Here is a 72,089-nt window from a genome sequence, read left to right on the forward strand (position 1 = left end):
CAAGGACTCAGTGTGGTTCTTGGATATAGGAGCGAGTGCTCACATAACATTTAATGTCCGTAAGTTGTTTAATTTGAAAGGATATAATGAACATGACTATCGTGGTATAAAACTCATGAGTCATACTATGAAACTTTGGGAGAGGGTGATTGAGTCTAGGTTGAGGAAGGTTGTCATGATATCGGAGAATCAATTTGGTTTTATGCTTGGAAGATCAACTATGGAAGCTATACATCTTCTTAGACAACTTATTGAAAGATATAGAGAGAGGAACAAAGATTTGCATATGGTTTTTTATTGATTTAGAGAAGGCATACGATAGAGTACCTAGGGACATTCTCTGGTGGACAATGATGAAGAAAAGTGTTTCTCTCAAGTACATTAGTATAATTAAAGATATGTATGAAGGAGTAGTAACCAATGTCCGCACTTGTGGAGGGGTGACAACCAATTTCCCGATAACGGTTGGGTTACATCAAGGATCTGCTTTAAGCCCTTTCCTATTTGCAATAGTGATGGATGAGCTTACGAGATCAATTCAAGAAAATGTACCGTGGTGTATGTTGTTTGCTGATGATATTGTTTTGATTGATGAGTCTAGAGCTGGGGTTAATGCTAAGTTAGAATTATGGAGACAGACATTGGAAGCTAGAGGTTTTAAGTTGAGTAAGAGTAAGACTGAATATATGGAATGTCGGTTTAGTAAGCAACGAAGTAGTGATGGGAGTGTAGTGAAGCTTGGTGAGCAAGATATACCGGTGAATGATTATTTCAAATATTTGGGATCCATCATTCAAAAGTATGGAGAAATTGATGGAGATGTAAATCATAGGATAAAGGTTGGGTAGATGAAATGGAAAAGTGCTACTGGAGTGCTGTGCGATCGTAGAATGCCATTGCGGTTGAAGGGAAAGTTTTATAGGACGACTATTAGACCCGCTTTACTATATGGTACGGAATGTTGGGCTGCCAAGAGACATCATATTCAAAAAATGAGTGTAGCTGAGATGCGGATGCTTAGATGGATGTGTGGAAATACAATAAAAGATAAGATTCGGAACGAAGAGATACGTAAGAAGGTAGGTGTTGCACCCATTGAAAATAAGATGCGAGAGAATCGTTTACGGTGGTTTGGACATATTCGGCGAAGGCCTAATGATGCTCCAGTTAGAAGGTTGGAGAAATGGGAAAATATATTAGTTAAAAGAGGTCGGGGTAGGCCTAGGAAGACTTGGATGGAGATGATAGGAAAGGATATGAATGCTTTGAACCTCACCGAGGACATGGCGTTGGATAGAAATGATTGGAGGAAAAGGATTCATGTGGAAGACCCAAAATGAATTTCTTTTTTGGTTCATATCGCTGACCCCAATTGTTTTGGGATGAAGGCGTAGTTGTTGTTGTTGTTGTTGTATAATGAACATGACTGTGTTATGGTGGGAAATGAAGCAAAACTTAATATTTATCTTTGTTGATGACCTCTCAGTTCTCTTGATTCTATCCCATGAAGAAAAAAACAGTTTTTTTTTATTGTTTCAAGCATTTTCACAAGTTTGTCAAGTGCCAATTTGATAAAAAATAAAGATTTTTCAATCAGATGGGGGTGGAGAATATATTAGCCGTGATTTTATAAAATATTTGAATGATTTTGGGATAAAGCGGAAAATTTCATGTCCTAAAACACCTGTATAAAATGGAGTTTCGTAGTGAAAACATAGGATCATTACTGAGTTGGGTCTTACCATGCTATTTCATGTGAATCTACTAAAGAGAACTTGGATTGAGATTTTTTCTAGTGCGTCTTTCTAATAAATCGATTGCCTTCTACCACCTTGAAAATGAGCTCTCCTTACTTCAAGCTTCATGAAAAACACCATGATTACACCTCTCTACGTGTTTTTGGAAGCCGTTGTTTTCGTACCTACGTGACTGAGAAGAAAGTTTGATCCAAAATCTTTGCCCTGCGTGTTTTTAGGGTATGACATTTATCATAATGGCTATAAATGTTTATATCCTCCAAAAGGGAAGATTTATATTTCACAACACATTACTTTTGACGGAGAGAATTTGCCATACGAAAATCCTGTGTTTTTATATAAAAATGATAATGTTGATGGAGAGTTCACCAGTTATCCTAGTTGAGAAATTAATGTTGTTAGAAGTAAGAATTCTGTTAAACAAAATCCAACAAGCACTAGTTCTCCTAAAATACATGATTATGTTCAGCATAGTGATGAAAATTTGTGAGATTCAACATGGCTATAATCAACAGCCCGATCCTTATAAAAATGTGAAAATGAACCTACCATTGAGACTGATCAGCCACATGAGACTGATCATGGCAACAGTGAAGGAACTGGGTTCATGATAATGAACGTCACAATGAGCTTAATGAAAATGTTGAAAATAATGATCGACCACAAGAAAATTCTCAGCAAAATAGTGATCAGGTCAGTGAAGATGATCCCCAAAGGGTGGTTAATAACCAATCAAAGAGATCATGATAATGATCAAAATGGGAGCAGTAGCATGGTTACTTGGTCTATGCACAAAATTTTTAGACCTGACCCTAAGTACCTAGGTCTTCACAATGTCGTTGATTCTATCCCTCTAAGAAGTCTCATAGTATTAAAGTTGCACTCATCCCAGATGGATATGAATGAAGAGATGAAGGTTCTTCTTGACAATAACACTTGGGATCTCATTCCAAGAATGCAATACAACAATATTGTGGGGGTCAAAGTGGGTATATAAAGCTAAATTAAAACCTAACGTAGCTTTAGATCGACTCAAAGCTTGTTGGTTGCTAGTGATTAATCAAATCAAAGACATATTTTTATGAGACCTTTTCTTCTGTGATTTGACCGGGCTGCATAAGAAACATTCTCACTATTGCCATCGTGAAAAATTGTGACATATGACAACTTTACATTTGTTGAAAGATGGCATTTTTATGAAACAACCTCCTGGGCATGAAGATGTAGATAATCTCTCTATGGCCTTAAGCAAGCCTAAAGAGCTTGGTTTCATAGGTTAAGTGGATTTCTTTCCAACTTGGGTTTTCTATGTGGCATTGCTGATCCATCTATGTTCGTTAGACACAATGCTCAATGAACCTTGATTTTTGCTAATTTATGTTGATGATATGATATGATTCTTACTGATCTCATCAAAGCCTTTATCTTTAAAATATGACAAGAGTTTCCTATAAACAATTTAGGTCATCCCCATTATTTTCTGACAATTGAGGCCGACTACAAGAAACAAGGTTCGTTTATGTGTCAGACTAGATATGCTAAGGACTTGTTAGAACATGCCCATATGCTAAATTGTAAAGTTGTTGTCAATCCTATGTTTCAAAAATCATAAAAAAGGCTAAAATAAGGATTGAGACTTTCATGATCCCACTCTATACAAGAGTTTAGTAGGAGCTCTTCAATATTTAACTATTACTCGCCCAAAGTTATCTTTTAGTGTTAATTTTGTAAGTCAGTTTATGCATGCCTCCAAAGTGTTTCATTTTCAGGATGTTAAAAAAAAATTAAGATATATTAAAAGGGACAGTTGATTTTGGTATGCAAATATTGAAATGGTGCATCTTAGAACTCTATGTTTTTTTTTTTATGTTGATTGGGACACAAGACGATCTATGATAAGAGGGTGTTGTGTGTTCTCCCCCAAACATGCAATGTAGCTACAGTGCGTGTACGGCACCTCATACACCCGACTGAGTGCCACACGGCGCTCAGTCGGGACCCCAAACACGCACTGTAGCTACAGTGCGTGTTGGGGGTTGCAAATACACCCTGCCCCCATCTATGATAGGTTTTTGTACTTTTTTTTGGCAGCAATTGCATCTCGTGAAGTGAAAGAAACAGAGAACAGTGGCATGATCCAATGGAGAATACTAATCCATGACATCTAACAGCTCACTTGGATTTCTTTTATTTTGTGAAACATTAGGATTCCTTTATATAATAATATTAGTGTTCTTCACATGATAGAAAATCCAGTGTTTCACAACAGAACCAAGTTGCTTGCATTAAACAACAGATCAAGTCGGTCTTAATATCTGGGGTCAAAGACCAGTTTTCACAAATATTTGATGAATCAAAAAGGCTATTTAGGCTTGGAATCAGATTTCCATTTTATAGAATCAGCCACCAGTTAGGTACATGTTCATTCTGGTTGGTTTATGAAGAAAGCATGGGATAGCACTGTTTTTCAGATGTAATCAAGAAGCTCTTCAGGACTTGAAGCACAGCAAGAAACAAGACCAAGATTCTACAATGCCTGTTGGAAAAAACAAGAGAACACACAGTGACATATCTGAGCCTCAAATCGGCAAGCCCAGTCTCCCTATCAATCTGTAGAAACAAATATGGTCTCAGTATAGGGGTGAAAGCCCACATGGGTCCCCTGAACACAGCAGGGTAAGAATGGCAGAATGTCACACACAGTCTACTTTTTGAACATCACCCATGTCTCATTTATAAATAGTTATATCAATCCAACATCTCTCTCTCTCTCAATTCAATGCATGTTCCTCTCCAAGTCTCAGTAAGAACAGCTAAAATCCACAACCAAAACTGCAGGAAAAGCATCTACCGTCTTTCTAAGTTTTTTCTTGGAATTTGGAAATGAAAACAAAGTGGGTCGTGTTGAAAAATTTTATAACATTTACATCAGTGTTCTTATCGGAAACAGCCACAGGGAGAGCTTTCTTGGAAGGAGTCTTGGCTCTTCATCTTTTGTGATTGTTGGGTGGCTTTAAGCATGTGTTGGGAATGCTGAAACTGGGCGGCTGCCCTCCACTCCTCTGCCTTCCTGTGAACGACTGTCATTCTTTTCATGAGTTTTTCTTCAAGGTTTGACCTCATCTTCTGTATCTTCACCTACAGCAAATACAGTCAGCAAAAAGAGTTACATAGCAACCATGTTTAAGTTTTAAATTTTTCTCAGTGCAATTGAATCATCCAATGGCAAGAAAACCGCAGTATGCATTATAAAGAGAAGTTTAAGAATCCCCAGTAAAAATATTAACAAATCCAGCGTAACATGTGCTCCTATGGAGTTTGACCGTACTAACAGAACTCAAACAAACGGTAAGGAACCAAATAAATGAGACAAGCCTGCTTGTATACGATTTAATAGCAAAGTTATTGCATTGCCATAAGTATTCAAAGTCAAAGGTTAATCATATGCATGGTTGTTATAAAGTATAACAACCAAATCATCTTTGACAAATCGGACACAGGCTATTACTAGGAATGAAATCAAGGGTATTAATTTTTGGTCATTGAATTGAATGCCAACATGTCGTCAAAGTAAAATAAAGTAAAAGGATAACTAAGCATTGACACCAACCATGCTAAAGCCTAAAGAGGAAATTGAATAGAAACCATTCAATTTTTTTTTTATGGTCAACATAGCAATTGAACTAATATTACTCAATAAAAGATCCTCTGCTAGATAAAAAAATGCAATGACTTTGCGGTGTACCATTTTGATGGCAATGATCACGAATTCAAAAGTAGAATAGTCCAACAGCTACAAGAGCATGTGGGTTGCAAGGGCACAAGTGAAAACAAAATAGTATAAAAAAAGCACGGGGCTCAAGGTAGCAGGTGCAAACCAGAATTTTCCAGATATGAAAGAAATAATACTGGGATGCATGTGAGGCATTGGAATAGTCATTTCCCCGCCAAAATTTAGCATTAAGAAGACTCAAAAAGTACTCCGGCAAACTTGAGGAGAACAATCTCAAATGAGCCTTTATGCTTGATTCACAGTTTCCCAGAAAGAAAAGTGAGATTAAAGGCACCTTTGTTGGTCTACTATGACTGGTAGATTCTTGTTCTATGCTTGTATGACTACGAGAGGAGTAATTGTTTTGCAGTTATCAAATGCAAGGGAATAAAAAATTGAGAGAGGGAAAGCAGAGCAACCAACCTCTAGCTTTCTTGACTGAGCCTCTGCTTTTGCATTTTGCAGATTCACCCAAGCCTAAATTTTTGCTTCTTCCCTCTGATACCTAAAGATCAACAGACATTTAGCTCAAAAAGCTGAAAAACTTTGCCAACAAAGAAAAGAAAAAAGAAGAAAAAGATTTTGTTAAAACAATAAAGAAATCAACTTGTCCTTAAAAAAAAACTGAGAAATCAACTTGGCCCATTCTGTCACAGACAACTAGAACAGCTTGGTTCAAAATTAAAAAGCAGGAAAGAGAAATAGTTTCACACCAAACAAAAGAAACAAATAAGACGAACTAAAATCCCACAAAGGTTTTAGCTTTCCTGGTTGCCTTTTGAGAAAACACCCAATAAAGATTTTTCACCAAAATTTCAAAAAACAGAGAAAACTAAAACTTGTTTTTAGTTATTACTCTGATCGATTCAAAGCCCCGAGACCGGCTCAAAATCTGTGGAAGTTGATACGAAATTACAAATTTCTCAAGAAACAAAAGAAAAGAGAAACACCAACATAAACAATGCATTCAAAATATGAAAGGCACAAAAATGTGTTACTGCGTAAGTGCGTACCACTTACCTTATACAGCACTTGGTTTTCTCTTCATCTTCCCAAATAGAAGCTTTGCAATCTGCAACACTCTTCCTCCCAGTCCCCATCTCAAAATGTCTCAAACTCTTTGAGATTTCTTCTTCCTCTTCCTCTCTCGAACTCCAATTCGACGCGCTAAGATCAATGGAATTGAACTGATTCCCAAGCTCTAGCTTGGTAAAATGACAATCCTGAATCTCAGAGATGTCTATGGCTGAATTTACTGGACCACCCAGTGGTCCAGACCTTGTAGCTGGTGTATTATGCCTGGGAGGTGACGGTATCTTGATGGGTGTTGGGCACCTTGAATTCCTTGTGCTCCCAAGAGGTGTCATCTCTGTTCCAGAATCCCTGTGATGGACCTCTGCCACAACCTCAGTACCAGCATCCTTCATGGTTTCACATACTGAACTTCTAAATAAGAACCCTTCTTTCATTGGCTCACAATATCTAAGATTTAAAGCCACCGGTTCCACATTATCTGTGTATTTATCTGCATATACAGGAAGGAACCCTCAACAAAAGTATATTTTTCAGTAACAGTAGAAATATTTGGAACCGCAGCAACAGTACTAGTAGTATCAATAGCATTGCTTTTAACAGCATGAATGACAAGCAGCAGAAGAAGAAGAAAAAGGGTAAAAGGTGGTACCAAGAAAAGTAGATTCCTGACCAGAATGAAAAAGCCCATTGCTGCCACGTACTAAAGTTGGTGTCTTTTCATCTGAAGCTTTGTCTTTTTCAGCAAAAGGCTCAGTTTTGTAGATGGGAACTTGGCTTTGTTGCCTTGTGATCTTGTGGGGCTCAAGTTTCGTGACATGGGCAGGGGACTCATTGCATGAGGAGCTGATGATCCACTTCTCTGCATCATCCCATTTGGAAGGGAAGGGTTTTCTTGAGAAATTGGCAAGGGGTGACCCAATGGCGTTGAAACTGAAAACAGGTCTACCAGGGGTTGATGGAGCTTCCGGTAGCCTTGTTTGACCAATGAGCACACCTCCTCCTCCTCTTCTTCTATGACTAGGACTATCTACAAAACCTTTGGGCTCTGTCTTAGCCATGGGGAAGGACTTCACAAAATCTGAAGTCTCCCTCAGGTTGAGCTTGCATAGGGGATCAGGGTGGTGTAGAAATGAGTCTGCAAATGGGTTTTCTGTATCTTTGTTGAAAATGCTTGTGTTCCCCTCCAATGCTGATTCCTTGTATACCAACAAAGAGGGAAAAAAAAGAAGTCATTAGAAATCAGGATCAACTCAATAACCAATAGGAAGGAGAGCACAAAAAGAACTCAAAAAACTTGGGAGCTTTTACCTTGTTGGGTTGGAAAAGGTATGAGCTTTGGAGATGCTTTGATGTCTTGAGATCCATGGTGGAATGGGTGAGGTGGGATACTGACTTGTGGCTTTAGGAATCTCTTATCTATACTGGTATACTATGTTGAATTATTGCGGTTACTGAAACTGAAACCTGTTTCCAGAGAAAATGACAGGCCTAACAAGTGCACAGAAGCTTTACTGGTTGATGGGTAGCCATTGACTGTAGCAGACCTGATTCTTTTTCTTTTATGCTTTCCTGTGGAGATGCAGTGGAAGCCCTTGTCTGGTCTTATCGGAGAGAGAGAGTTTTTTAACGAAAGGCAAATCAAACTTTTATTGATAGAAACCTTACGAATAACATGTTGAGCAGTTGGTAGAGTGCAAAAATTCCAGACCATAAAGTGGATGATGAGAGCCTCTGAGAAAGCCATGCCACCTCCTCCTAAACCTGTAATAAATGAGGTGACCTGTCCTGACTAGGTTCAGCTTTGAGCCTCCTGTTCTCTGCACGCTCGACTGACCTTTAGATGGACAAGTTTTATATTAGTTACTGAGCGGTTAAAAAAAAAAATCTCATTTTTATGGATCCAGCCCTGCTTCCACATGGTGACAACTCAACACCTTCAATCTAAGTCATTTACCTCATGTTTTTTGCGTTGTCAACGATGAAGGAATAAGTCAAGTCGCGTGGGTTATGAATATACACAAAGCAGACAATGATTACAAAACAGCCTAATGCAATTCTTCAACTCGAGTACATTCAACAAAGAGATGTCTGACACAAGAGGTTGCAAGTTTAAATCCAATGGTATGGTTGTATAACGGGCAGGTTTAGAAGCAAAAAAATGTAAAAGGAGAGAAAAAATGACAGCTTAGAAAGATGAAAAGACAAAACGTGAAAGAATAGCTGGTGTTTGTTTTTGGGAAGCTTCCCGTTTGATCTATAAGGATGAATCAGATAGCCTCTCGTAACATTGAAGCCATGTCTTTTGTCTATTGTCTTCTTTGTCACTACGGGCCAAATTTATTTATATTATTTTACGGTTGATCTTTCAGCTTCTGTGAATCAAGAGCATAAAATAAAAACTAAGTTTGAATAAACAGGGTGAATCGAATATACTAATGGTGAAGGTATTAATATGCCCAGGTACTTTCCCTCAAAAAAAAAGAAAAATATGTCTCAGTACCAAACCTTCAACAACAACAACAACTACCCCTTCATCCCAAAACAATTGGGGTCGGCGATATGAACCAACAAAGAAAATCATTATGGGTCTTCCACATGAATCCTTCTCCTCCATTCATTTCTATCCAATGTCATGTCCTCGGTGAGGTTCAAAGCATTCATATCATTTCTTATCACCTCCATCCATGTCTTCCTAGGCCTACCCCGACTTCTTTTAACTAATATATTTTCCCATTTCTCCACCCTTCTAACTGGAGCATCATTAGGCCTTCGTCGAATATGTCCAAACCACCGTAAACGATTCTCTCTCATCTTATTTTCAATGGGTGCAACGCCTACCTTCTTACGTATCTCCTCGTTTCGAATCTTATCTTTTATTGTATTTCCACACATCCATCTTAGCATACACATCTCAGATACACTCATTTTTTGAATATGATGTCTCTGGGCAGCCCAACATTCCGTACTATATAGTAAAGCGGGCCTAATAGTCATCCTATAAAACTTTCCCTTCAACCGCAATGACATTCTACGATCGCACAACACTCCAGTTGCACTCTTTCATTTCATCCACCCAACCTTTATCCTATGATTTACATCTCCATCAATTTCTCCATACTTTTGAATGATAGATCCCAAATATTTGAAAGAATCATCCATCGGTATTTCGTGCTCACCAAGCTTCACTACACTCCCATCACTACTTCGTTGCTTACTAAATCATAGGACAGAGGTTGTTTTTTATAATTCTTTTAGAAGTTTATATTAAAATTCACTCTTGCCGTACAGTAAAACCCATCCTACAGAGTCGGGTGAAAAAGACAGACATTAAAAAAAAATTGAAATAATGAAAAAGACTGTTCTCCGAAATGAAGAAGTATTCCCTCATTGCAAGAGGAGGCGAGGATAAGCCTTGCCCCCCCCCCCCCCCCACAATTTCGGTGGGGGTGAGTCTTGTCATCACCTACCGTGAGGGCTTTATTAATAGCCCTCACAGTGGGTCTCCATTGCCCCCACCAAAATAGAGAGAAAGAGAGAGAATTGCAGTGAGAATAGAGAGTTTGAGAGAGCAAAGGAGATAGAGAAAGTTGTCGGAGCACTACTTTGTTATTTTTTTCTTTCTCTGTGTTTTTTAGAAGGCCGGTAGCCATGGTTGTGGACGTATTTGAAATAAAAAATCTAACAGTCATGACTGCTGACATTGTAACTGAGAGAGAGAAACTTCATATAGAGTCAGAGGGAAGGGGAGAAAGCCGACAACCAGGGGTTGCTAGCAACCTTGACCAGTGGTGTAGCTAGGATTCATGTGAGGGGGGGGGGGCAAACAGGGGTGTAGCAAAAAAAAATGTGTGATAGTCGGGGGTTCGGGGTAGCGCCCCCGATTTTTTTTTTTAGATAAAATAAAAAATGGCTACAATTATTAATAAAAATCTGTTTCATATGGACGAATCAAACTATTTGTTGCATTCAGGGTTGGGCTAGGATTGAGCTTTTTAAAAAAATAAATTTTTTTTTAACTGTTTCGGGAGGCAGGACTGGGCTACAACCCAGTCCTGCCCCCCCCCCCCCCCCTAGCTACGTCTTTGACCTCGACCCCTCGGATGAGTTGGTAGAGATGAATTGATCTGAGGGGACTCAGATCTATTAGGATTCAAATGAGTCAGTATGGGTAAGACCTAGACTAAACCCCTAACAAAAAAAGTTTCAACCAATCGAATCAGTCTAGATTGAATTGAACCGACTCAGTCTAACTGAACCAGTCTGAGTGTAAACCTAGATTGGGTAAGTCCAAACTGAGTCTAGTCAATGAGCCTTGAACTTAACTTGAACTAAATCGGTCCTGATCGAACTAGATCGAGTTGATCAGGTTGGGTCTAACAGGGTCTCAGTTTTTTGATTGGGTCTGGATTGAACTGGACCAGACTGAGTCTGGGTCCAATTTTGATCTAGTTGATTTGGATTGATCCAAGTTGAATCAGATCCAGACAGAACTGGGTCTGAATCTAGATGAATCAGAACTATATTTAGATCCAGTCTAAGACTATTCGGATTAGTTCTGGATCTAGATCAGAACTGGGTCTAAATCCAATATGTGAATAACTGGATCAATTTTGGATCTGGATCTAGATATAATTTATAATTAGTTATGGATCTAGTTTGGAATCGAAATAGATCCAGTTCAGCATATTTCAGACTGGATCAATTTTGGTTCCTGACTGGAATCGAACTGAACTAGTCCAGTCTGTTCCTGATCAAGACAAAACTAAACTCAGTTAGAATAGTTTAGGTTGAATCCAGTTACATAAATTAGATATGGATCCACACTTGTTAGTAAGCATATCCATTAAAGATTTTTTAGAGTTCAATTGAGTTTGAACCCAAACCCAATTGGGTCTAGACTAGGTTCAGTAAATCTAGTATTGTAAACTAAGACCAAACCCAGTATAACGTAGGTTGAGTTAGGTCAAATAGCACAAAGTTGAAATGATCAAATTATCCTTCTCTGTAATCCGAATTGAGTATGGTTTGGTGCATTGGATTCATATCACAGAAAAGAATCTACTTGTTTTATGGTTTCGACCAAACCAGATATATAAAAATCAAGGTCTGACAGACCACCTTAGGAGGGGTATTTTGATAATTTTGAAAATGTATAAATAATGTCTATTTATTAATATAAATATGCTTGCGTGGTGACGAGACAATATTATTAGAACCACATGAGACCCGACTACGACTAGAGTCTCATGTTTGCATTCGAGGTAAGAGATATTATAAGTAACTTTAGTTGTGAATAAATCATATTTATGTTGCATGCTATTGTTATCTCTCGTAAGTCAACATGTTTAGAAATATGACTTATTACCTAGCATGTATCTCTTGAGTGTGAGTATGATACTTATAAAATAACCTTGCATAAGTTAATTACAGTGAGATGAATGTATGCATATGTCGGTTGTGATATGACATGCATGCTAAAACGAAAAAAAAAATACTTTTTTGACGTGTCTATGTTATGTTCTTTGAATGACATGCGTTGTGATGAAAATTGTGATTAGCCCTTGAGTCTCTTGATTTAATTATATATTTTTTAAATTTAAATTAAGATTAGCATACTTAACCTATTAAATCCTAAAAGTGATGACCTATGAAAAGAGCTACTTGGTTTGCAACTAAAGTGAAGTCACCATAGAGAGTGAGTCATCGATGATTTAATATTGTAGAGATATTGCCTCGTCGCATGCTTAGTATGATAAAAGTGTGAATCCTAAGAAAATTTTAAAATTGAGAATGAGAAACATTGTAATGATTTCACACGATAACACTCGTAGGAGAATGAGTGAAACTGAAGATTGAAAGTAAGATTCATAATAATGAACTTAAGATATGACCTAGGATTTTAAATTCATACAATATTTAAAACTTTAAATAATCATAGATGATAGAAATCCACTTATAGATAGAAGATAGCATAAATCATGCCGAGTCTAACCTCATGGCTAGCTACCTATAGGGTCCCATTTTTTTTCACTGCAGTATTTAAGAGAATGTGGTTCATAGTTTGGTCAACAATGTAGAATTGAGTTGGTCTACATGGGTTGCTATACCCACATATGACTATGACCGACATAGCCGACCTAGTGTTATAATTAGCTACGAGTGAGTTGATAAAATTGGGAGAGTTAAAAAAAAAAAATTTAAGATACAAAACTTGTATAGTGTGTGGAAAACTAAACTCAGACTAGGGGCTTACAACTTACTAAAGTTTTAAGTTAGAGTTTTTATTACTTATAAATATTCTTTATTGAGTTGTAGACTCATTTCTTAAATAATTACAACTATACATTTCAAGTACACTAGTGGAAGCAAGACATGACCTAGCGACTATTTTGATCGAGCATCAAGAGACTATTGTTAGTTTATTTCTTTGTCAATAAACATTTGTGTAATGTGTATTTCTTTTATGTTATAAATGATGAATCTTGGTAAAGAATTTAAGTTTTATTTAAAAAAAAAAATTCTCTGCATGAATTTTGTATGTCTTTCCTCTGAAAAATAATACCAACTCGAACTCGAGAGATCTCATATTAGAATGTTACACATATTGCTTTCTCTTATCTTCCCAAGGTTTTTTACATACATGCCTAGTGAGAGAGAAAGTTTGAACTAGGTGCATAACTAGGAAATTGTAGGCATTTTAGTTCACATCATTCCCAAAGGCCAAGTGCCCCCTGCATGAACAACCAAATAATTAGGGCTAATATACAAAAGAAGAATGGTTATAGTTTGATAATGCAATGGAAGTTTTTTTTTCACTCTTATAAGAATCAAATAGGCATTGTTACCTTGTCTAATAATGGAAAACATTTTACTCCTCTTGGGTGAGGTGGTGGCCCCCAGATGATCCACCCTCCCATTCAGAGCAGATGGGCCCCTTCCACCCAACTAGTTGTGGGGTGAGCTCACCTATTCTAAACACCATTAGGGAGATGTGCAATGGCCTAGTGAGGTAGATAATCTTGAAACCTCCTCTAATTAACTTGTCTAACTAACTCGCCTTAATGCCGTGGAGTAAATCATTCCTCTCACAACAAAAACTCTCTCTCTCTTGTTTTGATCCAATCAGACTTCATGGATAGATCCAGCATGCTCAAAATAGTCGGAGCTGACTTTTGGATCATGTTTTCTTGATGAAAAAACACAAATTTATGATCCAAAAACACATTGTAGGCCATTGATTTTTGAAGCCTTATAAAAACATGCTTATGTGTTGAAATCAGATTATTTTAGAGCCAATTCTCACTAAACAAAACATGTAGGTCACATTTGCAAGGTTAGCTTTATGGAAAGAAAAACAAAAAATGAAGAAAAAGTGTTTGTACATCATGGTGAGGTGCCAATGCGTCAGATCTGGTTCTGACCCAAAGTGATTCCAAACCCAGATCTGTCTTCAACTTGCTGGTATCAGGTCGGCCACAGGTCCTATTGGGTCTGCTATAAGAAAAAACCATATATACCTGAGTCTTATAAAGATTACATGAACCAAACTTTGTCCGTACCTGGTAAAATAATAAATTTTTTATATTTTTAATATTAAAAAATAGTGTGTATTAATCGAAACTCTGGTTAGGCATGGGTCTGGTATGAAATTTCACCAATCATACTTGTCTTCATATACTAATCGGATCCTACCCGGTTTCTAATTGGACCTCCTTTCTGTCACCAAACCATGACCCTATAGGAAGGTCTGGGTCAAACCCGATCCATTGACACTCCTAGCCAAACGTTTGACAGAGAGCATAAAACCAAAGTCAGGTTCCACTTTGACATCCTACCTGTTGCAGAAAATATAAATGTATTGAAACCAACAGGCAGCCGTTAGCTTGAGGACTTATGTTTCAAATACACTAGAGAAGTCACCATTTGTTATTCCATTACCAAGAGATGGGAATTTTTGTAGTGATTCAATGGTTGTCTGTCTTTGTAGTTCAACAAAACTGGTTGCACGGAATCATGGTTCTTTAGTTCATGAAAGAGATGTGTTCTTCCTATCCAAGTCTGCCTACCATCCAAATTTAATGGCTTTCTGTTATTTGAACTCTTACTCTCTCAGTTTGCAGTTGGAAACAAACCATCTTTAGTCAGTATTCTGGATGGCTATGATCACTTGTCGTTTTGGCTGTTGAGTTCCACCTTTACTGCAGTAGAAAGCCTCTTCTAGCTGCTTAAAGAATTGAGCAGGTTAGCTACCTCAACGTTTTGTCCATTGTTGTTATAAGGTTGAACGAATCAAGGATCTGGTGATTTTGCAAAAGTACGTCTTCTTGCTCGAGGCAGGGCTGAGAAACGAGACAAGCCACTCATATTTGGACTCATGTTCAGCTCATAATTAAGCATTCGTTCAAACTCGTAAAATAAACGAAAATGATCATAATGTATGCCAAAAATAACACCTTTTTTGAGATGCTCTACAATTTTTGAAATCCACAAGATGTTCAAATTTGTAAATTTTTGGCATTAAAAAGGACCTTTTTTAACCTTCACACGAGAATTTCCTCCATATATGCAAACCTGCTTCCAAATATGAGAACATGTGAATTTTCTCTCTTATATGTGATTTTTCTCTTAAATATGTACATTTTCTCCCAAATATAAGAATATGTAATTTTTTTTACGAAAGTTCGGGCATGTGTGAGGTCATTCACATACATAGGAGTATTTAGTAAAAGAGGTTCACACATTTTGAGGACATTCACAACTAGAAAGTATAGTCATTTTTAGTATATATATAGTGAGTGGTAGTTACATACCGCTCACCTGGCGAAATGCCACCCGCATGCACTAAAAGGCATCGCTAAAGGATTTAACGATGCCTTTAAAATGTTGCTAGAGGCCTTAGCAGCGCTCTTGAAGCACCACTAAAGGTCTTTTAACCTTTAGTGACACTTTTGCAAATACTAGGTAGGAGGTCCTTTGCCTGACATGTCCTGACAACCACAAATACATTACAACATTCGCAACCATGAGTTACAAATGTTCCTAAAACGTGTGAACCTCCTTTTACGAAAATCGCATAAGAGGCACAAGCAAGATTATTTACTCCAATGTATGAGTACATTCACATGCGAAGGTCGGGGCATTCGTAAATGTAGGAATATTTAGTTTAAAAAAGTATTCATATTTTGGAAACATTCACAACTCATGATTGTGAATGTCCTCAAAATGTGAGTTGCAAATGTCCCCAAAATATGCGAGCCTCTTTTTAATAAAATTGCATAAGGGGCATAGGTAGGAGAACATTCGCAGGTACATGCTTATATTTCTTGTTTTATTGTGATTTTAGGATGAATCACATATTTAAGAGAAAATTCACATATTTTGAGAAATATCACATGTTTATGAGAAAAATTGCATATTCTCATATTTGAAAGAAAAAGCATATATTTAGGAAGAAATTCACATTCTCATATTTTGGGAGGACGTTTGCATATGGAAAAAATTCACTTTTGTGAAGGTTAAAAAGGTCTTTTTAATGCTAGTAATCTACGAATTTGGACATCAGGTAGATTTAAAAAATATAGTGTATTTTTAAAAAATCATAATTTTTGTTGTACAATATGATCATTTTTCGTAAAATAAACTTGACAAGTCAACTATTCGGGCAATGCAGATGATGAATACAATGAAGGTGACAGTCATTAATTATAGAACCACTTATATGCCAGAAACTGATGTACTTGGAACTTTTTGCTCAATAAAAGACTCACCAAGGCATTGGTAGACACATGTTTAACAAATAACTTCATCTCTCGTGAAAAAGCAGAACATTTTGTATTGCAATGAGAGAAGAAGAAGAGCCACATAAAAGTGGTGAACTCCGAAGCAAAAGCAATTTATGGTGTTATTTGTAATGCGTCAATGTTAATCCATAACTGGTAAAAAATGACCACTTTTTCAATACCACTAATGGATAATTTCAAAGTCATTATTGGGATGAAATTTTTAAAAAGTAATAAGGTAGTGCCAATGCCTCACCTGAACACTTTTAACTTTAAATGTGAGAATCAACTCTATATGATAGTCATGTTGCCTATAGAGAAGCCTTGTGAGCACTTTATGTCTACACTCTAACTGAAAAGCCTTGTGAGTACTGATGCAACATTTCTCATCATAATCCTAGCAACAAAAGAAGTGGGAGCAGGCATTGATGTCTCAGGGGCTCTAGTGCCCGTGTTAAAGGAGTTTGGTGAAATTATGTTCATTGAACTACCGAAGAAGCTACATCTGAGGCGTGAGATAGATCATCAGATCAAGCTAGTGTTGGGTGCATGACTACCTGCAATTGCTTCATATCATATGGTAATTTCTGAATTGCAGAAACTGCATAAGCAATTGGATTACATGCTTAAAGTAGGGATCATCTAACCGTCCAAAGCTTCTTTTTGGGCACTTGTGCTATTTCAGTCTAAGCATGATGGATCGAAGCATCTGTGCATCGACTATAGAGCATTGAATAAATTGACAGTGAAGAACAAGTATATACTTTCTTTGATCACAGACTTATCTGATCAACTCAAAAAAGCTCAGGTTTTCTAAGTTGGACCTGAGATCAGGTTATTGGCAAGTAAGAGTAGCTCAATGAGACAAAACCAAGACCACTTTGTGTGATACATTATAGGGCATTCAAATTTCTTGTTATGTTATTCGGTCAGATGAATGTGCCTGCAACCTTCTCAACCTTGATGAACAAAATTTTTTACCTGCACCATTATAAGTTTGTCATGATTTACTTGAACGACATAGTGGTGTACAATGATTCTATGGAAGAGCATATTCAACACCTTAATATTGTGTTTTGAACTCTGAAAGTTCACAAGTTGTATGTCAAGAAGAAAAAATGCATATTTAGACATGTGAAAATTTACTTCCTTGACCATGTTGTGGGAGGAGGCAGATTGAAAATGAACCACAAGAAGGTTGAAGTTATTTAAGAGTGGGAACCACATGATAAGGTTCTCAAATTACATTCTTTCTTTAGACTTGCCAACTACTATCGATAATTCATTAAAGAATATCCTCATATCGTCGCCCCACTCACTCATTTGTGAAAGAAAGACAGGTCATGGCTATAGTCTAATGCGTACCAAGAAGCTTTTGAGAAGCTAAAGTGCGCCCTGACAGTTGAACTTGTGATAAGGTTACCAGATTGCCAATAGTCATTCGAAGTATAGACTGGCGTATCTCACATTGCGATTGGAGGGGTGTTGCTTCAGGAAGGACATCCCATTGCATTTGAGAGTCGATGATATATTATGCATGAGCGTGAAATGTTAGCAGTCATGCATTATCTTCGTACATTGAGATATTATCTTTTGAAGTCATAATTCATTGTGCACACTGACAACCTTGCGACAAGTTACTTTCAGACTCAGAAGAAGCTGGGTCCAAGATGAGCCCGCTGGCAAGAGTTTTTGGCAGAATTTGATATGGTCATAGAGGAGAAGTCAAGCAAGACAAATGTTGTTGCTGATGCCTTGTGTCAAAAGGCAGAACTTATAACACTACTCTCTTGAGATGACAATGTTAACCAACCAACGAACAATCTTCTCAAGTAAGTTTGACAAGCATTGAGAAATGATTTGATAGCTCAACAACTGATCACACTGATAAAGATAGGAAAAACACAAAGATTTTGGTTGGACAATTTTCTCTGCTCTATGGAAGATTATTTGCATATTCTGCAACAAGATACTCTATGAAGGCACTTAATGTATGAGTGCCATGATACCATTTGTGCGGGTCACCCAGGATAACAAAGGACTTTGGCATTGTTAAAATATGCATTCTACTGGCTGCAAATGTGTGATGATATAGATGCCTACGTGCAAACTTGCTTGATCTGTCGGCAAGATAAGTCTGTCAACTAGAGACCTACATGATTATTGGAGTCGCTACTAGTGCCTAGTCATCTATAAAGAGTGTATCTCCATGGATTTCATCCTCAACATACCAAAAGCTCAAGGTTGTAGTTTAATTTATGTAGTCATGGATAGGTTTTTGAAGTTTGCTATCTTTGTGCCTGCCCCTGCCACCTGCTCAGTTGTTGATGCCACAAAGTTGTTCATGTAGAATGTGATTAAGTATTGAAGAATACCCAAAAACATTGTTAGCGACAGAGACACCCGCTTCACAGAGAAATTTTGGCAAGAAGTAATTCTCTTGATGAGATGAATTTGCATTTCAGCACAAGTTTTCATCCTCAAACTAATGGGCAAATAGAGGATCAACAACATGCTGGAGAAATATCTTCGACACTTTGTTGCTACAACCTTCAAAAGAATGAGTCATCCGACCATAGTTTATTTAAAGTTACAATAAGACAACAACTGCAGGATCCACACTCCTTTGTCATGCGAGGACGTGCAAAAGTGCCTTAGCATACCAATTTGTCAGAAACTGGTAGGATCAAACAGAATTGAAAAAATTGTATCTAAACATGGTGACCAAGCGTATGAAGAAATAGGTGAACGAAAAGTGTCAGCCAACAAAGTTTCATGTGGGAGATAAGGTATTGGTAAAGCTCTTCCCTGACAACACAACTATCTTTTGGAGTCACTACCGAGACCTCATTCACAAATATGACGGTTCCTTCACTATCACCAAGCATGATGGAAACTTGGCATATAGACTTGACTTACCATCAAATTTTCAAGTGCATTCAGTCTTCTATATGTGCAACCTGAAGCCATTGCATTTTGAGTCGAGTGGATTTGGACAAAAAATTGACTCGTGAAACATGGCTCTCATTGTTCAACCTAAACTAGTAATATTGTTCTAGACTGCCATATTTTTTACTTTTTGCATCTGATGTATATACCTTTTTAGCACTCTTCAGTGCCATATAAATGGAAGCTCCCCCGTATACTTTGGTAATGAGCCCCTCTCCCCCTCTTTATCTCTCTCTATGTACTTTGCTTATGCTTACTATAAAGAAAGTTTATACATTTTTGTCTCATTGCCCTTTTTGTGTTTGTGCATACATGTACTTTTTCTTATGCTCTTGTGCGAGTGTTGAGAGTTTGCATGTGTGCTTAAAATTGATGTTTGCATGAAGGCAGCATCATGGAGGCCTTCGCTTCTAAGCCCATGACAAATATAATCCTTTATATTTTTTACAATATGATATTTGCTTCATGCCCAATAACCATCAAAGTTAATACGAGTGTATTATTGCATCATAGTAACGCTAGAGATAAAAGATGATAGCTTGACAAATGCCTAATGCTTTTACATAGAGAAGTCTCAAACTATAAAAAGAAAACCTACGATGTCTATTCTATGACTTATACCTAATTAAAAGAGGTCTAAAAACAAACTCAAAGATCATGGTTTCAAAAGTTGATTAAGGTTAAACTTAAAAAGTAGAGGACACAATTAAGAAGCCTTAAAACCAAAATTACTTTTGGAGTGGCTTTAGAGTGCATTTATCTAGAATGCATGAATTGCACCCGGTGGCGCTACGTTAAGTAGGGCGGTCAATGGGTTGGGTAACCAACCCATTAGGGTGTACCGAATCCCCCACAAATAACAAACAATATCCAGATCCGGGCATGAGAGAGAGAGAGAGAGAGAGAGAGAGAGAGAGATGTAAAAGATTAGGGTGGGTACTGCCACCCTGTGGTTGGGTCAGGGTGAGCACTTCCCAACCCTGAACCGAACCCCCTGTTGGGGTTGAATATATCAACTGTTGGATCATGTATTTTCAATGAAAAAAATATCACTTTTGGATGCTTGAATATTTAGTAAAGATTATGAGCCTCTGATTTTAAAGTTTTAGAAAATGTTTTTTATGCATCATAATTGGATGGTTCAAGACCTGGTCCTTATAAAACCGACCTTGTAAATCACATATCTGCAGTTAGATGCAAGAGAATAGAAATAAAAAATCTAGGAAATTCATGGTTCACACGGTAATTCTCATATTTTAGTGACTCACTCACACACTCTCTCGTTATATATATATATATATATATATATATATATATATGAGTGTATTATTGGAGAAATGCCTTATAGATCATATCTAAATGGTCTCATATTCTAATGACTCTCACTCAAATTTAAAGCTTCACGGTAATTCTCATATTCTAGTAATTGTTAAAAGGCAGACAAATTGACAGTTCTGACCTTACAATAAGACCAGTTTGCAAAATGTAACGTTGGGACTAATTTGTAAAAAAAATCAATAAACTAACAACTATTTTGATGAGGGGCATTTTGGTGACCAGTTTTACCATGGTTAGTGTTTGACCATAGTCAAACTAACAGCTGTTGACAGAAGGATCAATTTGCAATAACATGAGATGGAAGGCAGTGACCATTTTGTAAATGGGCTAAAAGCCAAGACCAATTTGCAAAAAAACCATTTTTTTGTTCTTTTGACTGGCAAGCTGAGGTTAGGCAGACCTTGACCATAGATTACAGCAGGTTATATCACACATTAGAGATGATTCAAATCTGGGATCCAGTCTGGAGGTTTATCCTTCCAAATGCGATCCTCTCTCCAGTATGTAGGTCAGACCACGAGAGCCATATTATTACCTTTGTCTATATTGAACCATCTGAATGTCAACACCATGGTTAAGGTTTTTATCTGTTCTTCGGATGATGCCCTCTTTTGTACTAATCGATGCAAAGAACAGTTTGATGAGCTTTTAAGATCCTGCAAGAGTTTTAGCATATCTAGTGTTGGATTATTAGCAAATTAAGAATAGGGGTGTCAATAGATAGGGTCTGACCTGGATCCAACCCCTACCAAACTCTAAGGGATCAGGATTTGATGATAAATAAGAAGGTTCGATTGGAATCTGGGCCAGACACCAAGGGTCCAATTAATATATGGAGCCAGGTATGATTTGTAAAATTTTATATCAAACCTGGGCCCGACCCGAGTTTTGACTAAGATTCGCAATTTTTCAATGTAAAAAAGATAAAATATTATTTCACCAGGTACGGTCTGGTTCTGATTCATATAATCCTTATAGGATCTGGGTATGCTTTCTCTTATGGTGGGCCCGATGAGACCCAAGTCCAGACTCGACATCATCGTCTCAAATCAGGTCTGGGTCTGGTTCTACCTGAGTCCAAACGAAACCCTCCCGTTGACACCCCTAGTAAATTAACATTTTCGTTTATCTTGTTTAATATGCTAGCATCCGAATGAATGTAATTCATGAAATTTTTTGTTGGAAAATAGAGGGTCTCCTGTGTTATTATTTAGGTGCTCCAATATTTATTGGAAGACTTAAAAGCATCCACTATGATGTGGGAGTTTGTAAAAATCCAAAATCAAGTTCACAACTAAAGTGGTAAAAGGTAGGGGTGTCAACGGGTGGGGTTTGGTTCAGACTCAAATAAAACCAGACTTAAACCTAAAACCAGACTTAGACCTGATTTGAGATGTTGGTACAGGGTTTGGACCCAGGTCCAAGAAAAATCATACTTGAATCTTATAAGGATTACATGAACTAAACCCTAACCAAACCCAGTGAAATAAATTTTTTTATCCTTTTTATATTGAAAAATAGTGGATCTCTTTATGTAAGCAGTCGGTATGACATTCATGGGCTACCATCGGAATCTCCTTTGTAAGTAACCTGTTGTCAAGGAGGTTTGATGACATTCATTCGTGAGCTACCATGCGAACCTCATTTAACTGATCAAAGTCCGCAAATGTACGATGACAGAGGTTTGTTAGTGCTAAAGATAAAAATGTCTTAAAAAAGTGGGGCATATGTAATTATGGACATGGTAGATAATGCAAATTATGAGGCATTTTAGGAAACGAGACATTTTGCAAGGATAATGCTGTCATTTTAGTCAGCTACAAGGGAATACATATCACTAAATAAGATAGAGAGATATGCTAGAGATATCATGTCAATCCAAGCCGCCCATCACTACTTTATATGTGAAAAGCATTTTAAAAATCAACATCGTTATCCAAACATTACAGAAGTCATAACAGAACCTGGAAGATTTTCTTTATATATCAAGAGCTATTGTGCTTCAACCTCTTAAACCATGTGTTTTTTTGCTCAAAAGTGCATTGTTAGAATATAACTGGATATTTAGATTAACTAAAATAACACATCTTTTAGCAACTTTATCAACTTCAAGTCAAAAAGGTCCATCCCTCCATTTTTGTCACTATAAAAGCTGCACAAGTCTCATCTCTTTGGCATCCATCAAGCCTCTTTCCTTTTCTTTTTTGGCAAATAATGCCTAAGGTTTATCCAAAGTATTCCTTGCCATCATCCTCCTCGTTGTCGTCTTCTGTTTTGTTGACACCATCCCCATCTCCTGCATTACCGTTGGAGGCATCACCCAAGTACACCACAATTAAGCAAGAAACTTTCACTGTTTGGATGAAATCTTTGCTCTTCAACTGCAATGGATGCACAGTCTTCGACTCTAATGGCCAAATCATCTATCGAATCGACAAGTACGGGCGTGAGTTCAGCGATGAAATTTATGTCATGGATCGTTGTGGAGATGTCTTGTTTACCTTACTCAAGAAGGTAGCGTATCAATCTCCATTCATAATATGTTGGTTTAGGAAAGATCAAGTGCACTTGCATGTATCTGCTGTCAATTTGTTAGATAGCTGTCCATTCTAAAGATGTATATAACTATATTCTGTTTTCACTAAATTCATTTAGATCATGTAAAGGATTTTGGAAGCAAAAGAGAAGATTTAATCTGGCCACAGGACTTTGTAGAATGAAATTTGATTGCGTCTTCACTTGTGCAGCAATTGTGCTTTGCTGGGCACTGGGAAGGATACAAGTATGAGCAAAGAGAACCATGGTTCAAGGTCAAGAACTCCTGGTTTTCTAAAGGGCACTCTGTCAATAATATCACCATTTCAGGAAGAAATCAATCCATCTGCTACAAGGTAGAAGGGTCAGTGAGAAAACCAGAATTGAAGATAGTTGATCCTGCAAGAAGCCTTGTTGTAGCACAAGTAAGAAGAAAGATGGCCACTTTCTCACATTTCCTTCATATTTAGTCTATTTATTGTTTGATAAAAAATGGTTCAACGAAATGGGTTTCTTGGGCAGGTGAAGAGGAAGAAATCAAGCTCCGGAGTGGTGTTGGGTGATGATGTATTGAGCCTAGTGGTGGAGCCAAAAACTGACCATTCCCTTATTGTTGGTATAATTGTTGTGCATAATCTTATGAACCACAAAATGTGAGGATGTATAATAATTTTCTCTTTAATCTGTTTTCGTTGGTTTTACTTTTGTTGTTCATCTTTGATCAAGCAAATAGGTGTGCATAAGTGTGGAAAATTTGAGAGAAAATTAATAGAACCAAAGCTCACAAAAAACGGTCGTAAAAATATTAATAGAATAAAAATGAGATGGGCAAGCATCGGATATGACTCAGTGGAAGGAGATCAGATCAGGTGATATGTGAAAACACAAATTTTTTACTATTTGAAATCACCATTAGTCCGCAGACTTCATCACCACCATTCATTGCCAAAAGAGAGAGACCCACCAAAACCTCCTGATGTCATCATTATACAAAGATGGAGGCTAGGGACGTAGTGATTTCAAAACACAAAAAGTTTGTATTTTGATGTATCACTTGATCTGACCTCCAGTGGAAGAGCATCTGGTGCTTTTTCACCCATGCCATCTTCACTCTTCTTTTATATTGTTTTTTTTATATGGGAAGCTGTCAATATTTATCCTTTTATATATGTGGAATGTAAGATGCATGTCAATGGGTCGGGTTTGGTTCAGATCCATGTAGAATCAGACCCAAACCTGACTTAAGATGATGGTACCGGGTCTGGACCCGTGTCTAATCGGACTCACCATAAGAGAAACCATACCGGAATCTTATATAAGAATTGTATGAACCAGACCCAGACCATATATCATAAAATTATATTTTTTATCATTTTTACATTGAAAAACTATGGATCTTAATCAGAACTCAGATTGGGCCAGGGTCTGGTATAAAATTTCACAAACCATACCCGTATTCATATATTAATTGAATCCTTTGAGTCCAACCCGAATTCTAATTGGGCCTTCAAATCAATGGAAAAGTGCCGTGCTCATATAAGTTAGCCCCAGTTTTTTCCACCACTTTTACTTTTTATGTGCAAATCCTTCCATACTTCTCCCATATGTGAAGGCTGAACTGACAGTTTTTTTTTTCAGAAATACGTGTCTTTTCCCATTAAAGGCCCTACCCTTCCATGAGAATGAAACAAACGGGCCCCTAAGGGTGTTTGTTAGATGTTCATTAGGAGGAACGACTTTCACATGAAAATGTTTTGACTTTTGGGGAAGAACCTCAACATGGGAGGAAGTGTGATTGCATTTTCATGTGAAAACCTTAATTTCATATGAAATGGGATGAAACAAATTATGGCCCCTTAAGGCACATTTGGAAGTAGGAAAATGATAGAAAAATGCTAGTGAAAAAAAAGGTACAAATTTTTCCAGTTTTTTCTAAAAGTTTTTCATATGAAATTTTTCTTTGTTTCCATGATGGAGTAAGTTTTCATATGACAAGTCTCTCTCTCTCTTCCAATTTAATTTTCATGTCACACAAATAAAGAAATTTTTTATATGAGAACTCATATATAATTTTTTGTGTCATTTGATTTTTTTCTCACTTTCAAGATGCCCTTAGTGTAGGGACATCAAGTTAATTACAACCTTATTTTGCAGTGAAACAGATCCAATACAATCTGCATTCAAGCTTAACGCAATAGGTTCCATTTGCTACTGTACTTGGACCTACAGGATCCAATTAGTATATGAATCCAAGTGGCATTTATTCATTTTTCAAATGAGTTCAACCCAATCTAATTTTGATGTTAAAAATGGAAAATATTTGGTACTATTGAAGGTATGAAATTATTGAGTAAAAAATTTATATATATATATATATATATATATATATATATATATATATATAGAGAGAGAGAGAGAGAGAGAGAGAGAGAGAGAGAGAGAGAGAGAGAGAGAAAGAACCTTATGGACGCGATCTGCAATAGTGCAATGTCTGTTTAGTAGAAATGTAGTTTTGAATCATGTGATTGGGACACGTATATATCCAAGTTTTCTAAGGACTGCAAATATCATTGACCACAAAGTATTAAAGTTTTACAACTCAAAAATCACGTTTTTAGGTGAAAAATATATGATCCAAGGTCTGATCCTCAGTAAACAAACCATACCAAATACTTTTATGTAGTAACATTGAGCTGATACAGCTTGCAATTACTATTTCAAGCTCAATAGTTCTGTACCTTCATTAGTATCAAACATAAATCCTATTAAATAAGAAAAAATATATGGTAGTTTTGTACCATGATACCATACAGTGGTACCTAGCCCCAAAACGTTAGATCCAATTAGCATGATTTATTTACTATATTAAAAGGTTTTATCCTTTCTAAACCACCACAAGATTTTAGAAATAGTGAATACAACATGATAACCATGATTCAAAGGTCAGATTTTGCTTTTGAAGCTTAGAATAACATAAGTTGAGTGTATATGCACCCACTGGACTTGGATTCAATCAGACTCACCATATGAAAACCATACCCCGAATCCTATAAGGATTACATCAACTAGACCCGGGCCATACCCAGTAAAATATTTTTTTTTTCCTTTTTACATTGAAAAAATATGGATCTTAGTCAAAACTCAGGCCGAGCTCAACTCTGGTATGAAATTTCAGAAACCATACTCGACTCCATATATTCGAACCCTTCTAGTTCAACCCGAATTCTAATTGGACCTTCTTATTTATCACCAAACTCTGTCCTATAAGATTTGGTACCAATTGGATATGGGTCAAACTCAACCCATTGACACCCCTACATGAGTCCACTTATTCATGAACGGATCAATGGCTCATCCTCTTATATCACCCAACCTATGTCACAGGGACATGCCATTTTGGTTGTGTCCTTGGTGATGCAAAACATGTTCTATCACAATCACATGGACACTGGACACATACGTATATATTTGTAAATATTTTTAATAATAATTTACTTTTAATACTTTAATAAAAAACTTTTTTAATTATAAAATGTGAAAAATATGTTTCATTAGCTAAAAAATTTAAAAATCCCATTCCCTCGTGGCCTGTTTTTCTGAAGATTTTTCAAACTTGCATATCGAACTCGCTTCATTTCGTGTGCTCGTGTCCGAGAACCTTTGTGACACGGCACGAAACTGTAACAGACATGGAAGCAGATCAGGTCATGCTGAAAATGAGCGTTTTTACTCATGCGGGCATCTTGGCCGTCTGTTTGCATTTTGGATGAATGCCACGTGGTTTTGTTGACTTTTGAGCTTTTTAAAATGCAAATCGGATGGCCACGATGTCAGCATGAGCAAAAACGCTCATTTTCAGCATGACCTGATCTGCTTCCAACAGACATGGACCAACCCAAACCGACCGGGATCCAACTCAAGTCCAGCTCCAACTAAACCCCAAATCCGACCCGTTTACTTTGCCGATAGGCGAAAGCTCGGCAAATCTCCGAGGTCTTCGTCTCTCTCTCTCTCTCTCTCTCTCTCTCTCTCTCTCTCTCTCTCTCTCTCTCTCTTTTTGAAGATTTTCGGTGCTAGGGTTTTCTGGTTTGTTGGTCGTAGATGTGGAGGAGATCCGCGTCCTTCATCCTGGACAAGCAAGCCACGCCCCTCCCTCCCGATCCGGCCTCGGAGCCGCCCGGCATGGCGGAGCTCCGCCAACCCCCGGCCAGCTCCGCCTACTACCAGACCCGCGCCGAGCACCACACTGTCACCAGCGATTGGCTCGCCCAGGCCCAGGCGGCCACCTCGTCGGACCGGATTCAGAGGGCCGGCCAGCCGAAGCTGCCGGAAGACTGCGTGGGCACGGACGGGGACGCGAGCTTCAGCGTCATCGAGGATTTCAATTACTGGCGGAAGAAGCCGGATCTGGCGGAGGCCGTCGCCGCGATCATGGCCCTGGCGGCCGTCATCCGGTCGAGCAAGGCGACAACGATGATGGAGCTTGAGATTGAGCTGAAGAAGGCCTCCGATTCTTTAAAGGTGGGATTTTTAGGGTTTAGCATATGCCATTTCTTATTCTTCTTATTTTTCGATTCTCGTTCGAGTTCTCTGGCGGATGGACGAAAACTCTATCGGAATTCTTATGCCGACTTTTAAGGGAAATCGATCTTTTGAATTCATGAGACATTGATGTCTTAGGTCGTGACTTTTGCTTGTTTGTGTGCTAGAAAATGGTAGTTTTTTACTTTGCTGGATACTTCAAACGAGTCTGCATTTCTTTTCATATTGCTTATTTATGGACAATGAAACAGAAATTCATCAACTTGGCTCTATTTTTTTTTATGATTTGATAAAATTGGTTTCACCTGAAGCTGGTGTTTTTCCTGAGTAACTGGGGCTATGGCTGATATTGAATGGTTCTTTTTGCTTTTAGTTTTTAATGTGGGTATTGGGTTTTCATTTAGGGGATTCTGTTCCCGCCTCCGCTCTTCTGAAACCTTGTATGACTTTATGTCCGATGCGTTACTTTGCTTTGGGGAAAACTGCCATTCTTCTCTGTAGGAAAATGTTACGGCCCTATTTTCAGGAGACGCTCGTGCCCGGTTTCTGTGTCATATTGTTGATGTGGAAGCTTATTAGGTTGAATATAGTGAAAAAGTGAATGGACATATCAGAAGGCTGACACATGTCCACGTCAGAATCAAGGAGACCTGTCCAACGGGGCTCACATTGGGGGAGGGTGCGTCTAATTGGAGGAACATGATAGGACATCTCCTATCTAGATGTTTTTCATGTTAATTAGATAGAGTCTAATTAAGTTTTTTTAATTAACTAGGGCTTTTAATTAGAGAAGTCATGAAAGAGGTAAGACTCTATAATCTTCTCCTTAATCTAGTTCTTGTTTTACAGTAAGACTCTTTTGTGGCTTATGAATTAGTTGTTGGATTACAAGTTTACTCTAGACCTTCATGCTATACATAAATGTCTAGAGAACCCTTTTGAATTATTGATTGAATAAGATTAAATTGATTTCCTAAACCTCTTTCTCCCTTGTCATGTTTCTCTCGAACTTTTTTGATCCACGTGGAGACCAGGGCCTCTTTAGAGAGGCCCTTCATCCCTTTCAAGGATCCGAACCCTTTTCGTACCTGTATCTTCGTTGTAGAGTGATCCCTACATTAAAAATCAATGTAAGAGCCCTGTCAGTTGTGGTTCTGTTGATCAGGATTCCGTACAAAAGTGTCTCAGGTGTTTATACCACTCCCTAGACCTCTATCACCGCCTAAGACATTTAGATCAAGACTGCATCTGAAAGAGCATTGCAGTCTTATTTTGCAGGATATTTCATCTTTTCTAATCTCCTGCACGTAGCTTGACCACACTTGAATATGTAGACCACTTTAATACCTCCTCACCCTTGGATTTGATCTTTAGCTAAGACTCCGTCCATGCCCGAGACTCGAAACCCCAAAATTGCACCTTGCTGATTCGAAAGAACGTATAGTTTTTCTTCAACGACCTAACCTGACCTCTCTGTCCCCTAGCACCTATACAACCCTTGGATTTGATCTTTAGCTAAGACTCTCTCCACGCCCGAGACTCGAAACCCCAAAATTGCACCTTGCTGATTCGAAAGAACGTATAGTTTTTCTTCAACGACCTAACCTGACCTCTCTGTCCCCTAGCACCTATATCAGACCTCAACACATGACCTTAGGTCCTTCTAAAAGCCTTGGATTAGATCCTTTCAAATATGGAGTGAAACTTCCTACCTGAACCGCTTATCGAACCCAAACCACAACTACCTGGCTAGCCGATTGATCCAGTTTGTTCCTTCATCTCCTAACCCGTAACCATGAGACACCTTAGACCACTTCCTCATCGTGTCAATCAGGGTACAATACCCTAGACACATCAGCCATAGGCCCAAGCAACCCAGAACCAAAAGTACGATCTTCTTGCTTTCGCCGGGTTCCAACTAGAGTACCTGTTTGTTTCCAGCTCGGGGTTCCCTTCAAATCCAAGTTTCAAGCCGTAAAATACGGTTCTTGTGGAAGGTGCAACAAAAAAGCATGATGGTTGAAGGGGAAGTCATAAACTGGTAGAAGAACCAGGATTTGTTTTCGTTGGAAATGCTGATTAAATAACCTTATCAACATTACTTTCTTTCATTTCTTTTCATCATGCAATGTGGTTTTCTTATCTTTCATGGCATGTATAATATATGTAAATTGGCTTTGGATTGAGAGGAACACCAGTGAGGTAGACTCAATCTGAAATAAATGTCATCTCACTTTTTGTATCGTTTTTTGGAGTTAAGACATTTGCAGTTTAAAGTTCCTTTGCCTAAGCCATAGTTCTGACATTTGTTTTTCTGTTGCTATCCTCCATAATATTCAAATTTTTGCAAAGAAAATACTGATTATTTGGATTACTTTTTTCTGGTAAGTAGTCTCTAGTTTGATGGCATATTTCTTCTCTCATCCTCAATCTTTGTCTAGCTTATTTTGTGAGTTGGTCTCCATTGATACATTTTTGGTACTTGCAATGGGCCCAAAATTTTCTTTAGCATGTTCATTCTTCTTTCCATTCTTTTTTTCTATGTTACATGAATGCAGCTATTTTTTTTATTCATGGTTGATGATGAAGGTGGTTAGCTTAAATGCTTACACACCTTTGACGTAGATTTCCTGAATAAAATGGCTAACACAAAATAATTTGAAAAACTTGGCTCCGTCTTGTTTGTTACTTTAATATGCTTCCCATCTAGAATTTGTGTGAGATGGTAGATTTATTTTCCCAATAAACCTGAATTCTATGGTCATCATTAGATCAGGAAACTGATGATAATGGATTATTTCAATCAAGGCCCTTCTTATTTTATCTCATCTCTTGGAGAGCATTACCTATTGTCAAAGTAAACTTTATTTTGTATGGAGTGTAGTTGGACATTCTTCAACACATTCATTGTCATGGTCAGTTATAATTGTGGGTGGCATTTCCAAACAGTGAACCCTAGGTATGATGGTCAAGTAGTGCATAGGTGTTATGACTTCAGAAAGAACTAGAAATCATTCTTTGTGCTCATCACTTGGATAGCATTACCAAGTGTCGAAATGAACTTTATTTTGTATGAAATGTAGAAGTTGAACATTGTTCAACATGTTCATCATGATGGTTAGATGATTGCAGGTGGCATTTCCAGACAACAAACCCTAGATATAGAAATTATTCTTTGTGCTCATGCTGAATGTAAGATTCTAACTGGTTCATTTTGGATGTAGGTCTTATCCAGTCAGATCTAATGGTTATAGCATAATTAGATTTGGAGCTAGTTTTCAACTCAAAGCATATATAAAGATTACCAACTATGTCACATGGGTGCGGGTGCGGGAATGCGGCACTTTAAAAAAACATGGGTGTGGGGGTGCGGCAAAAAAAAGATCAGACCTGGGTCGGATTCGAATCCGACCTGGATCCAAACCCGATAAAACATACCCGTGCTTATTTAAAGCACGCAGGGTACCCACGCTGCTCACTCTCTCTCCTCGCTCGCCTTCTACCCCCGCCGCAGGCTCCCTCTCTCCCGTTCGTTTTCCGGCCACCTGACGCTGGCAAGCCCCACGTCCAGTGAGCCTTGGCTTTTCGGCCACCCGACGTCGGACCTTCCTATGCCAGCGATGCGCCCTCCGACCCCCTTTTAGGTGAGCTCCCTCTCGCTTCTCTCTTACCTCGTTGTCTTCTTCTCCTTCTTCTTCTTTTTCTTCTTCTTTTCTTCTTCTTCAGGCGAGCCTCCCTCGATGTGTTTTTCTGTTTTTTTTTTTACATAAATGACCCTGGGTGCGGTCACGCACCCTGGGTCGGGTTGACCGCACCTGCACGCCCACCCGCATGCTCACCCGCGTCGCATCGCGTCAACGTAGGTGCAGCACCTGGTTGGCCGAATCCCTGTGACATAGATTACCAAATATTGATTCAAGAAGCTTTTTAGTTTTTACCCTCACTAGGATATGATTTACATAAAATTTTTTGTTTCAAATTTCTATCAATTTTTGTTTTGAAAACACAAACCTGATCCATCAATTTAGTATATTTGGATCTCAAAGAGGTTCTGATTCAGTGATGCAAGGCTCGACTAGAGATCCAGTGGTTGCTTGCTCTGACCAAGAATTAGACTAATGGTGAAGCAACCATCTGATACTATAATTTGTGATTGACCTGTCACCATGAAATAATGATACTGATATTGGAGAATTTCATCAGATAAATCTCATGAAAATGATGTTAAAACTCTAGTTTATACCAATGTGGAGGGAAGCTCTAGGCTCAACTTCTTGTTTCTCAAAGTTTCACTATGAGGATTTGGAACTCAATTGACCTTGTGAGGTCACAATTTATTAGAAGGGTAAAAAATAGTCATTGGGCTTCCTTTAAATCATCCTATTCTTTGGATTCAGATGGGAAAGCTCACAATCAAGTTTTGGATCTTCTTGCACCTTTTCTAGTTTCATGTCCACCTGTAAGATCAATCTTTCCTCTTGAACTGCAACAGAATTCATTCTTACTCCATCTTTTGTCATCTACAGGCATGTCAAATTTATTTGCTTAAATATGAGGGTTAGACTGTTAAAGATGAGACTGGCACGTCTGTTCATGTATGGCAGCTAGAATCATTTCTATCATAGCTCACAATTTTATATGCAGAAATTGTTGTGCTTGTTATTTGTTCTCTCTGATGTACCTATAGGTTGTTTATGTGAGTTATATGTGAGATACATTTGGCACATTTGCTTAACATGTTTGCCATTTTCCTGTGATCTTATCAAAATGTGTTGATTCTGCATTGAACCTGTTTTTTATCCTCTTTCTAGTTTCTTCGACATTTGTTCTGTCTGATGTGTTACATTTTTCCGTATTCCTTTTTTTTTTTAAATTGGATTCAAATGCTGTTACTAATTCATACATCTCAATATGATTTTGCATCTCAGTCATGGGACACGAGTTCCATCTCCTTGACAGCAGCATGTGACCTGTTCTTGCGGTATGTGACGAGAACCACTGCTTTGGAGTATGAGGACTTTGATGCAGCCAAATCTCGTCTAATTGAAAGAGGAGAGAAATTTGGGGAGATATCTCTCAAGGTATTACAAGTTTGGATTATGGGGACTATGGTCTTAAAGGGATTTGAATGTGTACTTAATGCCAAACTTGCTCCATCGAATGCCATATCGTGCAGCTAACTTTATAATGGCATTTTCAGTAGTGGGTGTGACCGCTTTGCCTTTATTTCAGGCACGTAGAACAATTGCAATGCTTGGTCATGATTTTATCTTCGATGGTTGTACGATTTTGGTCCATGGTTTCTCAAGAGTTGTTCTTGAAGTGCTTAAGACAGCAACAGAAAATGGGAAGATCTTCCGAGTCTTTTGTACAGGTTAGCTATTGATTCTGCTTCCATTCTTTTATTCATGTAATTTCAGAATGTGCAAGTCGACTGCTTCCAAGTTTTTAACCTTTTGGATTACCTCTTACAGAAGGCAGGCCTGACAAGACAGGGTTACGCTTAGCCAAAGAAATGGTAACCCTTGGCGTTCCTGTAAAGATTCTTATTGACTCTGCGGTGGCATATGTGATGGATGAGGTTGACATGGTATTATTTGGGGCTGATGGTGTCGTTGAAAGTGGTGGTATCATCAATATGATGGGCACTTATCAGACTGCGTTGGTAGCTCATAGCATGAATAAGCCTGTTTATGTGGCTGCAGAAAGCTACAAGGTATGACTTAATAACCAAAATTAGGCATATAGTTGATGTCTCCTGTGGGTTTAAATATTTTCCTCCCTTTTTTCATTCAAATATTCAAGACATGGGGAGTGGCTCTAGTAACTGCAAGTTTTGAGCACTTAACTGCGAAATTGTTAATTTTTGACACTCTTCCCACCGGCATGGTTGATATACTATCTGATTGAGTTGCATGGTCATTGTAGTGTAGTATGTGGAGGACGGATTGACCCAGTTTCTTGCTCTAGTCCTCTTACCTTAGGTGCTCTGCTCGAGTTGTTTGAGCTGCTGGTAAAGTTGCATAGGAACATTTCCTGGTCAATTCGTTGGCGCTGTCATGTCAAGCCCTTTAGTTGTATTGGTTAGGGGTAGTCATTGGTTGTAGTAGGGGCATGGGTTGGGTGAGGCATGGACCAACTTTATGGAGTCTGTCAGGCCATCCAAATAAGCGGACCAGGCTAGCTCACTGCCCAGACCTTTACAAACTTTGCTACAACTCCTGCACTCTGAATTCATGATCTATGAGTAGGTTAAAAAGAACCCAACTTTATTACGTTGTCAAGTTTTTATCATAATTGAATAACATGGGCCATACCATGACTATTGACCACTTGAATCAGTCATCTGGGTGATGACTTGTGGGTCACAGCTCACCGGCGTCAGAAGTCATAGGCATGTTCGGATAGTAGAAGAACCATAGCATTCTTGGAAAACTAGGTTGTGGCAGCAACTCATGGCCAAAGTAAAGAACCTGGTAACCAAGTGAAGTTTTTGGAGACTTGAGTGCCTTGATGGGGGATCAATTGGGAAAAAGGAGTGCTGCCATCGCCAAGTTGTATGGTTCTTAGCAACCAAATTTTTGTGGGGAATTTGTTTTTGGTTGGACCTGTATCTCGCACTTTGAGAATCCAGTTCTTTTGTTTCCTTCTTTCTCAGCCTTCAATAATTTTCATATTAGAAATATATATACACTAAGAAATGAGCCAGCTAGAAAATTTTGGTCCCTCACTGTGGTTCTTGTGGCACTGTGCAGTTTGCTCGGCTTTATCCACTGGATCAAAAGGACTTAGCTCCAGCTCTCCGGCCAATTGATTTTGGAGTGCCGGTTCCTTCGCCCATCGAGGTCGAGTCATCCGCAAGAGACTACACACCTCCCCAGTACCTCACTCTTCTATTCACAGATTTGGGCGTCCTCACACCCTCGGTGGTGAGTGATGAGCTCATTCAGTTGTACTTGTAGGACTTGGAACAGGGACTTCATGCTCAGTGATACCCAAGGCAATGCTTCATAAAAAACGGTTCCTTTGCTATCTTCTCATATTAAAAGAGGGGGGCCTTGTGAGCTGGTGAGCTTCCAACCAATTGTTGCTCAGAATTTGCAGATAAACGATTTTGTTATGAAGGTTTCCATGAGAAAATGTTGATTATTACGTGTTCATCTCTTTTCGCCATTTATTCCAAATGAAGCTTTTCTTTTCTTTGTTGGGTACTAAACCACTTGGTTACCTTCCGTTACTCTCTCTCTCTCTCTCTGTGGTTCAAGCTTTGGTTGGACCTGTAGTGGGCCATTGGGCCTACAGAAATACCTGACCTGCTGTTTAGCCTGGCCTGGCTCTTATTGGTCTTGGTTGGGCTAGGCGTGGACTTTACAGACCTTCTGGCCTCTGTTTATGGAATTCTTGGGGTTGCATTCAGTCTGGCCATACCCTGCTCAAAAGGAATTTGCACCCAGGCCCAATCCAGCCCAAATAACCATGAAAATGGAAGCCTTCAGAGAGCAAATCAAAACAAACCCAGTTCTCAGATTGGGGCTGGATATGGAACTGGTTTCGGTCCTTCGACCATGTGCGGTCTCAAATGCCAATGACTAGCTGGTGATTCCCATCACTTTGTTTGTGTTTGATGTGCGTGGCTGCAGTTGCATTCGTTTATTTCCTGATGCAGGATTTGACTATTCTAGCCTCAAAACCATACGTGTTTTTTCATTTCTTACGTCCGTCATTTAACTGTAAATATAATAATGTTGTCTTTGTGCTCTTTCTTTGTAGAATGACGTTCCTGGTCATGCTTTCCCTCAAGGCTATGTTGATGATTCTTAAGCTCAAAATTAGTTCCTTTGTGCTTTCGATTTTCTAACTTTGAATGCGTAGAAACTAAAAGAAGCTATTTCTTTATATCTCCTCAAACCACTCGGGGGTGTTTGGTTTAACAATTTTGGGTGTTTTATCCAAAAAAAAAAACATGTTTCAACCGTCCAAACAAACACTGTTGAATTTCTCATAGAAAGAAGGGGAGAAAAAGGAAAGAGAAAAATGACGATGGTGGAACACCTGAAATCATGAAATGACAGGAACCAGTCAAAGCAAGTATACGGTTAACATCAAAGGTGCTATTATTTCTCCTTATCTCTAACCCCAAATATTTACTGGTAAAACTGAGAGAGAACAAGATAACTCAGTCTTTCTTAGAGATCATCTTTGCTCTGAGCTCAGCTGCATCGATTTCCATGAAATGATCTTCTGGCTTCCAGTAACCGGTTGCCGGATCTCTCATCCAGTAGACTCGCTTCTTTTCCCAGTTGGGTTCAACAAATCGGGGTAATGACGAGCTCGCCGGAAGATTTGCAGGCCTTCCACTTGCAGATGCTAAAACTTCATGGACCCGCTGCTCTCTGCGGAGTAGAGAACATAGTTAGACTTGTGATTCGTGAAGAAGCTAAGTTTGCAAATGCGATCTGTTGGACAGATAGGGTTCATTCTAGTCAGGGCTTTGGGGCCTTACATTCAGCGTTGCTCAGTCAGGTTTGTGCTGGCTTTCTTATCTGGGCTTAGCATCAGAGACCCAAGCCAACAAGTTTGCAAAGCCAAACCAAGTTTATCCAAGCTGCCAAACGTGTTCAGTTTAGGCAATGTATTAGCTTGTAAAGCCCAACTAAGCATTTGTAGAGGCAGTCAGTAGGCTCACCTACCAACCCTCTCCAATTAAGTCTGGGTCTGGTCATTACCTGAGCTGTAGGTGAAGTAGTCAGACTCGCAACTTCTGGGAGTTGATGACCTCACGACTAGGGTCTAAGTGGGTCGAGTGAACTAGATTTGAAGCATGAAACCAACCTGGTTAGACCAAACCCAGCGCAACCTAATTTGATTACCAAACTAGTTAAACCAAACCCAGCCTGACCTGATTTGATTGATCCATGGGTCAGGGTTAGTCTAGAACTTAAGCAAATTACAAAGGTCCTAGTGTGCGAGAATTCCCAACTTGTTCCTATAACTGACGCAAGTGGCTCTTTACAATATGCACCCAAGTAGATCCAAACCCAAACCTATTTTGTACCTGAAACCACTTGTACCTATACCAATCTATACATTAAACCATAAAGGGCCTGAACCGATCCATCCCAAAATGGATAAAAAATCAAATAAAGTATATCTGAACTTAGGGGTGTAACCCAGTTGGGTTTGGGTCGGGTCTTATCAGACCTGATTCTGAATTGGGTCTAAAAGTAAGACCCAAACCCGATCCAATTTAATTTGGGTTCAGGTACAGCTAGAAACTGTGGACCCATTGTTATTCCAACCTAGTGAAATCAGGATTTCAGAAAAGAGAATTCAAGCCTAGAGGCACGTTCTTAAGATCGCTATCTTTAGAACTTCAATCGCCCCACTCCGAAAATTCTGAAGATGCGAAAAAGGGTTTTGTTACGACTGAGTTCCCAGGATACAACTAGGCTTGAACCTCAAGAGAGTCACTTCTTCGCAAGAACAGATGACCTCTCCCACACATGAACTCTGCAAGCCAAACCGAGAAGAAAGAAAGGAGAAAACTGGAGAGTCAGAAATTCTGATTTCCAAAAGACGAAAATAGAAGATATTTATAACCTTTTAGAGAGGCCAAAACGTTTTGCGATAAATGAGATTAAAGGCCATAAATCTAACAGTTTGAAAATAGGATGAAAGGTACCTGAACGGTCACCCACCTTTGACTGTCAATCAAAGGCCTCCAAAACCGTCCAACAGTCACAAAGCGCCTTAAACTCAATATAAATGCTATTAAAACCTTTTAAATGGCCAGATGTCTCAAAACCGAAAAATCAAAATGGATATTTGCGCCTCATATGCACCTCGCACCGCTGCGAGCGTGCAAAGTGCGCCATCAAAACGCCACATTGCGCCTCAAGCGCCCTTGCGCACGCGCGCGCGTGTGCGCGAACGGCGCGTCTGTTGTTGCACGATGCGCAGCAACGTCCGCAATCCACCTAAATACTCAAGGCTTACCAAAGTAAAGAATAGATTACAAACTCTCTATTTAAACCTCTTGAAAAACTTTTTTCTCTTAGATATGGGACTAAACTTTTCAAAACACTTTTGGTAGTAACCATTAATAATTTAAAACTTTCCTAACACCCATATGGGTTAGCAGGTTCGGGTATACATCAGGTCAAGTCTTTAGTAGACCTGTTTTGAATCGGGTCGGATTCACTTCTAGGTATGGCTGAAAAAAGTAGACTCATATAGGTTAACAGGTTCAGGTTTACACTCGGGTCTTGATATGATCGGTATTCTAGACCGAATTACCTGCCAATAAAAAATTTGTAAATTAATGGAAGGGGTAAAGGGATTCACCCGGGTTTACACCCATCTGGGGTGCTTTCCCCGTTCCTATATGAAAAAAAAAACTGTTTATTAAGAAGATTATATGGTAACAAAATAGTAGCTTAATATCTATTCTAAACAATGTCAAAATCTGAATATAAAAAGAATATAACCACTCCAACCAAACATTTTAAAAGGATGGTTTGTCGACCAGTCTCCCTTGGCTCCGTTGGTGGGTACGGTTCGCTCGCCATATTCACCAAATCTGATGTTGGCTAAACTGATTAGAATTTGATTCTGATTTGGATGGCAAAAAGCTCATACCAGATCTGTTTTTTTTTTTTTTACATGTAAACGGATACATATATCCATCAAATTCGGACATTTCTCGGATTTGGTAGTAAAGAATCAAACCCACGTCTGCATCCGATTATAATCGGATATGATTTTGGCTTACCAAATGCAACTAAACGAAATTGAATTCGACTGGATATTGGATAAAATCCGATTCATTGACATCCCTAAGATGCCCATACTTGGCCTGTACCTTATCCTTTTCTTTATGCATATTACTTTGATTGATTTCACTTGGGTTCTGTTTGGGAACCTTACATCGTGATGGAAAAAACCATTTTGAAGATGAAGTTGCCAAAAACATGTTCTCGTGAATGGCGTTGAAATGTGGTGTTGGGTCTTCCAACTCCATTCCCAATGCAGTGTTTTGGCTATACAATAATGAGCATGAGAGGGCTGAGGAAACCGCAACACACCTCCAATTCAAGTTTTCCAAACAGTGCCTTAATCCTAATTACACTATCTCCAGCTCTATCTGTCCAACAGAAAAAGCGTATTAACCAAAAGTGTTCGGCCCATTTAGAGGCAGTACGCCAGGTGCATGCGTCTAATTGGATGATGTTCATCCTTTGATGAACAGTAAAAGGCCAGATTCTTTCTGATCTTGATGAGGACAGAACTGATTTTTGGCACCAAATTTCAAATTGATCACTTTATTCTTCCATGCCATTATCATAAAAAGAATTAAGCAAGGTACGTAACCCAACTATTTAATGCTTAACAGTAATTGACAGCATAGGGATTATATTGTGAATTGCATAATACTCAACTGGAAGATTGGATTAGTATTAATTTGCTTTTGAGCAAAATGTCATTATCCAAAGTGATAATTTTCATTTAGAATATCATGGAGCCCTAGCCGCATTATTGAGTTTTATGGTCAACCTACATACGAACAATTAGTTTAGCACTTCAGATTGTGATCATTTCCATGCTCAACTCATCGAACCATAACAAAAATGTTAAACATCATTATAGTAGCATATTTCTTGATAACCATATATAGTAACATCATGCTTTGCTAGTCTAATACTATTTATCTAGCAATGTATGCACTGAACTTAAGTTTTAGGGGATCGATCATAAAATTGTCAGCTGGTTCAAAAGTCATCTTCATTAAAATGTCAAATACTAAGAGGTCATATATATATATATATATATATATATATATATATATATATATATATATATATATATATATATATATATATATATATATATATATATATATATATTACGTATTTTCACCAATGAAGGAACATTACTTTCTAAGAACATGAATGGAAGTTATATATTATGTAGGAAAAGGGTCAGTTTTTTCATGATAAAGAATGATAAGCATCTAATTCGACTCTTTCATCAACTTGTGCTACAAGGGTATTTGTTCTTTTTATCCTACTGCTGGTATATGCACAGCAAATTCCATTTCCCATATTCAATTCAAATATTACACAACAAATTCCATTTCCCTTATTAAATTCTAATATTCATCACAGTTTATACAATTTCCTATCTTGAACAATCTCTCTCTCTCTCTCTCTCCAAAGTAGGGTGCAAAGTGGTACACGTAAAGCATCTAATCCACCAAATTATAAAATTAGAGAGACTAATCTTATTTTAAATCCTTCTAAAATTGAATAATTTATCTATCTATCATTCAACCTGCTGGATCTGCTACATGCATTCAACAAGTATGTTTAATTCATAGCATGAAGAACAAGAGGCTTATTGGCACAATATATAGGTCAACAAAGTTCGATACTTTCCTCATGTTATATCCATTGAAAGGATGGATGGTTTCCCTTTGTAATTGTATGGGTGTGTTTCTTTCTACTAACACTTCCCCAAAGAACGTAATAGAGCTCGATACAGCAAATTTTGTACCTCAATTCAGAATCTGAACCTATGCCTTTTATTAATTACTTTATGCATAACTTTAGACAGATCCACTTACCATTATTGAGAATATGGCCGCCCAAATGGGGCTAGAGTTGAACCAAGAACTATGTTAAGGGGCCCTTTTTTTAGAAGATGATGCCAATGGAATCAACAATCTTGGTTCCTGCTTCAGAAACTGAAAAATCAGCAACATTTCTTGATTCAAGTTGATCTGAAAAATCAGGAACCATGAAATGGCCGGCGACGGACTTGGGACGGATTCGACCCATCTTCACTGCCTGCACCCCCAAGCTGCTCTTGTCAAGCTGGGGATCGATACCTCATCACCCTAAGCTTTTTCTTTATCTTGCTGTAATAAAATCAAGTTTACTTCTTCCTAAAAAAAAAGTTCAGCTACCTAAAATCTGTCACATGATTCGTGGTCTCCAAAGTTAAAAAATGAGACATGAGGACACAGATTTTTTATTTTTAATTTTAATTAATAAAAACTATTTTCATATTTTAACATTGAAAAATAGTTTTTTATTGAAATAAAATTAAAATATAATAAAAAATCATTTCAAATATTAAAATAATAACGTAGTCACTGTCAGAATACGTGCACGCAGCCAAAATGGCGTGTCCCTGTGAGATAGCCTAAAATGTCCAATGAGACGATGCTATGGATACTATGTGGTAATTTGCTACGACCACGTGAAATAATAAATAAATAAATAAATAAAGTAGGCCTATATCTCTAAATTATGTCAAAGTTAGGTCACATGAGTTTTTATTCATAGTGGAAAGCCAACTTTTGATACAGCATTTGGGACAAAATCTTTTGATGTAGTGGGGCTGTGTGGACTCAGTGCAACATATAATGTTCTTCAAGGAAAGAACATAGCTAAAGATTCCACAGAATAAGGCCTTTCTACCTAAGAAATTTGGCCCCATTCTTCCCCCTAATCAAATTAATGACCATGGAAACAAACTTCTGCAAAGTTTTAAAAACAAAACCTACCAACTTTTCTCTATCATATATAAAATCTCCTTTATCTTGCTTGATTAATATTTTTAATTCATCTAAAGTTTGTGATATGTCATACCATACCTAACTTGCAGACCTCGCACTTGATGCCAACAACTATGAGCCTACACACTGGTTCGAGTGTCCCCAATCGCCAATCAGAAGAGTTCCCTGCCTTGATTTAGGATAGTACACTACTTAATTTCTTATACAACCTCATTGTGTTTTTTCATCATCATCACTTCTTTGTCTTTTTCTTTTTTTTGAGAGGAAAGAAAACATTGAATTGATACTGGAGTTGTGCAATTACATGGCACAAAATTTGTTCATTAGGCACCTGATTGCCCCCCATCAGGCCTGGGGCCCCACAACTGACAGGCCCTGTCCCTAAGATGGAGGGTGATCAGGTGCTTAATGCACAAATATTTGTCCAATCATATTGCACCCGATCTTTTCACTTAATACTGTGAAGAGATCTTACCTCCTTTTTTTGTCACGGTTTATGCTCATATTTATCTAGTTCATGGGTTTTGGCTTGTCCATCACCAAAACCCAAATACTCAGCTTCATGATTAATGGCCATTTGAACTAGAAAATATTGTTGAAAGTATAAACCCATTTTGGTCCAAGTCAAGTGTTGAATTTGTGAAGTTATTAAGAGTTATGGGTATTTTGTAAGTATAAAGATTTCATGAGATAAGTTGCCATTTTCATAATATAATATAAACAACATGAACATGAAAAAAAGTATTAATATGAGGCTATTATTAAGGTTACACGTGCACATAGTAAGCAACTCTCAAGTCATGGAAAAAATTAAAGTTATTATCTTTGCACCAGTAAAGATTTTTTTATTCATATTTGAATTTAAAAATATATATATCATCTTTACTGAGGCAAAAAAAAAATTGTGCCAGTAAAGAGTTATTTATTTGCATTTTATTTTTATTTTTAAATATTATCTTTACTGGCCGATTTTTTTTTTTGCAGCAATAAAAGTTTTACACAGTGACACTTCACCAATTCTAATAAAGACCTTTACTGGCTCGATTTTTGCACCAATAAAGGTGGACTTTTTTTGGTAATGAATACATTTTTTTTCTCTAAGAGGTTCCTTACCCACGAAGGTAGCAAACACTGCTTTTATATATATATATATATATATATATATATATATATATATATATATATATAGATAGATAGATAGATAGATAGAGAGAGAGAGAGAGTCACTATAATATGAGAACTAATGCACATTTTTCATAGATTTTTTGTTCTTTTCTCTTGAATCTAACTGTACACAGATGTGACTTACATACTTGGTTTTATAAGAACTTACTCTTGAATCATCTGATTTTGATACATAAATGAGATTTTTTTAAGGCTTTAAAATCAATGGCTCATAATCTTCATAAATATTCAAGCATTCAAAATTCACATTTTTACATAAAAATACACTATCCAATGGTTGATTCCTAGCAAATTCTCCATGTCAAGCACATCCACATGGTTGGATTTACAAAAAAAGTGTTGGAAATGCCCATATTTTCATTTCTCATATTCTAGTTCACATATTTCAGTTCTCATAACAATCGTGTTAACCAAGATTTTAAGGGTTTCTTCATGTTTTACTTAAAGTTGATCGTATAAATGCATTTTACATGCTTGATTTTATAAACTCACTACAAGAAAAATGCCAATTAACGACAAAAATTTACAACAGAAATAATCCATCGCAATTTTGCGATGGATTAGCGAGAGAAAATTAGTCGTCCTTAAAATTGAGATTAGTTGTGGGACTTGTGATGGAACAATTCATCGCTAATTAGCGACAGATTTAATTCTGTCGCAAACTATATCGCAACTTAGTGATGAAATTTATCTGTCGCTAATTAGCGTCGGTGTTGGGGATGAAATTATTCTGTCGCGAATTTGTCTCTAATTTTTTATGTAAAACGCCCATCTAGGACACGAAATTAACTCTGCTCTCTCTCTCTCTCTCTCTCTCTCTCTCTCTCTCTGGTGATTGCCCCGGCCACCTCTCGCTCTTCGGCGATCGCCCCGGCTATATCCGCACCCGCTCTTCCGCCAATCGCCCCCATGCTGCTCTCTGACGACTACTCCGGCCATCTCTGCCCCCGCGCTGCTCTCCGCTGACCGCCCCAGCCATCTTCGCCCCCACTTTTCCGTCGACCGCCCTCGCGCTGCTCACCATCTCCGCCTCTGCTCTCCGGCGACCCACGGACAGCTCCTTTCGGAGACCACGCTGGCCACCTCTCATTCTCCTCCCTCGGTGGTTCCCCCTCTGTCGCCCCTTTCCCTCGGGTGAGCCCTCTCTCTCTCGCTCGTCGTATTCCGGCCACCCAACACCCTCAGTCTGAATTGGATGAGCGTAAATGATTTCGCTTTGATCCCTTCAGAGTTGTTTGTTGGTTCATTTTTCGTCTTTCTTGATATATTTTTCTTATTGGGTTTCCATCGTTTCGGGTTTTCTTGTGCTTGGAGATCGTGAATGTGTGGATTTGGTTGTGATTTGCTTTGATCAGTTATGGGTTTTGATCGGTGTTAATTTTGCTTTTCTTTGTGTATGTTTTTTTGTTTGTTCTTATTTCCGGCTTAGATCTGTCGCTGATAATGGTTTTAATCTGATTTTCCTTGCATTTTGCTTGTTTTGCCATTTTGTTTTTTATTTTTTTGGATGAATCTATTGTTTCTCCTCCCTAGCATTCCCGGCTTCTTTGCTTAATTTTCTTATTTATTCATAATTTGCCTAGATCTGTCGCATTTTAGGGTTTCGATCTATTTTTGTGTGCATTTTGCTTGTTTCGTCCTTTGTTTTGGGCCCAATGCATATTGTTCTTAGTAGTTCCTCTTAACTGCAATCTTTTTCATGCTTTTTTGGGTAGTCACTCTCAATGATGAACAATTGTTTCTTGTCGTGGTTGGATTTGAAAAGATTTGAAGCACTGTAATTGGTAAACGTAAGTTAGAGTTCACAAATTTCATTTTATAGAGTTTGAATTATCTAACGAATTTGTGAAGTGGTCACTCTCTGGCTCTTTGTGACTGTTAATCTCTAATCAAAATCATCTAGTCTTCTCAGCATTTTGCTTTTTATTTAAGAGCATATTTTTTACTTGTTTTCTTTCGTTGTGTTGTTAGAGGCAATTAATCCGATGGCACCTTTTTTCTTATGGATTTTTCTATCGTTGGTAGTTAGACTTCTATTAGTTGTACCACACTGGCAAAGGCAATATAGGTTCTTTTTGTGCATTTCTCACACAATTATGACTTTTCTTCAAAAATGATTCGAATATGTTTAGTATCATATTAAAGGTAGGGATCATGTATAACATGTTTAAACATAAAACCCTTGGCGTGAGTATGCTTATGTGAGTTGTGAATGAAGCAAGAAATAGTGTGGCACTTTGAAGCACTCAATGTTCTTTTTGAGGGCTTGATCGAGTTGGTCAAGTTGACCAATCATGTTTATTTGACAATTGACATAATTGGATTTTTGTATTGTATTGTTTTGTATATTTGTGTTTTGCAGGTACGCTGCTAAGCTAATTGCGCGATGCCTAGTACTAAGCATCACATGTGGCTAAAAAATGCAATGCAAAAAGAAATAAGAAAAAAAATGCAAAGGCAAAAATAATGCAAATCGGGTAAATACCCATGGTGAGTAAGTGATGCAAACATATTACATGTTATTTAATTTCTTAGATGCAACACTTTTCTGTTCATGCACTCACTTAGTTATGAATATCTATGATTGCTTTGATGGAGTTCGGAGATCATGTTGAGCATGATTTTAATGTATGAAAATAGAAGTGCTCTTATTTTTGAAGTTTGGATTCCATGCTAGTCATGGTAGTAGTTAGCGGGATATTGGAGTGTGTTTGTTACAGGTACATGTTTAACATTATTTTGATATAAAAGATTTGAATGTATTGCAATGTTTAATGTGATTGTATTCATGCTTGCATGATATTACTTTCAATTTGATTATGACTTCCATGTGAAATTGTATTATGAAAACATGCTTCAAATGAATGTATCATGTTATGAATGAGTTTGCATATGAAAATGAATAATAAGTTATCAATGCTTCAAATGAATGGTTTTGCACATAAAAATATTAAGTTATCAATGCATGCATCATAGTTCATGTGATTGTATGATATTATATATATATATATATATATATATGTGTGTGTGTGTGTGATATTTCAAATCATTACATCTACCACGAATGCATGATAAATTTAATATTTTCTTCATCATAGCATTTTGATGATTCTCTTTTAACTGATTAGGATAATATCCATAACATCATACGACAAAATGACTGCAAACTGTGAATGAATGTATCGTAAGATAGTTGACAATGAGGTATCACTTGAATATATGGATGATGTTGACAGTTTTATTGAATTTGCAATGACAAGTGTCAGTACAGTGGATCTCACAGGTCGGATTAGGTGCCCCTGCAAGATTTGTAAGAACAATCGATTTGTAGAACCTTATGGCGTTAGACATCACTTATACACAAAGGGTTTTATGAGTGATTATCAGAATTAGACGTTTTATGGTGAAGAATTTAGGAATAATTTTGATGCATGAGTGAATGTGGTACACGATAATCCATATGTGGATTTGATATTTGATGTCGCAAGACCAGAATTGGGTTTTGCTATGGGTCCTAGTGATATACCAACTAGAGTAGAGGAAGAAGCACCAAACGATGCAGCTAGTAGATTTTATAATTTACTTAGAGATATTGATGAGCCACTTTGGAATGGTTGCGAGAGTCATACTATCTTGTCTATAGTTCTTTAACTACTGAATCTGAAGTCTGAGTTTAATTTGAGTCAATCATGTTTTGACCGTCTATGCTCTATTGTGAAGAGTATGTTGCCCAAAGACGAGAAATTGCCACAAAATTTCTATCGTGCAAAGGTTATGGTCAACGCTCTAGGTATGAGATATCAAAAGATAGATGCTTGTCTAAATCACTAGATATTGTGTTTCAAAAATCAGAAAAATAGCAGATCATGCCCGTCAAGTGAGCATCCTCGGTTCAAGCCAAAGACAAGAGACAATGGTAACACGAGGTCAAAAGAAGTGTTATACAAGTCGCTCTCCTACTTCTCTCTCACCCCTAGATTGCAATGATTGTATATGTCTTCGAGGACAGCTAAACACATGAGATGACATGCAAATAAAGTTCAACATGATAAAGACAAAATCACGCATTCTGTTGACTTGGAAGTACTTTGATCATACTCATCAGACCTTCGCAATGAAAGTGAGAAATGTTAGGCTCGGTTTATGTATAGATAAATTTAATCCATTTGGGGGTAGATCAACTCCATACTCGTGTTGGCCAGTATTTGTAACCCCATACAACCTTCCTCCAAGCTTGTGTATGAAGTATCAAAATCTTTTCTTGTCTCTATTGATCTCTGATTCAACCTCTCTGGGCCAAAATCTTGATGTATATTTAAGACCATTGATTGATGAACTGAATGTACTGTGGGAGGACAGTGTTCTTACGTACGATGCCCACAAAAAATAAAACTGTAATATGAAGGTTGTTATTCTATGGAGAATCAGTGACTTCCCTGCATATGGTATGTTATCTGGTTTAAGCACACATGAGAGGTTGACATGTTCGTACTGCATGGAGGATACAAAATCTTTTAGATTGACGCATGGAAAGAAGTCGTGCTAGTTTGATTGTCATCATCAATTTCTATAAAATGACCATTCATTCCGACGATAAAGGAATGAGTTACAAGAAGGCACAACTGAAATGGAAGGGTCACCCACAAGGTTGTTTGGCATAGAGATTTTAAGAAGATTGTGATACTTTTCATATGGACTGACAGATGCCCGTAGCCCGACACCCTTCCTTGAATTTGGGAATGATCACAATTGGACAAAGAAATCTATATTTTGGGAACTACCATGTTGGTCAACCTTATTGATACGACATAATTTGGATGTGATGCATGTGGAGAAAAAAGTGTTTGATAATGTGTTCAATACGGTAATGAATGTAAAAGAAAAAATGAAGGATAATCTGAAGGCCCGTATGGATTTAAAAGTAATATGTAAAAGACCAGAATTGGAACTCAAAGAGTATAATGACAAAGTACTGAAACCAAAGGCAATGCACATGCTTGGACCAGATCAAGTAAAGCAGGTATGTCAATGGTTGAGACAGTTGAGATTTTTAGATGGGTATGTCTCTAACATTGCTCGGGCTGTGAAGATAGATGAGAGATAATTATATGGGTTGAAAAACCATGATTGTCATGTCATTATGCAACGATTGATACCCCTAGCATTCCATGATATGTTAGACAAACCTATATGGGGGTATTGTCCGAGTTGAATAGATTTTTTAGAACATTGTGTGCATCAGAAGTTGTAGTATCTGAGGTAAAGAATCTCGAGGATTCTATCATCACTACTATTTGTCAGCTAGAGAAGATATTTTTGCCAACATTTTTCGATGTTATGGAACATGTTATCCTAAATTTGTCATATGAATTAAGGGTTGGTGGTTTTATGCAATATCAGTGGATGTACCCATTTGAAAGGTATATATTTTTTTTATATTTTTCTCTTTAATGCTATTGAAAAAATTATTATAATCCGAGATGCATATTGTTGACAAATACATGTTTGACCTCAAAAAAAATGTTTAGAATAAAGCAAGAGTAGAGGGCTCTATTTGTGAGGCGTACACTTTAGAAGAAATTTCAAATTTCTCATCTATATACTTTGAACCTCACATTCCAACACGTTACGCATGCCCACTTCGTAATGATGATGGAGAAAATTTTATTGTAGCTGACAAACTGTCGATATTTCAACCACTTGAGCATGCCTTTGGCAGTTATCGGTCAAGACTCTTGGAAGATCGAGAGCAAGACGCAACACAAATCTATATCCTTTTTAATTGCTCAGCAATCGACCCATACATCGAGTAAGTATAGTTAATATATAACACTAAGTTCTATACATACATACATAGTTCAGTAATGTAAGTATTTGTTAAGTGCAGACGATTTGATCTGGAGTTGCGAAGAAAACTTTCACATCTCACTGATGTAGAAGTACAAAAAGAACGTTAAAATAAGTTTGTGGCATGGTTGAAAGAGTTGGTAAAGACGATGGCATACATTCTTTCTATGTAAATAATAATAAGTTACTTAATTGGTCGTGATCACAGTCATTGTTTATGCTTGTAGGTCTGCCATGGTGATGTTAAAGATCAAGGAATATGTGATTTACAAAATGGTCTGACCAAAGTTGTGCAATGTTACAACGAGTATATCGTAAATGGTTATTAATTTCATACAAAAGACTACGGTATAAACAAATCAATGATGAATAGTGGTGTGTGCATCAAGAGTAGCAACTACGGTAAAAAATGAACATGACTACTACGGTGTTATAGAAGAAATAATGGAGTTGACTTACTTAAGCATAAATAATAGGGTACCTTTATTCAAGTGTCATTGGTTTGATCCCACAACAACAAGAGTCGACAAAGCCTCAGGCATTGTGGAGGTGAATCATAAATCAAAGTTTGAAACATATGAATCATTCATATTAGCCTCGCAAGCTCAACAAGTTTATTATACTTCATATTCGAGTATAAGGAAGTCAGATAGAAATGAATGGTGGGCAGTTTGCAAGGTGAAGTCTAAACTATACCCCGAATATGATCAGTTACAGGAAGACAATTTAACTGAAGAGAGTGATTACTATCAATTAGATGATATGTATGACTTCTTTTATGGTCACGATATCGCGTATGGTATGCATGTCATATCTCCATTGGTCAATGGCACATGCATGGAAGAATGTGATTCAAATAATATACCAAGTGGATGGGCACCCAATGAAGAAGAAGAAGATGATGACGAAAATGAGGAGGATGAGGAAGAAAAATATGAAAGTCAAACAAGTGATGATGAAGAATTCTCGAGCTAGTGAAATACACCTTGTAATGCATACCTCTATTTGATGTGAATGATTTGAATATATTAAAATATTTAGCAATGACTTGAATGATTTGAATGTATTGCATGAAGTTAATTTCGATTTGATTATGTATCTTCAATAGGTATAGAGTTATGATTTGAATGTATTGCAATGACTTGAATGATTTAAATGTATTGCAATGTTTGAATGTATTGCATGAAGTTAATTTTGATTTGATTATGTATCTTCGATAGGTATAGAGTTATGATTTGAATATATTGCTATGACTTTAATGATTTGAATGTATTGCAATGACTTCAATGATTTGAATGTATTGCATGAAGTTATTTTTTATTTGATTATGAATCCATGATGATATGGAGTTGTGTAACTGATCAAATTGTATTGAAAGTTAAGGATAAGTTATTCATGATTAGCAAGTGATGTCATATCTTATGTTTCAATGTATTACAATATTTGATGTGAATAATTTGAATGTATTGAAATGTATTGCAATGGCTTGAATGATTTGAAGGTATTGCAATATTTGAATGTATTGCATGAAGTTATTTTTTATTTGATTATATATCTTCGATAGGTATAGAGTTATGATTTGAATGTATTGTAATGTATTGCAATGACTTGAATGATTTGAATGTATTGCAATGTTTGAATATCTTGCATGAAGTTATTTTTTATTTGATTATGTATCCATGATGATATAAAGTTGTGTAACTGATCAAATTGTATTGCAAGTTAAGGATAAGTTATCTATGATTAACAAACAATGTAATATCTTATATTTTAATGTATTGCAATATTTGATGTGAATGATTTGAATGTATTGAAATGTATTACAATGATTTAAAGGGCTTGCAATGTTTGAATGTATTGCATAACATTTTTTATTTGTTAGAATATGGTTCATGGAGGTTAAAGTGGTCGAGCACCCAGTGGTAGTCAGTCTCAGCCTTTATCTTCACGGGTTGCTTCAATAGGTATATCATTTAACTAATTATATACTTGATTAGTTTAAATGCGCATTATGTGAATTTCTAACTCATTTTTTTATAGATGATGTTTTGTCTGCACATGACCCACCTACACCAGTTGTTCATACAAGTCACGAGACAACACTGGAAGTAAAGTCTTCTCAGTCTGACACACGATGACTTATTTAAATAGTGTATATCGATAATCGATCGTAAGTATTTCATTTTCACTTATCCTATACTTATCGTATAAATATTGTATATTGATAGTTAATGTGTATCAATTCATGTGCAACGCGAGGTTCAAGCCACAAGAGGTAATACGAGAGATTAGGCATTCACTAGTTCAATATCTATCAGGACCGGTCGCTCAATGAAAAGAGTACTCGAAGGAGGTGTTGGACAGATTGTGGTCCTCATTCATGGTATACAATTGTTTCTCATAGTTAATGTATTTCATATTTAATTTTTTGTTATAATCATGTCTACTAACTTTTTGAAATTATTTATAGGCTTTGAATCGCTTCGCGACTACGATGGAGGAGCAAGACGTGAGGAAGATGTGGCAGAAGGTGGTTGCTAGTCGATTTGCAGACATGCTGCACAATATGAAGACTGCAACTAGAAAAACATCTGGCAGGTTAGATGATCCACTGTAGTGGAAGGGTTATGACCCTCCTACTATCAGGTCAGATGTTTGGGATACAATGTGCAACAAGTGGGCGGGGCATAAACTTTGAAACCACTCAGTGAAGGCTGCACAAAACCAAGCGAAGATGTCCGATGCCCATCTACACACAAGTGGATTTAGGACTTTTGGGAGCCACCTGAAGAAAATGGTAACTCATCAATATATATTGTCAATTTTATAAGTATTGTTACATGTCTGTTAAATAATTTTTTTATCATTTAACTTCACAGAAAGCAGAAAAAGAAGGCATTGTATCATATAAGAATGTGTTTGTTGAAACACATAAACGTAAGACCGCGAAAGAGTTCGTATCAGAGAAGGCAAGAATGATAACGATATGTATTTATTGTATTAATAAACATTATAATATACAAGTTATTATAAACATTATAATTCTTAATTATTAATCCATATTATAATCATTACTTTGTAGAAGTCATATGAGCAACAGATGGTAGAGTGATATGGCGATGACTCCACTCAGCATCCGCCTTTTAATCCTGCAGCATGGTTGACTGCAATAGGTGGACCCAAAAAGGGTCGTATGTTTGGGTTTGGGAATAATATGAATACCTCACCAGTCATTGCCTCCTTCAGTCGCGACTCTCAGACTTCTCTCGTCAGCATCAACTTCAAGCATCTGACTGACCCGCCTAATTCTTGGGATGGTATCAGCCTGCTTGTTAAGGACACAATGCGTGACTATTTACATGAAGTAATTTTCGACGTTGTCCGTAATGAGTTGTGCAGTTTTTTTTGGGACAAAGGAACTTCGTCTGCAGGTATCTTTCAGATATGAAAGTTTCATATGATTTGTTTCATGGTGTTAGATTTCAAGCTAGTATATGCATGATTAGAACATATATTTGCATGATTGAATTATTATGAATTTTTTATGTCAGCCTTAGAATACATCTGAATTCTGTTAATATCCTTCACTTTATTGCTAGCTAGATTATGTGTAATTCACTCATGTTACTTTGATTGCCTTAACTTAGGTGCATTGCATATAATTTATTTCATTATATTCTGTTTATCAATATTAACCTTTCTTTTCTCTTGTAGGATGTTGAAGATAATCACCGTAGAGGAGTTGAAGGGACAGATCGAGACAATAAAGAAGATGATGCACAAAATCTTGGCGATGATTAGATTCATGTGTTGAATTTGTTGTACATTGTTGTTTCAAAAAAAAATCTTTGTAAATGTTCACTTGTAAATAATTAGAACTTGGCGAGGATTATAGTGGATCGATAAATTGTTTTAGTTGCTTTTTATATGTATTTTTTATGTATACTTTGTTTTTTATACACAGGAAATATAAATTGTATCACAAGAATTTTTTTCTCGATATTTATGTTTTAAACAATTCTTTTTTAAATTTTTTTTATTGTTTGTGACGGATTAGCGATGGATAATCGCTATTTAGTATCAGCGTCTAATTTAGGGATGGATTAAGGACGAATATTTATCCATCGTAAAAGTGAATCAGCTAATGTTTTGCAACGAATTTTAATCCATCATCAAACCAAATCTCCGCATCTTAACGACGACCTTGTGACGAATCATGGCATTTGCTAATAAATCGTAAATTAGCGACGAAACTTGCGATAGATAGTTACTGTCGCTAATTAGCGACTAGAATTTTGTGATGAAAGTTATCCATCGCTAAACTGTTTAGCGACAAATTGGCAAGGGATTGACGATAGATTAAGGTCGGCGCTAATCCACAGATTTCTTGTAGTGGATTTAACTCTTGGATCATCCGATTTTGATACACATGTAGGTTTTTGTAAGGTTTAAGAATGAATGGTCTAAGATTTTTTAAATATTCAAGGCTTAAAAATCATATTTTTCATCAAAGAAAACACAACCCAAGTATCGTTTCCTAGTAAATACACTATGTTGAACACATATACATGGTCAAATTTAAGTAATACATAGGAAAAACCCTTTGAAAGCCCGATTAGTTAGAAAAGTGGTTAGCAACTACCACCTTCTCATATATATATATATATATATATATATATATATATATATATATATATATTAGAGAGAGAGAGAAAGAAGAAGGGGATGGTCCTACCTCTTTCTTCGCTAGGTCTAGGGCCTTTCAAAATTTGTACTTTCAAGTATTTTTTGCTCAATTTATATTGTTGGATGTGTTTATCATTTACTCAATAGGAAGCATATATTTGATTAATATTTTTTACTCATATATGTATTTTAAATAGGTAAAAACAATTAATGATTGATGTTATATGAAAATTTGATGATAAAATATTCACATTTTATATTAAATCAACCTGAAAGAAAGCTTGCTTCTTAGTAAATAAGCAATGATAAACACATCTAATGGATCATATCGATCAAAACATGCATCAAAGTATAATTTATACAGTCCTAATAGGACCTAAAGAAAGAAGGGGTAGGATCATCCCACTTCACACACATATACATGAAAATGTCTATTGTCAGATGCATTGAACAAGCTTGGATGCATGGCCGCTTGTCATGGGTAAAAAAAAATCAAAAAGAGACTCTTTAGCTGCAATGCTCTGACAAATTTCAACCCAAAACTGTTAGTATTTTTTTATCTAATATGTAATAATGTAACAGTCTCACCAACAAAAACGTTTCAACCGTACCAAGTAATAAATGACTCTTCTGAGCGCAAGCGCGATCGTGTCTTAGCTTCTTACTACTAGATCCAGTATGGAACCACCGTTAACAAACCGATTGAACCATTATATAAAATAATCATTAATGAAAATATTGCATCATTGGCATTACCTTAATCAAATTAAGCTTTAAAGAGTCAGCCTGTGCACCCACCAGCGTTTAATAGCTCCTTAAAACAAAGTTCGAGAAAAAGACATGCAAATTACAAAGATCATATATCTTTATTTACGTTGAGTAAACATAGTGAAAAATATTAATTTAAAATCAATTAAACATGTTGGATTTTTTGATAAACATCTTGAACATATTACATTTTGAAACACACTCATTCGTCCACCCATAAAAGAAATTAATTAAAATATTAAACAATCAATTCTAATTAACAAACTATTCAAGCATCTGTCAAAAAATTGAAAATTAAATAGCCAAATAATTATCAAATTAAAGTTTGATAGATAGCCCTCGAGATCTTAAAATCATTAGTCTCACACAATATACTTACAACCCTACATTCGCTCCATCAGATCACATGTTACCAGAAAATTATTTTATTTTAAAAATATGAGACTTCGAAGAGTCATAATAAGATTCACATAGATAACGCAAATATACAACACACTATGCTTGTATAACATGTATCAATCACAATATACAAAATTCAACATTTAATACACAGATAAACAACTAAACAACAAAGTTCATGATTTCATAATTTTTAAAATATGCACAATCATGATATCACAAGTTTAGGCATGTGTGATAGCAGTATGATTTAAATTAAGACATTTAATCATATGCATTCATACACATAATCATATGAGTATATATAAAGGTGCAGAAAAGTAAAAGTGAGTATGTACTTTAAGTTTCACTTGATTACCAAAAAACATATTGGGTATGCGTAGGCCTTCTATGAAACATATTAAACTACTCGGGTGTTTATTATGTTATGTATTTTAATTTTTTGAGTAACTAACAAAGTCGTCTCTCCAGAAGCGAAGTCAAGCCATAAGACATAGCGGCGTGCACCGAGAGAATTTTTCTAGGAAAATGACTTTATGCTATATGGTGATCATGACTACTCACATCTGCAAAAGACCTAGGGACGTAACCACCTAGGATAAAAGAGAAAGTACTGGCCCTCCTAAGACATTGCCCCTTGCAGCATAATAAGAAAAATGACTAGATAATTTCATATCGCCTACCTTCTCTAAGGTAGACCAAGGATCAATCTGGTTCAGTATACCTCGGTAAAGGCATACTAGGAATCTTACTCAGGGTTATCTTATTAATTAGGCCATGTGTAAATGAATTTACCATTTACGCTAATGCATTGTTATTTCAGTGTTCTCTCTTTGGAACCTTAATTCAGCATTTTATTGAGCACCCATATGCCCATGCAACCCTATAGAATTTTTACTACCATGCATGCATTTTACCAATATTGCATCTCAAAGCATTACATGCATTCGCATAAATAATGAATCATGTAAACATGTTATTCAATAATTTATTTATGCAGTATCATATAATTTTAATAAATAAAATCAGCATGCTTCATTATCACAAATATTTATCATTCTATAAATCATAATTTTAAATCACTGTTATGTTGTTTAGGTTCTGTGGCTAGAGTAGCCCAAAATTGCACAATTGAAACATGTTTTGCCAAATCACAATGCAATCAAACATGTCCAGATTCATATTTCACTTTCTTTGCAAATAAGATCATAGTCAATTTACCATGAAAATAAATATAGTTAAGTTGTAATGAATGAATTTAATCATGAATATCGAATACAATTTCTGTAGGAGCCTATTTCTCTGAAACAAGGCATCCTTACACTAAAATCATAACTTACCGATCGTGATCTATCTCACCTTTATCTCTATCATAAATATTCACATTAAATCTGATATGATTCAAAATTGAATTTATGAAAATTTAAAAAAAATATATCAAACATAATCAAAATCATTAAACGTGACATTCTTGATAAGAGCTCTCATAAACCCTTATCGAGCAAATTGAAATGACTCCAATTAATGCATTGATTTTTCAGTACTTCAAATCATATCAGACCTGATTAAAATATCTATGATAACAGATTAAATTAATGAGTTTAATACAACTAACTCATAACAAAAAATACACAAGTCGGTTTTTTCAGTCTAGGCCACCATAAGTTCAAATCAGAAGACTCATATGTTTTTAATTATGTTTAGTTGTAGCCAAGCTTATCCAAGATGAATACACAAAATTTAATTCAGTTCATACAACACATAACTTAGAAGAATCCAATCTCAAAAGCATATGCATTTATAAGAATCAAATTTCAAGAAAGAGCCCAAAACCCTAAATCGCTTTTTGAAAAATCAGGGTTTTGATTTTTAAAATACAAACCATTCAATTTCTATTAAGTCAAGCATGATTTAAATTATTTAACAAGATACGCATGTTGAAGACAATCATACAAATAAAAATACTCTTCTTTGGAATTATCCAAAATAGTTAATACACATAACAATCAAACTTTCGTAATATCTTTCAACTACAACTTGAACAAATTCGAATTCAGTGCTTTCTCAGTGTTTGGTTCTTTGTTCATGATTTAATAAGATGTTTTACACTGATAATATGGAGAATACGACAGAAAAATAATAAAGCAATAAGATCCAAGCACATTACTATCTAATCACAAGTACAAGTCCTAAAAAAATTTTGGATCCCTAATAACCCATTTTTACAAAATCCATAAAAAATTATAGATCATATATAAAATCATCATATATTTACTGTAGCTTTCTTTGCCGGTCAAGAATACAACCAATAAACTAATATTTAAAGTAATAAGTAAAAAAAACTAAAATTCTTCTATTGAACCCTATTCTGACAGAGTTATAATCCAAAATTTATAAATTATAGAATTTTTATCAAATTGATGATTTTCTTGGGATTTATTGAAAACATTTTTGACAAAACCCTTTTTATACAATCTTTTATTATATGCTAAACTTCACCCAAAAAAATTATAAAATATTTTGAGTAATTTTGCTTGGTCCTTCATACCTTTCAAAAAAGATAGGTCGAAATAGTCTTGTAACTAAAGCCTGAAATTGGAGCTCTGTTAGTATAGACGTTTCTTCCTTAATACAAATCCAAATAAGGTAAAATAAGATTATAAAATTAAGTCCAAGATGTGTAGATTAACCTAGTATTTTTATTTAGATTTTTTAGACTAATATTTTAAGAGATACAGGATTATTTCCAAAACTGGTCGGAAAAAATATATCAGTCATCTGAAATCAAGGTTTTTCAGAAAATATTTTTATGAAAAATTTTCTTAAGGCCATAGGACCTTTGAAATCCCAGTATTTTAGATTCAACCAGATCTAAAAAGGGCTAACTTATGAATATCACCAAAAAGAAAACATGTTATGACTGAATCTAACCTGAATCAACAAAGAAACCCTATTTAAACATGCTTTTCAAAAACATTTTGATAAAAAATCCATGATTCATGTTTTGCAAATCCAAATCGCAATTTTTTCACAAAACAAAACATGTATAACTGATCTAATTATGTAAATACACCTCGGAGATAATATTATATATATATATATATATGCATGCTTGGTGTATTTACAAAGCATATATTATGTAAATCTTATCAAAAAATCAATAGATTCGCTAAATTGAAAGGAAATCAGGTTCTCAAATAAAGAATAACCTTCATTTCTCGTCTTTAAACTTTAAAGGAGCTTTAATGGCTGTTGAAAAAAAAAGAAAAAATGAACTCTAATGAGAATGGGAGAGAGAGGGCGAACTAACCTTGTTAATCATTCTCATGAGGGCCTCTATTTAAATTTTATTATTAATAAAATAAAAAAATAAATTATGAGTCCTAATTCATTCGATTTCAAAATTAATTAAGCTAGAAAAAAAAGTGAAAGCTTTTTACCCTGGATTGGGCTCCAATGATATGGTAACCTTTCGGGAGGCCTACAGATCCAAAGGCTCAACAGAATTTGATGTTAAAATAGTCGATTCGATAGCCCTCAAAACATAAATCATCGTGGTTGTTTTAGATTTAATTATATGTATATGGATCAACAAGAAAATTTAGTCGACTTTGAAAAATATTGATTTTTGACCTATAATTAGGCATGAACTTCGGTCGATGATAAAATGCTCAAATCAACACCAATTTAGGCGTGTATATAGTTAATTTCAATTTTCTCAAAATGAAAAACATCAAGGTCAACTCTGATTTAATAGATGAGCCACCAATGTGCCACAATATCTGTTGAAACATTAATAATATTGTTCGGAGCGTCTGACTCTATGGGTCCAATCCAATGAGATTAGATCCAAATATCCTGATTTATATCTAATCCAATCCATCCCTAATTAGATCCAAATATCAAGAATTATATCCAACTTAATTGGGTTATATCCAAATATCATGAGTTAAATCCACTATCTAATTTAATTTTCAAATCTATATTAGACTTGAATGCTAGGATTTAGATTCAAGTCCAATATTCATAATCTAAAAATATACAAATCATTTACTTTCTTGTTTATTAATAAAAAAAAATTATAATTTTTCTTGCAATGTTCTTCATAACTTGAGACTTAATTTCATAATAATTTAAAATCAAGAAAAATAAAAAAATTCAAGAAAACAAAAAAATTATACTCATGTCATAGATGCACATAAAGCTCATCAATTATTTATTTTAATTACCAAAGAAAAGCCTTGAGTTACATTAGCAGCGGTCAAGAACTGCCAATAAAAAGTGTAAAAATTTAAATTGTAAAGAAGGGGTAAGACCATCCCACTTCACACACACACACACATATATATATATACATGAAAATGTGTATCGTCAGATGTCCCTACCATTGAACGAGCTTGGATGCATGGCCACATGTCGTGGGTCAAAAAAAATAAAAAAAGACTATTTAGCAGCGGTGAAGAACTGCCCATAAAGTGTGTAAAACTTAAAGAAGTTTAATGTCACTTGTGTGTGCCTTCGCTTTATGCTGAACAATTTTACGGTTTGATGATACGAGCTTGCACACACACACACACACACACACACACACACACACACACACACACACACACACACACACACACACACATATATATATATATATATATATATATATAGAGAGAGAGAGAGAGAGTTGAACATCTTAGGCCCAATTTCTGGTTCTGCCCCATTCTACCCTATAGGTTTTAAGTGTTTTATGATAGACCTGAATCTTTAGATGTGTTTATCTTGATTGATTTAGTGAGAATCGACTCTTGGATTATGTTTTTTTTATGCAAATACATGTTTTTATGAGCCAAAAAAAATTAGTACCTTTAAAGCCATTGATTTTGGATCATCGAAAAAACATGCATTCAGGTCAAATTCTGGCAATCCAAAAGCCAGTTTCCACTAAAAAAACTTATAGATCACATCCTCAGTGTTAGATCTTGAAAAAAATGGCCTAGAACTATGATTTTTGAATGGGCGTAACGAGACCTAACGAAAAAGGGGCCCTAAGGAACGGGTTACTCGTGTGTGTGTGTGTATGTGTGTGTGTGTGTGTGTATATATATATATATATATATATATATATATATATATATATATATATATATATATATATATATATATATATATATTAGCTAAAAGGTGGGAGGGGTAGACATCAAAAGTTTTAGGAACCATAGACCTGCAAATGTATGCATGATCGGTGATGAGAGTTGCTAGTTCAGGCGAAGAAAAAAGACAATTATTTGAGGCAGAAGTAGAACTATGATAGAGATGTAATTTAATGGTTGGATAACACTTGTCACAACTAAGCTAAAAGTTCAAAACATCAACTATGTACTGTACAAACAATAACAAAATATACGGTATTGGCAGCATAATAGTCATTGTTGTACTGCTCTTTATGATGTAGCTGGGAGAAAATGGAGAGGGTGGTGTATGTTCACCCCCGATGATTCACGAAATCCCACGTTTGTGTTCGGGGGTCCCCAAAAGCACCACGTATATAAGCACATGGGGCTTGTATTCCCATGTATGTTGACAACACTCAGCATTGAAGTCTGGTTCGGTTGCAAAGACTTAAGTACCCTTTCTTGCTATTCTTGCCATAAAACGACAGTTTAAGAAAATGACAAAAATGTCCTTCATTCAAAAAAGGAAAACAAACGGTTCAAAAAAAGGACAAACATGTCCTTCATCCAGAAAGTCGAGGATGATCTTCAAAGTCTACACAGCGAAATGAACCTTAGTCAACGATCCGATGGTGATCTGGCGAAACGAACCTGAGCCATCAAAAATGTATGTTTGAACTTTTCATCGTCATCTTTTTCTTCTTCCTTCTCCGTAAAACCCTCACTCTCTCTCTCTCTAGAGAAGAAATCAAGGGAGGCAAAGAGTTCTCCCTAGAGAAGGCCATGAACATCAACCCTCTCACTCTCTCTCCCTTCTCTTTCTACTTCTGTGCACATCCAGCAGACGATCCTACATTGCTTCATCAAACATCGACTGACCTACACACTGACTATAGCATCATTCAACTTGATTCGTTGTGGAGCCTGATTTAGAGTTTTTGCCCTTACAGGAGGGGGGTTTGGGGGCTCCTCCCAGCGTGGGTAGCATCATTCAACTTGATTCATTGTGGAGCCTGATTTAGAGTTTTTACCCTTACAGGAGGGGGGTCCGGGGGCTCTCCCCCGGCGCGGGTTCCGCTGCGTGGTCAGCGGGCGGGGGGTCCAGGGCCTTATATAATTTTTTTATTTTCTTTTCCTCTTTTTAACTATCGAAAAGAGCAATAAAGCGTTTTGTTTAATCGTGGGGCTCATGTTTCCTTCGGTTGTTTCTGCTCAAGATTTTCGTAACACCCCTTTCCACGATTTTTCTATTTTTCTTTTTCTGTTTCTTTCCCACGATTTTTTCAATGACTCCCCTACAGTGATTTTTAGTGTTGTCGGGTCTCCAACGAGCCCCACAGCGATTTATAGTGTTGTCCGGTCTTCCAAAAGCGATTTGTAGTATTGTCAGGCATTCTTACAATAATTTATAGTGTTTTCGGGTCTCCAACGAGCCCCACAACGATTTATAGTGTTATCCGGCCTTCCAACAATGATTTATAGTATTGTCGGGATTTTCTACAGCGATTTGTAGTATTTTCGGGTCTCCAACGAGCCCCACAACGATTTATAGTGTTATTCGGCCTTTTAACAGCGATTTGTAGTGTCCTCCGCAAATCACTATAGCGATTTATAGTGTTTTGAGGTCTCCAACAAGCCCCACAATGATTTATAGTGTTGTTAAATCTCACTATAGCGATTTGTAATGAGATCCAACATGCACATGGAGCCCCCGGACCCCCCTCCTGTAAGGGAAAAAACTCTAAATTAGGCTCCACAACAAATCAAGTTGAACGATGCTACCCACGCTGGGAGGAGCCTCCAAATCCCCCTCTTGTAAGGGCAAAAACTCTGAATCAGGTTCCACAACGAATCAAGTTGAACGATGCTATCCACGCTGGAAGGAGCCCTCAAACCCTCCTTCTATAAGGGCAAAAACTCTGAATCAAGCTCCACAACTCATCAAGTTAAATGATGTTACCCACGCTGGGAGGAGCCCTTAGACCCCCTTCTGTAAGGGTAAAAACTTTGAATCAGACTCCACAACTCTTCAAGTTGAATGATGCTACCCACGCTAGGAGGAGCCTCCAGACCCCTCTCCTGTAAGGGTAAAAACTCTGAATCAGGATCCACAACTCATTTAGTTGAATGATGCTACCCACGCTGGGAGGAGCCCCCAAACCCTCCTCCTGTAAGGGTAAAAACTCCGAATCAGGCTCCACAACAGTCAATGTGCAGGTCAGTCGGTGCTTGATGGAGCAATGTAGGATCTTCTGCTGGATGTGCACAAAAGCAGAAAGAGAAGGGAGAGAGAGTGTGAGAGGGTTGATGTTCATAGCCTCCTCCAGGAGAGATTTCTTTCTTGGATAATCCTGCAGTGCAGAGACTGGGTCTTAAATAATCATCTTCGGGGCACTTAAGTCTTTACAATCACTCTTTTTCTAGAATTATTATTTTTTTTGGCACTAACGGAGGAGAGGGTACTTAAGTCTTTGCAATCGCATCAAACTCCAATGCTAATTAATGCTGACAAACATGGGGATACAAGACGCACAGGCTTAAATACGTGGTGCTTTTTGGGACCCCCGAGCATGAGATGCCCGGTTCGGGGGGGGGGGGGGGAACATATAACCTGCTTCAGAGAAAATGAGCTCAACCATCACAATGCTGCCACAAAGATCTCCAGCACCAAAATGGTTATCTTGTTTTGTCCAACTTTTACCATTGACCCACAATAAAAATCACAAATTTTACTTGGTTTTGATCAATGAAAAAAAATAAAAGTAAATAATAATCATCTATACATGATCATGAAGTGCAGTTAGGTCACTGATCCTGAGTTCGGTTTCTCAGTGTAAATATCAAAAAAAGCATCTATATATGAAGACCAGACCAAGGTTTAAGCAGTGCCTGTGAATTAAGCCAACATCTACCCTCATAAACGACCAAAGCTTCCTTTTTCATCAACCCCAAAAGGTGTGAAGTGTGAACCTCATGGTGAGCATGGGACCATGGAACTAGAGCCATCAATGCCGTCCATATCAACTGGCTGGTTGGTAGTCATCATATTTGGAGCATTTCTATAATATGGACGTGCATCTTTAAGATGGATGGTGATAGCTCAGCCATCATGGTCAACAATAGTGCTGAACATTGGGTCGGGTATCCGATGGATCATCAGGTACCCAACCCGAGATGAATTGTGTTTGGGGTACTTGTGCGGTTCAACCACAAAACTTGGGGCTTATCCAGGCCGAGTAGTAAATAGGGACGAAAGATTGTATCAATGGAGCCTGACTCAACACTACTTGCGTTTGAACGGGTCTGATCAAACTCAACCCGAACCCTACACAATAAGACACTTGCCAGACCTATACTGAACAAGGATGGGGTTTCGGTTGGTCAAGGAATGGTTCGGCCCTGATGGGCTGCGAGTTGGGTTGGCCCGATGTCCACCTCTAGTCAACAATGGCATGGCCGAGCCTTGTTTCATCTACATGATTCAGGTTGCCCGTACACTATATAAGATTAAACTTGGGTCTTACCCAGTCCATTCTGGATCTGAATTGGACGAGCCGATACCGGATGGGCCTGGACCTGAGTTCGGGTTCCATAAGAGCCACGCCGTGTTGGATCTACGCTGGACCGGCCCAGGTCCGAACTTCTTCTCCACTGTGAACCCCAAAAAGATTCCCTCAGGCTCAGCTAGTGAGCATAAATACAAAAAACTGACCGCAAGCATTCCTCCACGTGTTGCTAGACAAACCACCAATCACCATCACGTTTTCCACGTCTGAGACTGAGACCCACATGTAGAAAAGCAACACACCCCCAATTCTGTGAAAAGATCATGTGCAATATATTGCACAAATATTTGTGCATTAAGCACCTGATCACCCTCCATCTTGGGGGCAGGCCTGTCAGGTGTGGGACCGAAGACCTGATGGAGGGCGATCGGGTGCTTAATGCACAACTTTTGTGCAATCATATTGCACCCGATCCGGGCTGACTGTGTAATCTCCAAATTATTTTGCAAATGCCCCATAGATTGGTGAGAATAAAGTCATGTTTAGTATAGACTGTTTGCATCTATTTGGGCTTATAACATTGCTTGACTTTAGGAGTATTTTGGTAATTTCATTGAAGCATTGCCTTATGCTTAAACTGTTGGAAATGATAATTTTATCCTTCCCATAGTTTTGTTTAATTAATCCTGGGCATTTGCTTTGTGATTATTAGAGATAATTGGGTTGCTTTTGCAAGGTTGTGTTGGTCTTTTTCTTTTCTCTATTTTATCTGATGACTTTTTATTTATTTATTTTAGCTTTTGAGACTTTGACTTGACCAACTATTTAGCTCTGGCCAACAAAACCATGAGCTACGTTCTTTCTTATGTCCAAGTCAAAGTTTTTTTTTTTTTTTTTGATTTATAACCCGAAGGAAACTGCACCCAGCATGAAGACCTGATGGCGCTGGCTCAGCCAGCCATACCTACGGTCGTCATGCCGATAGCATAAAACTTCTAGGCTTGGGACCCCCGAGGCCTATGGTAGGCGTTGGCTTGTGCATAGAGGGGCCCATGAAAATCAAACCTTAACTATCGGTCTAGCAACCAAGGCCCGACCCCAATCGGCCAACCCCTTCTTTGGGAAAGTCAAAGTTTGACCTCATCTTATTGTAATGAAATGTAAATGATTAAGCAAGCATAGCTGGCAAGGTCAACTGATGAATCACGTTGGTCTTTCTTTGGCCGGATTGCAACGGTGCATGTATGTTGCAACGAAGGAAACTACCCATGAAGGATAGTCAAGGTCAAGGATGGTTTTAGGGTTCGCAAATCAGGTACAATCACATTTCACAGTTTAATATGCTGCTGCACCTGATGTGCCCTCCATCTTTTGAACTTAGAGCACCTTAAAGTGTGCAATGTGATTGCATTTGATTTTTTTTTTTTTGAAACCCAATATGGGGTTAGGCAGAATTCTATCAATTACACAACTATACCATTGGGTTTTGAACCTGCAACAACCCAACACAAAGCGATGTGCACTAGCAGCCCCCGTTGGTGTGATTGCATTTGATTTGCCTGTGCCCCAGAGTTGGAGGGCGGTCAGGTGCAGAGACAATAGTTGCATTTGATTTGCCCTCGATTTCATGAGCACACTATCGCAAGGACTTGTCTCGACTCTCAACTACCCCTTTGCCAACCGCTTCTTACAAATGCAAAAGCTATAGGTACAATGCCCCTCCCTACAAAAAAATGTTTCCGGTGAGAGATGTTTACTCTTTCGTATTGAACTTGCAATGCCCTTTAACTTAATGCACCTTAGGCCAACCCACCTAGTTAGGCATGTGTATGAGATTTAGAAATTGAATCCAGCATGAGAATTGAATCCAGTATCCAGTTCTCCTGTGGTCACAGGGACTTATACATGAATTTAGTGGGCCACTTTTATGGGCTTAATTAGTGGGTTATGGGTAGTTACAATTTCATATTATGTGATAAGTTACAAAATCTAGAGGGCTCATAACTTGGTGTTTGTTATACTGGAAAGGTAATTGCTACTCGAAGGGAGGTTATAAGAGCCTAACACCTACGCACAAGATAGGGATGAGAAAATTCATATGTGTTGTCCCTCTTGACGCATGCCATTTACTAGAAACCCCTTTCATTCTCTTCATTGTTCTTCCTTCTTTGTGCACACCTCGATTCAGGTCCTTCAGTGATATCAGAGCTAGGTTATCGGTGTATGCAGGAGAAAGAGGAGCCGCTTCTGCCCTAACTACGATGGAGGTACAGAAGACATCCTGGTTTTGAGTAAACATTGAAAAAACTAAGAACCATTGGGCTCGTTCGACAGTGTTGTCTAAGGGAAGCGATTGCAGAGAGTCAATCCAGTCGATCGACAGAGCCCCGTGCCTCCAGTGAGAGGTAGAAATGAGATCTGATCCTGCTGAGCAGCAACTTAAGGTGGATTGAGTCCTCGTTGACAGATCATCCCATCAGATGAGTCATGACGGTTGTCTGAGCTCAGTGGCCCTACTACCATCGGTGAATGGTTTGCAAAAAAAAATGGGGTAAAGCAAAACCTCCCTTGTAGCAACATCGCTGATGTGTCAATACTGGAAGAGACTTTGATCATTTGGACAAGAGGAAAGTTGACCTCTTTTCAGCTAGGTTGACAATCGATCAATGGCCGACAACAATGTCCAACAACGAGAGAAGTGTGAGTGGGGGTTACCTGCGCAAGGTAGGCAGACTGTTCTGCGTCGCCAAGACTTTCAACAATGGTGGGGATGAGGGCGTTGAGGTGGGGCTTATTTAAGGTGGCCACCAGTGAGGATGTTGGGGCGTCATAGGCGGTGATGTTAGGAAAGTTTTAAATTATTAATGGTTACTACCAAAAGTGTTTTGAAAAGTTTAGTCCCATATCTAAGAGAGAAAAGTTTTTCAAGAGGTCTAAATAGAGAGTTTATAATCTATTCTTTACTTTGGTAAGCCTTGAGTATTTAGGTGGATTGCGGACGTTGCGGATGCGCAGCAACGGACGCGTCGTTCGCGCACACGCGCGCGCGCGTGCGTGCGCAAGGGCGCTTGAGGCGCAATGTGGCATTTTGATGGCGCACTTTGGCGCTTGAGGCGCAATGTGGCGTTTTGATGGCGCACTTTGTACTTGAGGCGCAATGTGGCATTTTGATGGCGTACTTTGGCGCTTGAGGCGCAATGTGGCGTTTTGATGGCGCACTTTGCACTTCGCACGCTCGCAGCGGTGCGAGGTGCATATGAGGCGCAAATATCCATTTTGATTTTCGGTTTTGAGACATCTGGCCGTTTGAAAGGTTTTAATAGCATTTATATTGAGTTTAAGGCGCTTTGTGACTGTTGGACGGTTTTGGAGGCCTTTGATTGACAGTCAAAGGTGGGTGACCGTTCAAGTACCTTTCATCCTATTTTCAAACTGTCAAATTTATGGCCTTTAATCTCATTTATCGCAAAACGTTTTGGCCTCTCTAAAAGGTCATAAATATCTTCTATTTTCGTCTTTTGGATATCAGAATTTCCGACTCTCCAGTTTTCTCCTTTCTTTCTTCTCGGTTTGGCTTGCAGAGTTCATGTGTGGGAGAGGTCATCTGTTCTTGCGAAGCAGTGACTCTCTTGAGGTTCAAGCCTAGTTGTATCCTGGGAACTCAGTCGTAACAAAACCCTTTTTCGCATCTTCGGAATTTCCGGAGTGGGGCGATTGAAGTTCTAAAGATAGTGATCTTAAGAACGTGCCTCTAGGCTTGAATTCTCTTTTCTGAAATCCTGTTTTCACTAGGTTGGTATAACAGGTGATGGGGCAATGCAGCTGAGGAAGTAAACCCTTGCGCAAACCCTTGCTTTACCGAATTGTTGTGACAACTCTCAAAGCTTCATCTTGTAAAGGATCATGGCTTTACCTGCAATGTCGAGCTCGACCATCAGAATCCTCATCTTCATGAACATGAGACCCATTGTGTTTGGGTCTAATATAAAGAAATCACAGATCGATCACAAAATTTCCTGATCTCTATAATCTTGTGAAATCTAGAAAGAAAAGCTATGGAAGATGGATCCAATCCTACATCTTCCTCGTTATAAAGAAGCCTATGGAGAAATTCTGCATGAAAATCGAAAACTCTGATTGATCTACCGACCCTCTCTCAACACAGAAGAAGAAAGGGAGATTGAAAATGAGAATCGAGAAAGAGACGTAGGTCTCTTAGGTACAACATGTGATCAGAATGATACAAGAAAATATGTTTCGCGATATGTAAATCGAAGTGAACTACCTGGCAAGCTTCGATATTCCGGCGAGTCAGATTTGGAGAATGGGTCAAAAAACTAAGGGGTCGTTGTTGCGTTCTTCGAGAGTCTGGACGATGGCTGGATGGCACTTCAGCAATGACTCTATGCAGAGCGACATTAAGCTCTGCTTGTTCAGGGTGATGGCCGACTCAAGTGATAGGCCTATGATCATCGAGAAGCAATTTGACATTGAGGAGGTCTCTGCGATGGCTCTCAGAAAGATCCACCACCTTGAATTTCAGCTCTTTTGTCCACCACAATGTCGTGCACTTGATCATCTGATTCATCATTGATAAGATCAAGGCATCAAAAATAGAGGAGCAGCAAAGGGAATCCCCCTGTGGTGGAGTCGGGTGGGTGTTGCCGCCATCAAATGGTGGTGGTGGTGCCCTGTGCCACAGGAGATAGTAGAGATCCTCTGCTAGCCAACGACAGCCAAAGGGTGGTGATGCTGATGGAGGGTAGAGAAGATCCCCTAGTAACGGAGGCGAAGGGTGTAGGGGATGGATTCCAGAGGTAGAGCCTCACCCCCCGGTCGGTGGTTGTCCTATCTCATAGCGAAAGCGGTGGTCGCCGTCGCTATTAGATCAGATGTTTGCATTTAATAAGATGACACAAACCATGGTTTGTTCTAGTAAAATATTATGTATATGGTTATTTGAATATAGAAAAATGAGGATAAAATCAAATTGAAGGAGTTTAGATCCAAGCAATGCTATTGGATCTTATTAAACTTCAATGGATCTAAATATATGAGTTATGGATTCAGAAAATATCATTGAGCATACTTGAACTAATATTATATATGAAATGTGGATCATTGTTTTTCGATAGTAGATATTCAATAAGAGACTATCCAAGCCTCAAACCATAACTAGGCGCATATCATAATATAAGCATTGAGTAAAAGAAAAAACAATTTTAAACTGAATCTTAATACTGGGTATAATTCTCAGATATGGGATATCTAGTTTGTTATTGGAACTAGATAAGTTTTATGCTTGGATATGAGATATGAAACCAGATTTAATCTAGAGACATATATATATATATATATTGTCTGATATATTATATGGATCTAGATTTGATTCAAGTCTTATGTTGGATTTGGATAGTATTAAGCTAGATATTTGGACCTAATAATGACATATATTTTGTATGGGTCTATGCATGACCTAGATAGATCCAGAGAAGTAGAATGCTAAATGTGGATCTATTTGCATTTGAAACATATAGTTATCGATATGGATTTGAATTATGGTAAAATTATGTGTGATTTATGATTTTATTTAAGCTTGTATGAAGATCTATTTTAATATGGATCGTATTAGACTTGAAGAAAACATCTCAAGTCATATTTAGATATGGTCTTATACAAATCCAATAGATTTGGATTTAGATCATGAGTGGATTCGATAATAGATTTAAACTTATATGTTCACAAGCTTGTAGTTTGATTAAAGCCCTGAAATTGGTTTCATCTTTAGTATATCCAAATGGTAATGGGATAATTTTCATTGGATGTGATTTTTGGCGCATATCCAAATTGGATTTGGATATGAAATTTATGCTTTATTTCATGATAGAAAATCAACATAGTTTATGAATATCCTCATGATGATAATATATCATAAATAGGAAGTCTAGGTAGTGTATGTAAAACTTCATGATGTCATAGCTTAATGAAAATATTGCTTAAATACAATACATTGAAAAAGTGGGATCTGACTTATAATTTTACACATGCATGTAAGGATATTTATTTGTATATGATGATAAACAATCATCATAAATAATGCTCTTTATGAATGCTTGTATGAATGCATAAAATGTTTTAATGTTTTTAAAGTTTTTGCATGAAATGCAACATGATCAATCACATTTATAACTATCTGGATGTATTGATCTGAAATGATCAAGTAGTGATCAACATGTAATAATGCACATGGATAGTAAGAGTATAAACTATGGTAAAAGTTTGAAATGTGAAAGTATTTGTTATATTTGGCAAATCATGGATTAATGAATTAATAAATTCTATAGTATTCCACTAGTGTACATGTGAACATAATGATGTCCTATTGTATGGTCATGGAAGAGCCACAAGAACTTTATGACTATGTGAGACCCACAATCACTTTTTTCTTTAAAAATATGGATTGCATGATTCAATATGCAGTGGATGGTGAATATTTGAAATAAATTGTTACACAATAAAGGTTATGATAAACTTTATGATATTATGAAAAAACAACTTAGCTTGTGAATAACTTCATGATAGGGATATATTGTGAAGGAGAAATTCAACTAGTGTATGTAAAATCTCATGATGTCATATAGTTATGAGTGCAATACATAATGCACCGGTCATAATACAATATGGGTGTCTGTCTCGTATAGTCAAGTGAAAAATATTGAATCTAGTATAAGAATTGGATCCAGTGTAAGATCCAGTTCTCCTGTGGCCATAGGGTCTCACACATGAATTAAGTGAGTTACTTTTGTAGGCTTAACTAGTGGATTGGATAGTTACAACTTCACATTTTGTGGTCAGTTATACAATGTAAAGGGCTCATAACTTAGTGTTTGTTATGTTGAAAATGGATCGGTTGTTTCAAGAGAGGCTATAAGAGCCCAATAACTACACACAAGATAGGGGTGAGAAAATTTATGAGAAAACCCTTTTTTATCCTTTTTCGTTGTTCTTCCTTCTCTTTGCATACTTGGATTTAGGTCCTTCAATGTGACCTTTTTAGATCTCCAGGGGTGTGTGAATGTAATAAGTTAAGAAGAAGGTTGGGATAAGTCAAGAAATTTCTGCAATTTACGGAGCTCATCCTTGCTTTTTAGGATAAATGAGTGCATTCAAGAAGATTTCCACAAAGCTACCAGTTTATCTGCACAAGGATAAACTGGGATATTGCATTGTTCTCCACTAGCATAGTTGCCCTACTTCCTAGAAAAATATCCCAGCCTATCAATTTCAGATTTAGTTGAGTGAGAGTAACTTAAACACATTAAGAACATGTCATATTCAGTGCATGTTCACATTTATTTTACGGCAAATTCAGTACGACAGCAGACAATCATGATATGTGGGTGGTACCTGCCCAATCTATGCTCAGTCAAGATGGGGGTAGGTATGGATGTGTCAGATGTAGCACGTAGGGTACCTGGCAAAATTGGTGGATTGCATTGTGAATCACTAAATGAAACTCAGTTTGATGATCAAATTATGTCAAGCACAATTGAGTCGAGTTAGAACAGAACTGGCTGTAGCCATATCAAAGAGTGAAGTGATGTATGCGACTGATTGATCAATTTTATTTAAGTTTTTAACTCTTTAATATTTGGTTAAAACAGCAGTAAGGGTTAAAGTGTTGCCATCACTTCACCTCTTTTTTCCTCTCAAAGCTTGTCACTTACTTTTTCAGACCTTTAGGGTACGGAAGCAAGAAAAATTCTTGCATGAGAAAAAAATTGTCAATGAGAAGTTTTGATATGATAACTCTTTTAAACGAAAAATTTTCACTTGTTTGTATAGCATCAGAAAAACCAAATGAAAAATGAGAGAGAGAGAGAGATGTCTGCCCTAATAGTTGGGCTACCAATTCAGCTGTATCGGCTGATACCATACTCAGTTGAGTCATTCTGTATCGGCCAAAAAATGATAAGAAATATTATGTGTCAACCATAACGCGACACGTGTAAAATCTATTAAAATAATAATAAAAATTAATTTTTAATGTTTTTTAGCATTTATTTAAAAAATAACCGATTCAGGGTAAAGCTGATCAAAATTCTGCCAACATGATGTGTATCAGCACCGATATTGGTAACATTGGGGATGTCGATCAGGCCCCTCTCATATATATATATATATATATATATATATATATATATATATATATATATATATATATATATATATATAGAGAGAGAGAGAGAGAGAGAGAGAGAGAGAGAGAGCACCCAAGAAAGAGACATGAAAATGTACCAAATTTTGCAAATATTAACCAATCCTACCTTGACAATGTTGGATTCATTTTTAACCCGAATCAATTTTTTTAATTTATAACCCCAAAAAGCCGCACTCAACAAGAGGACCTAGTCACACTAGCTCAGCCTACCATACCTACAGTCGTTGTGCCGGCTGCATAAAACTCTGAGCTTAGGACCTTTGCCCCGGGGGCCTCTGCTACTCATTGGCTTGCACAGAGGAGTGACACCTCCATGGGAATCGAACCTTGACTGCCCGTTTAGCAGTCAATGCCCCACCCCACCATGCCAACCCTCCTTGGGGCTAACCCAAATAGCTTAATCCTGAAAAAAAACTAATGCTAATAAAAGCATGGAATCCAAACCCAGTCCGACGGATCTTCAAAAATGAGGCCCTGATGTAAAAAAAAATCGACTTTTCAAACCGATTTTTTTTTTTTAAAAAAAGGAAAGAAAAAGTAAATATGCCCTTAAACCTGCTTAACCAATAAGTAATCAAAGAGACATGACCCCTGATATTAGCAAAAAGGACGAGGGTGAAACCGTCCATCCACCATAAACCCAATCACATAGACTAAAACAACAAACCAAAGGATTAAAAAATGAAAAAAGAAAATCAAAGAGATATTTCTCGTTTCTCTTTTTCCACACACGTCCTCTTCTTATACATAACGTCACCCGACTTCCCCAATAACTCTCTCTCCCCGTCTTCTTCCTCCTACCTCTTTGTGTGTCGTGGAGAAGCACTGACTTTACTCCCTCTGAGAGTTTAATTCTCTTCGTTGGTGGGGAGGAGTATGCTTCAGAGGAGCAGGAGCACCATGAGGCTCCACTCCGCCGAGCCCGCCGGACCGAGTCCAGCGAGGACGCATCCCAGAGCGAGGAGTTCCGGGGAGGGGAACCCGGTCGGCCTGAAGATCGTCATAGATCTAGGCTCCAGCCATGAGACC

At 37.3% G+C, this 72,089-nt stretch overlaps 4 protein-coding genes across 4 annotated transcripts in view; 3 read left to right on the top strand and 1 right to left on the bottom strand.

Annotated features, from left to right (window-relative positions):
• Positions 1–4,694: 4,694 nt before the first annotated feature.
• Positions 4,695–7,929, bottom strand: LOC149831345 (Remorin family protein). Its single transcript, XM_090012999.1, is given in 5 exon segments — positions 4,695–4,895; positions 5,953–6,034; positions 6,550–7,054; positions 7,214–7,760; positions 7,873–7,929. Coding segments are annotated over 5 exon segments (1,392 nt in total).
• Positions 7,930–22,844: 14,915 nt separating this feature from the next.
• LOC149831346 (protein LURP-one-related 11-like) lies at positions 22,845–23,822 on the top strand. Its single transcript, XM_090013000.1, has 3 exons — positions 22,845–23,144; positions 23,378–23,590; positions 23,688–23,822. Exons 1-3 carry the CDS (start codon positions 22,845–22,847, stop codon positions 23,820–23,822), a joined length of 648 nt encoding a protein of 215 aa, XP_089869126.1.
• Positions 23,823–27,147: 3,325 nt separating this feature from the next.
• On the top strand, positions 27,148–34,865 carry LOC149831347 (uncharacterized). Its single transcript, XM_090012036.1, has 5 exons — positions 27,148–27,686; positions 32,636–32,788; positions 32,940–33,081; positions 33,182–33,423; positions 34,463–34,865. The coding sequence occupies exons 1-5, from the start codon at positions 27,267–27,269 to the stop codon at positions 34,667–34,669; spliced, it is 1,164 nt and encodes a 387-aa protein (XP_089868162.1). The 5' UTR covers positions 27,148–27,266; the 3' UTR covers positions 34,670–34,865.
• A 36,981-nt stretch (positions 34,866–71,846) lies between these two features.
• LOC149831348 (FCS-Like Zinc finger 17-like) overlaps positions 71,847–72,089 on the top strand; it is a 2,869-nt gene continuing 2,626 nt past the window's right edge. Inside the window, exon 1 of the mRNA XM_090012037.1 lies at positions 71,847–72,089. This exon is cut by the window's right edge and continues 167 nt beyond it. Within this exon, the coding sequence (XP_089868163.1) occupies positions 71,937–72,089 (153 nt within the window). The 5' untranslated portion in view covers positions 71,847–71,936.

Source organism: Nuphar pumila, chromosome 7, assembly GCF_984573655.1.
Source record: "Nuphar pumila chromosome 7, dmNupPumi1.hap1.1, whole genome shotgun sequence".
Lineage (NCBI taxonomy): Eukaryota > Viridiplantae > Streptophyta > Magnoliopsida > Nymphaeales > Nymphaeaceae > Nuphar > Nuphar pumila.

Excerpts from the sequence above, each read along its gene's own strand:
- LOC149831346 (XM_090013000.1), top strand. The coding sequence starts at position 22,845 with ATGCCTAAGGTTTATCCAAAGTATTCCTTGCCATCATCCTCCTCGTTG. Across the intron at positions 23,145-23,377 it reads TGTTTACCTTACTCAAGAAG|CAATTGTGCTTTGCTGGGCA; the intron begins GTAGCGTATCAA and ends TCACTTGTGCAG. Across the intron at positions 23,591-23,687 it reads GAAGCCTTGTTGTAGCACAA|GTGAAGAGGAAGAAATCAAG; the intron begins GTAAGAAGAAAG and ends TTTCTTGGGCAG.
- LOC149831347 (XM_090012036.1), top strand. The coding sequence starts at position 27,267 with ATGTGGAGGAGATCCGCGTCCTTCATCCTGGACAAGCAAGCCACGCCC. Across the intron at positions 32,789-32,939 it reads TTGGGGAGATATCTCTCAAG|GCACGTAGAACAATTGCAAT; the intron begins GTATTACAAGTT and ends CCTTTATTTCAG. Across the intron at positions 33,424-34,462 it reads TGGCTGCAGAAAGCTACAAG|TTTGCTCGGCTTTATCCACT; the intron begins GTATGACTTAAT and ends GGCACTGTGCAG.